The sequence below is a fragment of the Heteronotia binoei genome, chromosome 1, assembly GCF_032191835.1.
Source record: "Heteronotia binoei isolate CCM8104 ecotype False Entrance Well chromosome 1, APGP_CSIRO_Hbin_v1, whole genome shotgun sequence".
Lineage (NCBI taxonomy): Eukaryota > Metazoa > Chordata > Lepidosauria > Squamata > Gekkonidae > Heteronotia > Heteronotia binoei.
Window position 1 is genome coordinate 272438874 of NC_083223.1, and position 72089 is coordinate 272510962.

General features: G+C 47.0%; 1 long non-coding RNA gene across 1 annotated transcript; it reads right to left on the reverse strand.

Annotated features, from left to right (window-relative positions):
- Positions 1–31682: 31682 nt before the first annotated feature.
- Positions 31683–34165, reverse strand: LOC132588536 (uncharacterized). Its single transcript, XR_009556509.1, has 2 exons — positions 34129–34165; positions 31683–32344 (listed from the first exon to the last, which is right to left on the reverse strand). It is a non-coding gene; the product is annotated as an uncharacterized LOC132588536 (long non-coding RNA).
- Positions 34166–72089: the final 37924 nt, after the last annotated feature.

Consider the following 72089-nt stretch of genomic DNA (forward strand, 5'->3'; position numbering starts at 1 on the left):
AGCCCTCTCCAGCCCCACCCGCCTCACAGGGTGTCTGTTCTGGGAGAGGAAGGTAAAGGATATCATGAGCCGCTCTGAGACTCTTGAGTGGAGGGCGGAATATAAATACAATATCTTCATTTACCTCACAGGGTGTCTGTTGTGGGGGAGGAAGGTAAAGGAGATTGTGAGCCACTCTGAGACTCTTCGGAGTGGAGGGCAGGATATAAATCCAATATCTTCATCTACTTCACAGGGTGTCTGTTGTGGGGGAGGAAGGTAAAGGAGATTGTGAGCCACTCTGAGACTCTTCGGAGTGGAGGGCGGGATATAAATCCAATATCTTCATCTACCTCACAGGGTGTCTGTTGTGGGGGAGGAAGGGAAAGGAGATTGTGAGCCACTCTGAGACTCTTCGGAGTGGAGGGCAGGATATAAATACAATACCTTCATTTACCTCACAGGGTGTCTGTTGTGGGGGAGAAAGGGAAAGGAGATTGTGAGCTGTTCTGAGACTCTTCGGAGTGGAGAGCGGGATATAAATCCAATATCTTCATCTCCCTCACAGGGTGTCTGTTGTGGGGGAGGAAGGTAAAGGAGATTGTGAGTCACTCTGAGGCTCTTCGGAGTGGAGGGCAGGATATGAATCCCTATCTTCTTCTTCTTCTTCTTCATTTGATTATTTCTATGAGATTATTGCTGCTGTTGTCCCGTTATAGCTATTTAAACAAAACAAGTAGGCCGATTTCACATTCACCTTATGTCGCTCTCACGCCCGTCTTCTCAGCGCAGAGTCCTCCCAATTTCCTACTATTTGCATTGGGGCAGCAGCAAACATTGCAGTTTTCGTGCAGCAAACAGAAACTGTTTTTTAGCAGTTTCTGTTAGCTGCATGAAAACTGTGAAGTTTGCTGCAGCCCTGGCTCAAATAGTGGGAAATCGGGAAGATGGCGCGCTGAGAAGACAGATGTGAGAGTGGCGTAAGGGTGAGTGCAAAATTGGTCATACTATATATTTGTTGTTGTTGTTAAAGAAGAAGAGGAGGAAGAAGAAGAAAAAGAAGAAGAAGAATTGGATTTGTATCCCACCCTTCACTTGAAGTCCCAGAACAGCTTACAATTTCCTTCCCTTCCTCTCCCTACAAAAGACATTCGTGAGTTAGATGGGACTGAGAGAGCTTTGAGAGAACAGCTGTTGAGAGAAGTGTGACTGACTTAAGGTCCCTCAGCAGGCTTCATGTGGAGGAGAAGTGGGGAATCAAACCTAGTTCTCCAGAATAGAGTCAGCAACTCTTAACCACTACACCAAACTGGCTAGGGGGGTTAAAACCCACAAATATATGGTATATGTAGAGCTTTTTTTGAACAGGGATGCACAGGAGGTGGTAGCAGCTACACACATACACAGCTTCAAAAGGGGATTAGATAAGCATATAGAGCAGAGATCCATCAGTGGCTATTAGCCGCAGCGTATTGTTGGAATTCTCTGTCTGGAGCAGTGATACTGTGTATTCTTGGTGCTTGGGGGGGGGGGGGTAACAGTGGGAGGGCTTCTAGTGTCCTGGCCCCACTGATGGACTTCCTGATGGCACCTGGTTTTTTTTTGGCCACTGTGTGACACAGAGTGTTAGGCCATTGGCCTGATCCAACATGGCTTCTCTTATGTTCCTATATCTGGAGCTGTGATGCTGTGTGTTCTTGGTGCTTGGGAGGGGCAACAGTGGGAGGGCTTCTAGTGTCCTGGCCCCACTGATGGACTTCCTGATGGCACCTGGGTTTTTTTTGGCCACTGTGTGACACAGAGTGTTGGACTGGAGGGGCCATTGGCCTGATCCAACATGGCTTCTCTTACGTTCTTATGAATGCAATTCCAGCTGGCTTGGTGTCGGGGGTGTGGCCTAATATGCAAAGGAGTTCCTGCTGGGTATACGCACACTTAATGCATGAACTGCCAAGGGAGGTGGCGGCAGCTACAAGCATAGCCAACTTCAAGAGTGGATTGGCTGAAAATCTGGAGGTGCTTCAGTGACTATTAGCCACAGCATATTGTTGGAACTCTCTGTCTGGGGCAGTGATGCTCTGTATTCTTGGTGCTTATGGGGAAGGGGGGTAAATCAGAAGGGCTTCTAGCCCCATTCCCAAAATGAGAATATAGTAGAAACGTAGAACTGAAAGGGACCCCAGGGGTCATCTAGGCAAACCCCTGCATAATACAAAAAAACCCCCACAAGTACTCTCCCCACTACCCAAGTGATCACAGCTCTATGCCCAAAGGAAAGCAAAAAATATCCAGGATCTCTGGGCCAATTTGACCTAAAATTTCTTCCCGACCCACAGGGCTTTTTTTTTGTAGCAAAAGCCCAGCGGGGACTCATTTGCATATTAGGCCACACCCCCTGATGCCATCATTGTTTTGCGCAGGACTTTTCTGTGGAAAAAGCCCAGCAGGAACTCCTTTGTATATTAGGCCGCACACCCCTGATGCTAAGCCAGCCAGATCCGCATTCCTGTGCATTCCTGCTCAAAGAAACCCCTGCTGATGCTCGAGGGTGATGAATTAAAACAGGGTTTGACAGTATTCCTATTCCTTTAAGGAGGCTTTAAGAACTGTCAAGGATTGAGTCATCCTTGACTACAGGTGGTACATTGTCATCAGGTGTAGGCCACTTAACCAGCTTGCATTGCAATTGGCTAAGACTGTCACGGGCTGGAGCCAGGCCAGGCGAAGTCCAGGGGCAGTCCAAGGTCTGTAGCTGGGTAGCAAGGAGGTTCCAAAGCGCCAAAACCGAATCACAGTCCAGGTATCGTAGGTCAGAGGTTCAGAAGCCAAAGTCAGGGGGTCCAGAAGTCAATGCCAGAGTCAGGGGGTCCAGAAGCCGAAGTCAGAAGCCGAAGTGGATGCTAGAACGTCAGGTAAGTGACTAGTTGCTTCCACAAAGCCTTCTCTCAAAGCCCACAGCTATATAGCCCTCTGCTGTCTGTTGCCCATTTGGGCTAATTGCTGACTCAGAGGGCAGCCAGGATCCTGCTGAAACTCAAGCACCCTCACTCCTAGAAGGGCCAGAATCCTTTCAAAACTCAGGGCTCAGGGAGCGTCTTGCTCGTGAGCGTGCCGCCCTCCTCCGATCCCTGAGGTCCTGATGAAGGCGGTCACGCACACGAGCCACCCGAGAGGGCGAGGCAGGGGGGCTTGGATCTTCTCCAGCAGGGGCACTGGTGCAGGTGGCAGGGGCACAGTTTCTTCTGCAGGCTCGGCTTCTTCTGCAGGGCTCCCAGCACCCATGACAAAGACCACTAGAAATACAGTAGCCAGCTACCAGTTCACTGTGGGTTAGGGAAACAACGATACTAGCGTGGCATACTGTTTGGATGGATATTGGATTGATGACTTTGGACCGTGTAATGACTATTCTCTTGGACTCTGTATTTGTACCTCTGCCGGGCTCCACTTATGTGTAAGTGTATGACTCTTGGGCTGCCTATTGTCTCTGTTACCTGCCTGAACCCAATACACTTTGTGTAACTGCTGTCTGTTTCAAGTGTCTTCCTTGGGACTGCTCCCTGTGACTGGTGAGTCCATTGGTCACTGCTTCTACATCTCTGACAGGGTTGTCCTCCAGAAAGCCCTGCTGACCCCCAGGGTGACGAATTAAAACAAAATGAAAACAAAAAAGTCAAAGATATACAGGAATATGTGTTTAGAATTTTATTATTGCCCCTGCATTTCGATAGACAATATTTGAACCATCAATAAGAACCTTAGACACCAAGAGGGAAAATGAAAACACCACCTATCGTAAAACAGAACAAGCTTGTCTCCTTCATTGCGGATGACAGCCGTGTAGAATGCCGACTCGGAAAGAAGCGTGTGCATGTGTGGAAGGAGAGAAGAATCCAGCAAAGTGAGAGGAGGAGGCTGGTGCGTTGCTTCAGGTGTTACAGTAAGCAGCATCGCCGGGCAACTCAGCAGTTTTCACAGCCAGCGTTGTCGGAAGGGTCGAGATATGATAACGACAGCCACGGCACTGGAACCTTGGAGTCTCGCTCGTGCTCCTGAAGGCTCCTTAGCACTTCTTGATGCCGCGCTTGGTTTCCGAAGCGCAACACGCAGGAGCGCAGCAAGGGACGCAGGTCTGACAGCAGCCGCTGGACTTGGTGCCGCAGGAGGACTGGCCGCAGCAAGGGGAGCAGCAGGAGGACTGGCCGCAGCAAGGGGAGCAGCAAGAGGACTGATGGCAGCAGGGGGAGCAGCAAACAGGGATGCAGCAGCAAGGGACGCAGCAAGGCTGCCCGCAGGAAGAGTGGCCCCCACAGCAGGACGTAGGACAGCACAAGATTGTGCTTCCGCTGTTTGACGAACAGCACCCGCAGACCATCTTTGAACAGAGGAGGAGCAACTGGAAAAAATAAGGACAAATAGAACATGGGCCCGTTGTCTAGACCAGGGCTGTCAAACATGTGGCCCAGGGGCCGAATAAGGCCCCCGGAGGGTTCCTTCTCTTAACCCCCCCCCCCAGCAACTGGCTGTCATCTGCTTCCTTCTGCATTACAGCTTGGTTTGCCAGGCATGCTCAATCTCACAGGAGCTGCAGAGCATAGCCTCTATTTTCTCCATTGGCCGAGTCTCCTCTCTCTCCTGGTCCCCTGGGGAAGGAAGGAAAGAGCCAGAGCTTCCTTTGCCCAGTTCCTTGGATCCCATGGGAGAAATACAATGAAAGCACCTTTAAGACCAACGAGTGCTCATGTTTTAAGAATATTTTAATCTCAGTTTTTAAAAAAGTCTTTAGTCATGTTTGTCTGTGTCCTTTAAAAAGTTTATATCTCAGCTACCTGATTCTAAATAGGTATACACATGGCCCAGACTAGCCCAACAAAGTTTCATTTATGTCAGATCTGGCCCTCATAACAAATGAATTCGATACCCCTGGTCTAAATGTTTGATTTGCAATAGCAACGAAGGATGGGGTTGCTTGAACTGTCTCTACCTCCACAATGGAAGGAGCAGTGCTAAGCTGAGCTGCCTTCAACCTTCTGAGATTTCAGAGCCCACCATTAACATAAGAATAACATAGAGTCCTGATGGGTCTGATCAGCAGCCCAACTAGTCCAGCATATTGTATAAGAACATAAGAGAAGCCATGTTGCATCAGGCCAATGGCCCATCCAGTCCAACACTCTGTGTCACAGAAGAACATAAGAGAAGCCATGTTGGATCAGAGCCAGTTTGGTGTAGTGGTTAAGTGTGCGGACTCTTATCTGGGAGAACTGGGTTTGATTCCCCACTCCTCCACTTGCACCTGCTAGCGTGGCCTTGGGTCAGCCATAGCTCTGGCAGAGGTTGTCCTTGAAAGGGCAGCTGCTGTGAGAGCCCTCTCCAGCCCCACCCACCTCACAGGGTGTCTGTTGTGGGGGAGGAAGGTAAAGGAGATTGTGAGCCGCTCTGAGACTCTTCGGAGTGGAGGGCGGGATAGAAATCCAATATCTTCTTCTTCTTCTTCTTCATCCAGTCCAACACTCTGTGTCACAGAAGAACATAAAAGAAGCCATGTTGGATCAGGCCAGTGGCCCATCCAGTCCAACACTCTGTGTCACAGAAGAACATAAGAGAAGCCATGTTGGATCAGGCCAATGGCCCATCCAGTCCAACACCATGTGTCACAGAAGAACATAAGAGAAGCCATGTTGGATCAGGCCAATGGCCCATCCAGTCCAACACTCTGTGTCACATAAGAACATAAGAGAAGCCATGTTGGATCAGGCCAGTGGCCCATCCAGTCCAACACTCTGTGTCACATAAGAACATAAGAGAAGCCATGTTGGATCAGGCCAGTGGCCCATCCAGTCCAACACTCTGTGTCACATAAGAACATAAGAGAAGCCATGTTGGATCAGGCCAGTGGCCCATCCAGTCCAACACTCTGTGTCACATAAGAACATAAGAGAAGCCATGTTGGATCAGGCCAGTGGCCCATCCAGTCCAACACTCTGTGTCACACACAAGAGCATAAGAGAAGCCATGTTGGATCAGGCCAATGGCCCATCCAGTCCAACACTGTGTCACACACAAGAACATAAGAGAAGCCATGTTGGATCAGGCCAATGGCCCATCCAGTCCAACACTCTGTGTCACAGAAGAACATAAGAGAAGCCATGTTGGATCAGGCCAGTGGCCCATCCAGTCCAACACTCTGTGTCACATAAGAACATAAGAGAAGCCATGTTGGATCAGGCCAATGGCCCATCCTGTCCAACACTCTGTGTCACAGAAGAACATAAGAGAAGCCACGTTGCATCAGGCCAGTGGCCCATCCAGTCCAACACTCTGTGTCACATAAGAACATAAGAGAAGCCATGTTGGATCAGGCCAATGCCCCATCCAGTCCCCCCTTTCCAGATTGTCTTTCTTCCCCTTTCCTCTTTGTAGGTTGTCTTTCTCACCCCCCCTTTCCAGGTTGTCTTTCTCCTCCTTCCCTCTTTGTAGGTTGTCTTTCTCTCCCCCACCCTGCTTTGCAGTTCGTCTTTCTTCCCCTTCCCTCTTTGCAAGTCAATAGATCCAGGTGGGCAGCCATGTCGGTCTGAAGCAGTTGAACAAAGCAGGAGTCAAGTTGCACCTTTAAGACCAACCGAGTGTTATTTAGAACGAAAGCTTTCGTGTGCTCTCTAACCACACTTCATCGGATGAATCACACACATCTGATGAAGTGTGCTTAGAGAGCACATGAAAGCTTATGTTCGAAATAAAACTTGGTTGATCTTAAAGAATAAGTGAAGAGTCATTGTTCCAGCCAGCTATTTACACAAGCAAATCAGAATTTTTGGAATAAACTTTCCCCGTCATCAATATTACCCACTATTGTTTCATTAAGACCAGAGAGAATGCCTTACCTTGCTTAGAAGTGAAGAGTTATTACGGGCAACGAGGTGAAGCGAATGAAGTCTTCTGGGACAGTGGGCCTTTTATACAGCCCCGTGCACCTTTTGCTAAGGAAGTGAGCCATTGCAAAAGATTGGCAAACTCTTCATTAGCCATCGCATTGCATTTCTAGCCCCAGCGCCATCATCCGGTTTGTAATCCTCATCTCGAGTTGTCTTCGTCAATGCGAGAGTGGCTTTGGTCTTCATTTTGCTCACTTCATTTAATAGCACCGTAATTCAGCAGCAAAGACACTTATAGGATTAGTTTAATATTCAGGTAAAATAATGGGGTAGGATTTAGGTATTCATGACTAAAGTCCCTGATAGTCAAGAAAGAGGTTCCACCTGAGATCATCTGGATCAACTCTCCGTTTTGTTAAATTCTGACACTGAATCTACATGCTATTAGTTCAATGCGGACAACTGTAGCTTGGTAACACTCTAGTACAGGATGGCTGGTCCGAAGGTAGTGGGTTATTTCAATTGATTGTTCACAGTCAGTTACAGATTGATCTAGTACTGGATTCCCTGTAGGAAACCTATAAGGCCATTTAAGACTTTGTTCTTCACTAGGAAGACTGGATTAAGAAGAAGAGGAAGATATCGGATCTATATCCTGCCCTATACTGTGAATCTCAGAGTGGTCACAATCTCCTTTTACACCCCCCCACCCCACAACAGACACCCTGTGAGGTGGGTAGGACTGAGAGAGCTCTCACAGAAACTGTCCTTTCAAGGACAACTCCCACGAGAGCGATGGATGACCCAAGGCCATTCCAGCAGGTACAAGTGGAGGAGTGGGGAATCAAACCCAGTTCTCCCAGATAAGAGTCCGCACACTTAACCACTACATCAAACTGGCTCCCAGGAATTTTGTTCTCTCTATTGATGACTGAGTTCTCCTTCCCATTTTTTCCTTATGGTAAGAGTCACTGGAGAATAGAAATAATTGCTGCGAGGGGTAATGGTAGCTGGTTCTTCCTTTTTAAAAAATTAATTTTCTGCACAGATCAGGGGAGTTGGGCTAGATGGTCTCTTTCAGCTCTCCGATTCTATGACCAAATTGGTTTTGAGGCAAGGAGGGCTGGGTGACATACAATGTTCCCTCTAAGCTGCAGTCTTGTGAGCAAAAATTCTACTTTGTGAGCTCCTGGCATTAAAGTTGTGAGCTCCTGAATAAATTATTGTGCTCTGGGGTCATCCTTCCTGAGCTAAGACCTGGAGGCTAAAAATCTGTGAGCTAGCTGATGCTAACTCAGCTTAGAGGGAACACTGGTGACATATAGTGTACGCTGAAGAAGATTCTTTAACTGATCCTTTGAAAGATCCCATCAGAGATCTTACAAGTAGCTAACCTCTAAAGGAGAACTTTCTTAGAAGATAAGTTCATAGCAGGGGGAAATATGTGTGTGTGGGAGGGATTTAGTGTCTCTCTCTTCCTACAAGCAAAAATAAGAACATAAGAACATAAGAGAAGCCATGTTGGATCAGGCCAATGGCCCACCCAGTCCAACACTCTGTGTCACTCAGTGGCTATAAGAACATAAGAGAAGCCATGTTGGATCAGGCCAATGGCCTATCCAGTCCAACACTCTGTGTCACCATAAGAACATAAGAGAAACCATATTGGATCAGGCCAACGGCCCATCCAGTCCAACACTCTGTGTTACATAAGAACATAAGAGAAGCCATGTTGGATCAGGCCAGTGGCCCATCCAGTGTGTCACACAATGGCAAAAACAAAACAAAACCCAAGTGCCATCAGAAGTTTCCCAAGTGGGTCTAGAAGCCCTTCCACTTTGCTCCCCCCAAGCACCAAGAATACAGAGCATCACTGCCCCAGACAGTTCCAATAATACACTGTGGCTAATAGCCACTGATAGACCTCTGCTCCATATTTTTATAAATGACTAAGCAAAGGCTCTCGATGCCTCGATCACATTAGGAGAAAACAAGAGTCACTGGAAAAGATATCATCTATGGTTCTCTCTTTCCATTTTTGCATGCAAGTGTCCCAAACAGGCAGAAGATTGGCCCACGTTGTTACTCAACTTGCATACAAACGTGGAGGCTGAATGCATAGTTAATGCACCATTAAGTAGATTGCACCGATATGTCTGGTGATTCAGAGCTGCATCTAACTGCTTTGTGGATGTTCCCACTGTTGATATAATGGGTAGATTAAAGACATCATCAATTTATATTTTTTCCATTCCTACCAATCGATGTGTTTGGTTCCAGGGCTGCTCCTAGGGCATGTGGTGTCCCAGGTAGACTTATTGCCTGCTGCCCCCCTATGCAGTGGCACCCCTGGGCTGCCCCCTCCCTTCTTCTCCCCCTTCCCCTTGACGTGGGCATTGCAGTAAAGCGTTCTCTTAATAGAGAGCAGGACGAGGTTTCGCTCTCCCCTCCCTTCCAGAACTGTAAGTTTTTATATATATATATATATATATATATATATATATATATATATCAGTTCAGCTACCTGGGGTTCATCATCTCCTCAGATGCCAAGATCGACAAGGAGATTGACAACAGGCTGGCAAAGGCAAACCGTGCATTTGGCCGACTGCACAAAAGAGTGTAGCGCAACAAGCATCTGAAAAAAGGCAGAAAGATCGATGTTTACAAAGCGGTTGTGATGACAACCCTCATCTATGGCTCCGAATCGTGGGTTTTATACCGTCATCGCCTGCGACTCCTTGAGCGCTTTCATCAGCGCTGCCTTCACACCATCCTCAACATCCACTGGAGCGACTTTGTGACCAACACTGAAGTCCTCAAGAGGGCGGAGGTTACAAGCATCGAAGCACTGCTGTTGAAGACGCAGCTGCGCTGGGCAGGGCATATTTCTAGGATGGAAAACCACCGCCTTCCCAAGATTGCTCTGTATGGCGAACTTTCCACCGGCCATCGAAATAGAGGGGCACCAAAGAAGAGGTACAAGGACTCCTTGAAGAAATCCCTTGGCACCTGTCACATCAACCATCACCAGTGGTCTGACCTAGCCTCAGATCGCAAAGCATGGAGGCACACCATCCACCAGGCTGTCTCTTCCTTTGAGAACGCATGCATAGCTGGTCTTCAGGACAAAAGGAGATTGAGGAAGAATCGCACTGCTACAGCACCAACCCCAAATCAGACTTTTCCCTGCAGCCACTGTGGCCGGATCTGCCTGTCCCTTATTGGTCTTGTCAGCCACTAGCTAGCCTGCAGCAGACATGGACTACTGCACCCTTCTTAAATCTTCGTTCGCGAAGTCAAGCCGAGAGAGTGTGTGTGTGTGTGTGTGTGTGTATATATATAAACTTACAACATGCTTAAAACGTTAGCACTCATTGGTCTTAAAGATGCTTTCTTTGTATCTCTCCCATGGGATCTAGGGAACCGGGCAAAGGAAGCTCTGGCTCCTTCCTTCCTTCCCCAGGGGACCGGGAGTCAGCCAATAGAAGGAAGAGAGGCTTGGCTCAGTAGCTCCACTGTGCAATTGAGAGAGCCAGGCAAAACAAGCTATTCCTTCCCCCCTTCCTCCCCAAGGGAGGAGCCTCAGCCAATGGAGAAAAACAGAGGTTTTGCTCCGTAGCTCCTGTGTGATTCAGCAACTCTGGCAAAGCAAGCTGTTCTGCAGAAGGAAGCAAGAGAGAGGGAGAAGGAAGCAGATGACAGCCAGTTGCTCGGAGGCCTGATAGGAGCCCTCTGGGGGCCTATTTGGCCCCTGAGCTGCATGTTTGACACCCCTTCTCTACTGCATTCCCTACTGAAGTGGGTAAGGATGAGGCTGGCGTCACTCCTCTGAGCGCACGCTTGGGGAGGTGGCCTGTCCACCACCACCACCTAATTGCCGCCACCAGTCAGCGATCCAGCAACGGCAGGTGTTAGGCATTTGTCTTGGGTGCTGGGAAGGGGGGAATAGCCCAATTCAGCACCCCCCACTACCGTTGCCCTAGGCAAATGCCTAATTTGTCTAGTGGGCGAGCCGGCTTTGTTTGGTTTATTGCATTTGTGCATGTGCAAAGTGCAGTCGTGTCACAGCCTACTTATGGTGACGCAGTAGGGTCTTCAAGGAAAGAGACTTGCAGCGGTAGTTTGCCATTTCCTGCCTCTGTGCAGTAACACTGGATTTCCTTCACGGTCTCTAATCCAAATAGTAGCCAGAGCCGACCCTGCTTAGCTTCCAAGATCTGACAAGATCAGGCAAGCTTAGGCCATGCGAATGTACCAGAAGCCATGTTGAATCAAGCCAATGGCCCATCCAGTTCCAAACACTCTGTGTCACACAGTGGCCAAAATCCAGGTGCCATCTATGTGAAGGCAAATTACCTTTTAAGGAACATAAGTGAAGCCATGTTGGATCAGGCCAATGCCCCATCCAGTCCAACACTCTGTGTCACATAAGAACATAAGAGAAGCCATGTTGGATCAGGCCAATGGCCCCTCCAGTCCAACACTCTGTGTCACATAAGAACATAAGAGAAGCCATGTTGGATCAGGCCAGTGGCCCCTCCAGTCCAACACTCTGTGTCACATAAGAACATAAGAGAAGCCATGTTGGATCAGGCCAGTGGCCCATCCAGTCCAACACTCTGTGTCACATAAGAACATAAGAGAAGCCATGTTGGATCAGGCCAGTGGCCCCTCCAGTCCAACACTCTGTGTCACATAAGAACATAAGAGAGCCATGTTGGATCAGGCCAGTGGCCCCTCCAGTCCAACACTCTGTGTCACATAAGAACATAAGAGAAGCCATGTTGGATCAGGCCAATGCCCCATCCAGTCCAACACTCTGTGTCACATAAGAACATAAGAGAAGCCATGTTGGATCAGGCCAGTGGCCCCTCCAGTCCAACACTCTGTGTCACATAAGAACATAAGAGAAGCCATGTTGGATCAGGCCAATGGCCCATCCAGTCCAACACTCTGTGTCACATAAGAACAGAAGAGAAGCCATGTTGGATCAGGCCAATGCCCCATCCAGTCCAACACTCCGTGTCACATAAGAACAGAAGAGAAGCCATGTTGGATCAGGCCAATGCCCCATCCAGTCCAACACTCTGTGTCACATAAGAACATAAGAGAAGCCATGTTGGATCAGGCCAATGGCCCATCCAGTCCAACACTCTGTGTCACACAGTGACCAAAAAAGCCAGGTGCCATCAGGAGGTCCATCGATGGGGTCAGGACACTAGAAGCCCTCCCACTGTTGCCCCTCCCAAGTACCAAGAATGCAGAGCATCACTGCCCCAGACAAAGAGTTCCATCTATGCCTTCTGGCTCATAGCCACTGATGAATCTCTGCTCCAGATGTTGAACCAAGGATGAAGAGGATTAATGTTTTTCATGCATGGCTCTTTGGCTATGCAAATAGTAAGGAGCAAGGTACTAATCTCAGCCATTCAGGTCTTGTTTTAAAAATGGTATTTATATTGCCCTTTAAGTTTTTTCTTTGAAGGGTTATGCTATTATTCGTCAGTCATACCCTCAATCATTCGTAGGATGAAGCTGATCTTTTAATAAGTGAGGTGAGGCGAGTAGGAAGATCACAAGCTGGATTATGAAGACTCCATCATTCTTTTGACGGTGCCTCATCACCGCCCCTACTTACTGCGGAGCCATAAAGCTGCTCAAGGAATGGAAGGGGCCCGTGATTGGTGCAGGGCAGCCGGGATTTGGAGTCCGCTGCCCATTGTCCCCAAGTCTCCAAGCTCCGTTCTTATGGCTCCAATGAGCCAGGCAGGAACTCCCTATTTCAGGGGTGGCCAACGGTAGCTCTCCAGATGTTTTTTGCCTACAAAGGAAGGCCGCCTGCAATCTACCAGGGACAGGGCTTTCTCTGTAATGGCCCCTTCCTGGCGGAACCAGCTGCCGGAAGAGGTGAGGGCCCTGCGGGACCTTGCCCAGTTCCGCAGGGCCTGTAAGACAGCCCTCTTCCGGCTGGCTTATAACTAACCGGCATTGGAAACTGAGTGTAGTTTTCATAGACTGCTGTTATGGTTTTTTTTTTTTTTAAAATGTTTTAACTGTGTAAAATGTTTAAATTTAATACTTTTCTGTTAGATTTTATGTGCTGTGAGCCGCCCTGAGCCACTTCGGTGGGAAGGGCGGGATATAAATCGTAACTAAACTAAACTAAAATAAACTAAGTCAGCCCCAGCCATTGGCCATGCTGACTGGGGCTGATGGGAGTTGTAGGCAAAAAACCCCACAACATCTGGAGAGCTACCGTTGGCCGCCCCTGCTATAGGGAAGTCCTGCTGCTTTGAGCTCACTCACGCCTGGCTTGGCTTGCAAAAGCCATTTAAAGAGAACTTTCCCTTTAAATGGTTTTCCAAACAGTGCCGCCCGAAAGGAATCTCGGAAGTAGGGTGAGTTCACCCACCCCCTTCTCCATTATACCTTATTTGGATGGTCCCTATGGCCCCGTGGTGCAGAGTGGTAAAGCAGCAGTACTGTGGTCTGAACTCTCTGCTCACGACATGAGATCGATTCCGGCGGAAGCTGGATTCAGGTAGCCAGCCCAAGGTTGACTCAGCCTTCCATCCTTCCGAGGTCGGTCAAATGAGTACCCAGCTTGCTGGGGGGAAAGTGTAAAAGACTGGGGAAGGCAATGGCAAACTACCGCATAAAAAGTCTGCCGTGAAAACGATGTGAAAGCAACGTCACCCCAGAATCGGAAATGACTGGTGCTTGCACAGGGCACCTTTCCTTTCCATAGGGTATAATGGAGCTGAATGAATTTGGCAATCTAGATTATTTCCCGAATCTCAATATCATACCTATATTGGGGTTTGGAAATACTAGGAAATATCAATATTTTTCAGAATCAGTACACCTAAACCCCCAAAATACTGTTTTTTGCAAACCCCTATGGCTCAAGATGCTGAAGCTGAAGGTCAAATACTTCGGCCACCCAATGAGAAGGGAGCACTCACTGGAGAAGATCCTGATGCTGGGAAAGACAGAAGGCAAAAGGAGAAGGGGACGGCAAAAGATGAGATGGCTGGACGGCATTATTGATGTAACTAACATGAATTTGGGCAGACTTCAGAGGATGGTGGAAGACAGAAGGGCCTGCCGTGACAAGATCCATGGGGTTACAAAGAGTCGGACTGTGTGACTGAACAATAACAAAAAAGGTTCGGGACTTCCGGGATTTGGAGAATGCTGAGCTGACCTGCCTCTCTAAGGGGGGCGGACTGCAACTTCTGTTCGGGGTAGTAAAGGGCAATTTTTTGCCTTCTGCCTACTTTTCTCAGTGAGAGATTAGTCCAAGATATGCACAGGAAACTTTGAGGTGATTTACTTTGGCTAAAAGGGAGTCCCGGGGGGGAGGGCTCCTTTGAGGGTTCCCCGGAGAAGAGTTGCATATTCATCATCTGCAGAAGCTTACAGAGTCATTCATTTGACATAAGCTTGACAAGATCCTAATCTTTGGGACTGCTAAACGTCTGATGCTCTACGAGACCAGTGTTGATTTGGATAACCTTAGAAAAAGGTACTGGATTGCTATCTACCATTTTGGGACTATTTTAAAGAAAACAAAATAATATTAGAAGGTGGGAAAGAGAAAGTTTGGAAGCTTGGAAGAAGAAGAGGAGAAGGGGTGAATTTTGGACTTTAGTTAAATTAAGGACAGTGTTAAAAATTGGAAAGGAATTTATTGTTTTGTAGGGCGGGGTATAAATCCAATATCTTCGTCTTCTATTGAATTTGAAAGGAAGTAAGGCTGCCAATCCCCATGAGGGAGCAGGAGATTCCCGATTTGGAGGCCCTCCCCACCGCTTCAGGGTCATCAGAAAGCAGGGGGAGGGGAGAGAAATGTCTGCTGGGAACACCATTATTCCCGATGCAGACTTTTCCCCATAGGAAATAATGGAGAATTGATCTGTGGGTATCTGGGGCTCTTGGGAGGCTGTTTTTTGAGGTAGAGGCACCACATTTTTGGTATAGCATCCTGTGCCTCTCCCCAAAATATCCCCCAAGTTTCAAAAAGAATAGACCAGGGGATCCAATTCTATGAGCCCCCAAAGAAGGTGCCCCTATCCTTCATTATTTCCTATGGAAGGAAGGCATTTAAAGAGGTGTGCTGTCCCTTTAAATGGGATGGCCAGAACTCCCTTGGAGTTCAATTATGCTTGTCACAGCCTTGCTCCTGGCTCCACTCCCAATGTCTCCTGGCTCCACCCCCAAAGTCTCCTGGCTCCACCCCAAAGTCTCCTGGCTCCACCCCAAAGTCTCCTGGCACCACCCACAAAGTCCCCAGATATTTCTTGAATTGGACTTGGCAACCCTGGGGCCAAAAAGTTGAGGGCCACTGTCTAATCCCCCTTTGAAATTCCACGGTAAGAGACGGGAGATCCGAAATTGCTCTGCTGCTTAAGATACAAGGACAGATGGGTGCACATTCTAGCTGCATCTGAAGAGGTGAACAGTGACTCCCAAAAGCTCATACCTTGACACAAGTCTTGTCTTTCAGGTGCTACTGGACTCCTACTCTTTGCTACTGCTACTGTGAGCCAGTTTGGTGTCGTCGTTAAGTGTGCGGACTCTTATCTGGGAGAACCGGGTTTGATTCCCCACTCCTCCGCTTGCACTTGCTGCCATGGCCTTGGGTCAGCCATAGCTCTGGCAGAGGTTGTCCTTGAAAGGGCAGCTGCTGTGAGAGCCCTCTCAGCCCCACTCACCTCACAGGGTGTCTGTTGTGGGGGAGGAAGGGAAAGAAGATTGTGAGCCGCTCTGGGACTCTTGGGAGTGGAGGGCGGAATATAAATCCAATATCTTCATTTACCTCACAGGGTGTCTGTTGTGGGGGAAGAAGGGGAAGGAGATTGTGAGCTGCTCTGAGACTCTTCGGAGTGGATGGCGGGATATAAATCCAATATCTTCATCTACCTCACAGGGTGTCTGTTGTGGGGGAGGAAGGGAAAGGAGATTGTGAGCCGCTTTGAGACTCTTGAGAGTGGAGGGCGGGATATAAATCCAATATCTTCTTCTTCAAATGTAAACCGCTAAAACCCAGTTTACATTTGCTACGCAAAAGCCACGGCACTTTCTGTAACTCCGGCGCAGATGGGGGAAAATCCGACAGACGCTGAGGAGGGAACAGGATTATGACCGCGAGGTAAGCTGCGTGCGGAAAAAGGTATAAGAAAGTTTGGCCACCTCCGATCTTGCTCCTTTCTGTTCTATTGCCAGGCTAAACCTTGCTAGACGTTAACCTCCCACTAGATGGCAGTGTTTCCTAAACCATGATTCCCTACCCAGCTAACAATTTTAATAATAAATAATTGCAAATCTTAAAACCTAACATGCATATCGGGTCGGCATTCTTGAAATGCTTGAAGTCTGCGAAGCAAGCAAATCTTTTCTGTTGTACTGGTGCTGTCGAACAAAGAAACGACTTCAAATGATATGGTTTTGAACCATACCAACACAACTTCGGGAATTTTTGCATCCCAGTTTTTTTTCTTGCCCCTTTCTCTTCTTTTACCCCTTACGAGTATAACGACTGAAACCTCTGAACTAAAAGATTTCAGTTTAATTTGAGAAAGGTTGTGTTTTTTTTCCCCCTTGCAGGTATTTTTATTTCTGCCAGATGGTACGTTATTTGTATTTCTGAGCATTAAACCTTTCCCTAGTCCCTATTTTTTTTCAAAATTGCTACATGACTGAACTAGAATAACCTTTCATAATCTCGTCTTTCAAAAAACCTTCCAAGAACTGATGGTAAAAGGATTAGACCCCTTATGTCAGAGGGGATAACGTTAATATCCTCGTTTTCATGGTGGGATTCTCACTTGTGCGCCAATAGACTGTAATGACACACTTCTTTCAATCCTCAATTAGAAAATAAGACCGACTGAAAGATCGAACTCATCAGAGATTTTTTTGAGCAGGAACACAGTTCTGGCTAGCCTGGTGTCAAGGGTGTGGCCTTATATGCAAATGAGTTCCTGCTGGGCTTTTTCTACAAAAAGCCCTGTGTGAAACAATGGTGATGTCAGAGGGTGTGGCCTAATATGCAAATGAGTTCATGCTGGGCTTTTTCTACCCCCCCAAAGACCTATGTGAAACAAGGGTAATATCAGGGGTGTGTGGCCTGATATGCAAATGAGTTCCTCCTCCACCACCACCACCTCCACCACCATCATCATCATCATCTTCTCTCTTTCTCTCTCTCTCTCCTCTTTCCAGTTTGGTGTAGTGGTTAAGTGCATGGAGTCTTATTTGGGAGAACCAGGTTTGATTCCCTTCTCCTCCACTTGCAGCTTCTGGAATGACCTTGGGTCAGCCATAGCTCTTGCAGGAGTTGTCCTTGAAAGGGCAGCTGCTGTAAGAGCTCTCTCAGCCCCACTTGCCTCACAGAGTGTCTGTTGTGGGGGGAGAAGGTATAGGAGATTGTAAGCCACTCTGAATTTCTGATTTGGAGAGAAGGGTGGGTTATAAATCTGCAATTCTTCTTCTCCTCCTCCTCCTTCTCCTCCTCCTCTCTCTCTCTCTCCCCTCCCCCCAAAAGTGGCTGTTTCTTCATGCACACAAGCACATACCGCTTCCCCTCCCATGAGCTGGGAGAGTCCGAAGCTCTGATTCAAGAACATCTAACAATTATCTCCCACTGAGAAAACATCTACGGCCATGAACAAACGTCAGCATTCTTTTGATTGTTGTCATCTGCCACTTCAGGACAAATCATGGGGATAGACCTATTCACAGCGATCAGCCAACTATTAGTCCTAGCAGTAGTCAAGTCAGACACCTTTTTGGGGTGTTGCTAATGTTTCATATATATTAATTTGATATAGCTTCCACTGTAATGCCGGCCAGGTTGTAAGACGCCCTGAGCCTGCTTCGGTGGGAAGGGCGGGATATAAATCTAATAAACCTAAACCTAGGTGAGAAAATAAGGCCAAAAGAGAACAACTTCCCGAATGACCACAAGTGAATTCATGTGTGGGAAAAGATTCGAACCAGAGACCTTCGAACCAGAGAGCCAGTTTGGTGTAGTGGCTAAGTGTGCGAACTCTTATCTGGGAGAACCGGGTTTGATTCCCCACTCCTCCACTTGCACCTACTTGGAATGGCCTTGGGTCAGCCATAGCTCTGGCAGAGGTTGTCCTTGAAAGGGCAGCTGCTGGGAGAGCCCTCTCCAGCCCCACCTACCACACAGGGCATCTGTTGTGGGGGAGGAAGGTAAAGGAGATTGTGAGCCGCTCTGAGACTCTTTGGAGTGGAGGGCGGGATATAAATCTAATATCTTCATCTACCTCACAGGGTGTCTGTCGTGGGGGAGGAAGGTAAAAGAGATTGTGAGCCGCTCTGGGACTCTTCGGAGTGGAGGGCGGGATATAAATCCACTATCTTCTTCTTCTTCTTTTCTGGATCACAAGCTGTTCTCTCATCCACTATGCTATACCCAGCTAATTTGGAAAACCAACTTCATCCCGTTGGAAGTTCAGGTTCATTACTCAGGAAGAAATAACCAATGGATTTCTGCTCCATATGTTTATCCAATCCCCTCTAGAAGCTGTCTGTGTTTGCAGCCGCCACTACCTCCTGTAGCAGTGATGGACACATGGAATTCACTGACACAGGAGGTAGTGGCAGCTGCAAGCATAGACAGATTCAAGAAGGGATTGGAGAACCATATGGGAGCAGAGGTCCATCTGTGGCTATTCGCCACAGAGTATTGTTGGAACACTCTGTCTGGGGCAGTAATGCTCTGTATTCTTGGTGCTTGGGGGGGGGCACAGTTGGAGGGCTTCTAGTGTCCTTACCCCACTGATGGACCTCCTGATGGCACCTGTTTTTTTTGGCCACTGTGTGATACAGAGTGTTGGATTGGAGGGGCCATTGGCCTGATCCAACATGGCTTCTCTTATGTTTTTATGTGACACAGAGTGTTGGACTGGATGGGCCACTGGCCTGATCCAACATGGCTTCTCTTCTTTTCTTATGTGACACAGAGTGTTGGACTGGATGGGCCACTGGCCTGATCCAACATGGCTTCTCTTATGTTCTTATGTAACACAGAATGTTGGACTGGAAGGGCCATTGGCCTGATCCAACATGACTTCTCTTATGTTCTTATGTGACACAGAATGTTGGACTAGATGGGCCACTGGCCTGATCCAACATGGCTTCTCTTATGTGACACAGAATGTTGGACTGGAAGGGCCACTGGCCTGATCCAACATGGCTTCTCTTATGTTCTTATGTAACACAGAATGTTGGACTGGAAGGGCCATTGGCCTGATCCACCATGACTTCTCTTATGTTCTTATGTGACACAGAATGTTGGACTGGAAGGGCCATTGGCCTGATCCAACATGGCTTCTCTTATGTTCTTATGTGACACAGAATGTTGGACTGGAAGGGCCATTAGCCTGATCCAGCATGGCTTCTCTTATGTTCTTATGAGCATATTGTTTGTAAGGGATGAATTCATACACATGACACACACTTCCTTGGCTTCCTTTCTCATAGCTTAAAGCATGACCTGATTTCATTGAGCAAGATGATGTTGCCGTTGCTATCAGCTCATATCAAATCTATTTGTGGTGACTGATTTTTATTTTTAGGTGATGTGATCACCATCTTCAAGTACTTGAAGGGCTGTCATATAGAGGATGGCGTGGCATTGTTTTCTGGGGCCCCAGAAGGTAGGACCAGAACCAATTAGGGGAGGGACGGTGGCTCAGTGGTAGAGCATCTGCTTGGGAAGCAGAAGGTCCCAGGTTCAATCCCTGGCATCTTTAAAAAAGGGTCCAGGCAATTAGGCGTGAGAAACCTCAGCTTGAGACCCAGAAGAGCCGCTGCCAGTCTGAGGAGACAATACTGACTTTGATGGACCAAGGGTCTGATTCAGTATAAGGGAGCTTCACATGTTCAATGGGTTGAAATTAAATCAAAAGAGATTCCGGCTCAACATTAGGAAAAACTTCCTGACTGTTAGAGCGGTTCCTCAGTGGAACAGGCTTCCTCCTCGGGAGGTGGTGGGTTCTCCTTCCTTGGAGGTTTCTCAACAGAGGCTAGATGGCCATCTGACAGCAATGAAGATCCTGTGAATTTAGGGGAAGGTGTTTGTGAGTTTCCTGCATTGTGCAGGGGGTTGAACTAGATGACCCTGGAGGTCTCTTCCAACTCTATGATTCTATGACTTAAAATCTACAGTAGTCCAGATGATTTCCTCCTAACTCCCCAGAACTCTGTAATCACATTACCATAAACATCTCTGCCATGAGAATTCAGGAAGCCTTGAGACAGTTATTTTAGATCAGAGGTGTCAAACTAATTGTTATGAGGGCCGGATCTGACATAGTTGAGACCTTGTCAGGCTGGGCCATGTGTGTCGTCAAATGTAATGCCAGGTAGCAGAGCTAGAAACTTTATAAAAGACACAAACACATTTTTTAAAAAACAAAGCTTAAAATAAAACACTCTTAAAACATTAGCACTTGTTAGTCATAGAGGTACTTTCCCTCCCATGGGATCCAGGGAATGGGGCAAAGGAAGTTGTGGGACCAGGAGGGGGAGGAGCCTCAGCCAATAGAAGAACATAAGAGAAGCCATGTTGGATCAGGCCAATGGCCCATCCAGTCCAACACTCTGTGTCACGTAAGAACATGAGAAGCCATGTTGGATCAGGCCAATGGCCCATCCAGTCCAACACTCTGAGTCACATAAGAACAGAAGAGAAGCCATGTTGGATCAGGCCAATGGCCCATCCAGTCCAACACTCTGTGTCACATAAGAACATAAGAGAAGCCATGTTGGATCAGGCCAATGGCCCATCCAGTCCAACACTCTGTGTCACATAAGAACATAAGAGAAGCCATGTTGGATCAGGCCAGTGGCCCATCCAGTCCAACACTCTGTGTCACATAAGAACATAAGAGAAGTCATGTTGGATCAGGCCAATGGCCCATCCAGTCCAACACTCTGTGTCATACAGTGGCCAATATATATATATATATATATATATATATATATATATATATATATATATATATATATATATATACACACACACACACACACACACATACACACATACACTGTGGCTAATAGCCACTGATGGACCTCTGCTCCATATTTTTATCTAACCCCCTCTTGAAGCTGGCTATGCTTGTAGCCGCCGCCACCTCCTGTGGCAGTGAATTCCACATGCTAATCACAATTTGGGTGAAGAAGGAGGCTTGGCTCAGTAGCTCTGCTGTGTGATTGTGAATCTATGTCAAGTTCCAGGTCTTTCAATAAGGAGACTCTTCGTTGAAAGCAAATAAGTTGTTTATTTAAAGCATGGTACTCCAGGCAGTTCAGTGTGAAAACTGAACAGGCAAAGCATGTCACAGAATATATAGTAGGGTTGCCAAGTCCAATTCCAGAAATATCTGGGGACTTTGGGGGTGGAGCCAGGAGACTTTGGGGGTGGAGCTAGGGGGGAGGGGGGGAAACGGCGCCAAGGAGCGTGGCGAGCAGCCCCAACTGCAGGTGTAATACTTACGCTGTTCAGAGCCTTGCTGCCTTGTGAACAGTGGCTTACAATATAAACAACAATAAAACATGCAGCCTACATTACTCGCTGTGAAAAAAGAATGACGTGACCTTCGTTCTTGAGAGGACCAGCCAGGCCTCTCCTGCCCTTTCACCCACCACCGGCGTGACTACCACCAGGCCAGCCAGGGACACTCACCTGCTGCTGCCGCGGGAGACTGAGGCCCGAGCGGAGTGGAGTGGTGCTGAGGAGGGCACGTTGGCGCCAACGCCACATCCCAACCTGAAAGGCCAAAGACCAAAGCCATGCCGCCACACCGCCCTAAGCAGCCCAGGCATGATCCCCTTTGTGCACGCGCCACACGCTGGTCAAGGAGGAGCACGTGACAAGGTTCAGATGCTACCAATCTGAACAGAAGGGGAAGTGATTTCCCAGAAGCCCAGGGCGGACGGAGCTCTGTGCTCTGGGAGGAAGTCGCGCGACATCAGCAAGGAAGGCAAAGAGCGTCTCTTTTTTTTCTCTTCGTCACATGAACCTATAAGATTCAAACTGTATTCTGAAAGATTCCGATAGCCTACCCATCCTCATGAAATGGTACAGCCTCCCGTACCTCCCCCTCCCCCCGCTTCCGTTTTTTTGGGGAGCGGGGGAAGAGGCTGGGAATCCTGGGGTCCCCCGCCAGGGTGGGAGGGTTGGGAAGCCTAATATATAGAGGGTTACTGGGAGCTTCTACTGCGGGGGAATTTCAAAGTAGCAAAAATTACAGGTTGCAATAACATAGCTAAGAACTATATGGTGATAAATGGCTGTGGGAAAAGGGGAGTGGAAGAGGGGAGGATAGGAGAATGGCCTTGAAGACTTTACCTGTCTTCTTACTGCAATCACCTTACGTTCTTCAGAGACATAACACAGACGTAAGCTATAAAGAAGAAAAAAAAGAAGATATTGGATTTATATCCCGCCCTCCACTCCGAAGAGTCTCAGAGCGGCTCACAATCTCCTTTACCTTCCTCCCCCACAACAAACACCCTGTGAGGTGGGTGGGGCTGGAGAGGGCTCTCACAGCAGCTGCCCTTTGAAGGACAACTTCTGCCAGAGCTATGGCTGACCCAAGGCCATTCCAGCAGGTGCAAGTGGAGGAGTGGGGAATCAAACCCGGTTCTCCCAGATAAGAGTCCGCACACAACGCTTACTATAAACAAAGGACTTGACATTATTCCTCCCCCCTTCCTCCCCAAGGGAGGAGCCTCAGCCAATGGAGAAAATAGAGGCTTTGCTCTGTAGCTCCTGTGCGATGAAGCAAGCCTGGCAAAGCAAGCTGTGATGCAGAAGGAAGCAAGAGAGAGGGAGAAAGAAGCAGATGACAACCACTTGCTCAGCAGGCTGATAGGAGCCCTACAGGGGCCTGATTCGGCCCCCAGGCCACATGTTTGACACCCTGGCCTCCCGGAACGAAGGAAGATTTCACCTTTTAAAACTTTGCCTGTTTTGCTGAAAAGTTCTCCCCAATCCAGAGTGAAAACCTCTCCGCAATCTTTGTGCCAGATAGTCTAAGCTCTGTCAGGAGGTCCTTTGGCACGTATCCCTTGTCTCCCTTCGCCCACCCCATCAGGCTTGTAGCAGGAGCTCCTTTGCATAGGAGAGCCAGTTTGGTGTAGTGGTTAAGTGTGCGGACTCTTATCCGGGAGAACCGGGTTTGATTCCCCACTCCTCCACTTGCACCTGCTAGAATGGCCTTGGGTCAGCCATAGCTCTGGCAGAGGTTGTCCTTGAAAGGGCAGCTGCTGTGAGAGCCCTCTCCAGCCCCACCCACCTCACAGGGTGTCTGTTGTGGGGGAGGAAGGTAAAGGAGATTGTGAGCCGCTCTGAGACTCTTCAGAGTGGAGGGCGGGATATAAATCCAATATCTTCAATATCTTCTTCATATTAGGCCACATACCCTTGATGTAGCCAATCCTACAAAAGCTTACAGGGCTCTTAGTACAGGGCCTACCATAAGCTCTTAGAGGATTGGCTACATCAGGGATGTGTGGCCTAATATGCAAAGGAGTCCCTGCTACAGAAAAAGCCCTGATAATGCCCATTCATCTTCCCCTTTGGCAGGTAGGTCAAATGAGCGGGTTTCTCCACTGAAACCCAGTTCCTGATTCTCCTCTCTTGTGGAAATAAGTTGTTGCCATGGTTTCAGGGTCCCCAGTCATAACAGCAATGACTTCCTTTCTCCTGTTGCTCCCCATACCAAGTCCTGGAGTGGACTAGGACCAGAGGTGGAGTTCTAGCAGGAGCTCCTTTGCATATTAGGCCACACCCCCCCTGATGTAGCCAATTCTCCAAGAGCTTACAAAAAAAAGAGCCTTGTAAGCTCTTGGAGGATTGGCTACATCAGGGGTGTGTGGCCTAATATGCAAAGGAGCTCCTGCTAGAACTCCACCCCTGACTAGGACGTTCTAAAAAACCTGACCTGGAGAAAAAGAACAGAGTTGACAAAATACCACAGGTGGTTGTGGTCACAAAATGGCTGCCGTGGGAGGTGGAGCCAGAAACACACACAAAGCACATTGGGAGAACACAAAAGAAAAAAAATAACTAACACTGTGGTGAAAGCTACTACTAAAATGTTTTTTTTAAAAAAATATGCTCAGCTGATTAGGTCTCCAATGGCCAAACAGATGTAAAAACCCCACCCACTTTTATAATCCCCGCCCCCAATTATAATGTATTGTATCCTACTGATCTTTTTCATAAATGGTAACACCTTTCCACAACAGAAGGCTGTTTCCACGGCTGCCAGGGAGTTGGCTTTGTGGATTTCCTCACCCACGCAGGGCCCAGCCAATTTGCTATTAGATACGTTGACGGTTGTACTGCTGTTATTACTGTTGTTTCCTCCTGTTGAATGCGAGAGATACACTGTTATTAGCAGACGATGCCTTTAGTCATGCGCGGCGGTGCTCTTTTAATGAAAGGGGCGAATCGAATCAAGGAGGAGGGACACAGAAGGTAGGATCTGAGTCTCCTTATCTGATTTTGCACAATGTCATCCCAGTAAATCTTAGCTGTTGATTCCACAACAGTGGATAAAGGGCTGGTCTATATACACAGGGAGCAAGACAAAGTAGGTCAACTCAGAATCCTTCTCCGGTTTGTTCAATGTAGCTTACCCTCAGAATGGAGTGATGACATCACTTCCTGGTTACCCTCAGAGTGGAGTAATGACGTCACTTCCTGGTCGTGCTGGGACAATGCTGTTATGCTGGGGATGTTTCTGGAGCCCAAGCATCCTCCCCCTCAGAATTTCCTCCCACCCCTCAGTTCCTTCTTACCAGCTGAGCAGCCAATGAGAGCAAGGGTGGGCTATTTCTTCCTACCAATAGGAAGCCGGCAACCCGGATTGAATCAAAAGCTGGCGAGAGGTCCCAGAGAACCAAGCGCGTCATCATTCCGTGGTAAGTAATTATCTTCAGATAACAATAGCTTCACCGTAAAAGCCAAGTCGTACATCTACACGACTGTGGCGTGAATGAGAGATAAGTAAAGAGGACAGATTGGGAGAGAGGGCTAAGTTCTTCCACAATTGGATTTATCTTTGAAATGCGTCATTCAGAATCTCTTACATTATATCTTTATATATATATATATATATATATATATATATATATATATATATATATATATATATATATATATATATATATATAGAGAGAGAGAGAGAGAGAGAGAGAGAGAGAGAGAGAGAGAGAGAGACAGTTTGATGTAGTGGTTAAGAGTGGTGGACTCTAATCTGGAGAACCGGGTTTGATTCCCCATTCCTTCGGCATACAGCCAGCTGGGTGACCTTTGGCCAGTCATGGTTCTCCCTCATTTCTCTCAGCCCCGTTTTCCTCACAGAATGGCTGCTGTGAGGAAGGGAAGGTGATCGTAAGTCGCTCTGAGATTCCTTTGGGTAATGAAGGGCAGGGTATAAAACCAGCTCCTCCTCCTTCTGAAATAGGAAGGCTGGAACTCTCAGTCTCATTGCTAATCACTCACTAACACAGGCTGCTGGGTTTACTTTGCATTATTGTTCAAAACACCCACTGATATACAACTGCTCTACAGCTTTGATAGGTCCATATGCTTCTGTTGGCCGATCCATCTAAATGCCTAATTCTGCTCTTCTTTGTCAGATCGCATTTTTTTCCCCCTCCTTGGAACGCTTCTGCTCCCCACCCTCCCTTTCCTCATTTCCCCCCGAGAGCTTTCAAACTGATGCTGTTCCAGAAGGAAATGTCGAAGTTAGAATGGAGATGTTATCTGCAGATGCTGTCAATGACTGTTGATGATATTATTGTCTCAGAAGACTTCTTGGTTTAATGACCTGTGGGATTGTTATTGTAAATGAATTGACTTTAATTTGGTAGATGCTTTGAGCTATCGAAGAGTGTGATACAAATTCTTACATTGAATGAATGAACGAACGAATGAACAAACAAATGAATGAATGAACAAATGTGTCAGCAAAGGGTTCATTGAAGTTTCAAAATGATCAAACTTGTCTTTGTTAAAACTAAGTTTCATTTATTGATAACTACAATGTTACTCCGTCTACAGATTCATTGGAACTGATAACAGATAGCTTGGACCCTAAGCATTTATGAATACACTTCAAAGGATTTGGGCTTTAAACTATTTCCCACAATAAAACTACACTTGGTCTCTGCAAGTAACACTTTCACACGCCCGCTTATCTTTCCCTCCTAGCTGTGTCCTTGCTCTGTTCGGGAGGCGCCAGAATGGTTGGTTGAACACTTTGCACTTCAAAGACCGTGCTGGCCTTTAGATCCTTGGCAACTTCCATCCCCGTCTATTCCCACCCCCCTTCCTTTACTATGCAGAGTACCTGGGTTAGTAGCAAAGGGATTTATTTATTAGCATATAGTTAGTGAGCAGTAAATAACAAATTCAGAAAGCACAGGTAACTTCAATGAAACATCATCTGACATATAATGAACGGACAAATGGATGACCCTCTTTCACTCGACTTCTTCTCTTCCCTTCTTGGCGTCTGGAGTCCTTGCTTATGCTTCAACTGGATAAAATGCTAAAATTATGGACGTTATTCTTCTCCTTTTGTTACCAGTCAGTCATGATCAGGCTAGCACATGAAATGTGCTTTTCCAAGAAAGATACACAGATTCCTAATGTCACCGTATCTCTTGGCATCTTGTGTGGGAAGCTGGTGTCTGCTCTTCATTCCTGAAGTTCCTGATCTCAAGGAGTTGCGCAGTCCATCTCATTATGCTGACTTCGTTGTCCGGGCAAAACAGACTCAGTTGTGTGTCTATTTTCCTCAGTTTTTTAAAATGAAAAGCAGCTTCAGGCATCTAGGTGCGGCATTAATGATTCTGGGCAAAAGAAGAAGGAGAGATTGGATTTGTACCCCACCCTTCACAAGCCAAAGTAATCTCAGAGCATTTTACAATCTCCTTTCCCTTCCCCTCCCCACAACAAACACCCTGTGAGCAAATTTCCCTCTAAGCTATGGAGTCTTGTGAGCAAAAATTCTACTTTGTGAGCTTCTGGCATGAAAAGTTGTGAGCTACTGCATCAATTAGTGTGCTCTGGGGCCATTTTTTCTGAGCTAAGACAGGAATGTGTGGGCCAGAGGCTTACAAATTGTGAGCTAGCTTACACTAACTCAGCTTAGAGGGAACACTTCTCACAGGGTGTCTGTTGCTGGGGGTGGGGGAAGGTAAAGGAGATTGTAGACCGCTCTGAGACTAGGGTTGCCAAGTCCAATTCAAGAAATATCTGGGGACTTTGGGGGTGGAGCCAGGAGACATTAGGGGTGGAGCCAAGATCAAGGCTGTGACAAGCGTAATTGAACTCCAAAGGGAGTTCTGGCCATCACATTCAAAGGGACGGCACACCTTTTCAATGCCTTCCTTCCATAGGAAATAATGAAAGATAGGGGCACCTTCTTTTGGAACTCATAGAATTGGATCCCCTGGTCCAATCTTTTTGAAACTTGGGGGGTGTTTTGGGGAGAGACACTAGATGCTATACTGAAAATTTGGTGCCTCTACCCCCCAAATGTTGAGCCGGAAATTAGTCTGATTTAATTTCACTGGTTCTGGTTCTACCTTCTAGGGAAACAGAAAAACAATTCCACACCATCATCTTTATGACAGCCCTTCAAGGACTTGAAGAGGGCAATCCTATCACCTCTCAGCCACCTCCTCTCCAGGCTAAACATGTCCAGCTCCTTCAACGTTTCTTTGTAGGACTTGGTCTCCAGACCCCTCACCATCTTCGTCGTCCTCATTGATTTTGCCCAAAAACCAGTGTGTCTCCATGCAGTGTGAGGATGTCATTTCCATGTGACATCATGTTGGGGACATATTGCACAGTGATGTTGCTCTGCCCCCTACTCCCGGAAAGCTCCCTCTCACCCCCCCCCCCCACCGGTGCAAGGACCTGGCAACCCTGATTCCTGGTGAAGTGAGGTGGGGTCTTTGGGAGTGGCAGGAGCTCAGCAGAGATGTGGTGTGATAGAGTCCACTCTCTGAAGCCGCCACTTTCTTCAGGGGACCTGACCTATGTAAGACCTCAAGCCTCAGTGACCTCAGTAGGCTTGCCAATCCCCAGGCCTCGGGGGGGATTCTTCCGTTTTCCCAGGCTCCTTCTCGCTCCCAGTCAGCTGGCCGGCAGGGAGAAGCCCCGCCCCCACAGCCCTAGACTTGCCAATCCCCAGGTCCCAGCGGGGGTTCTTCCGCTTTCCCAGGCTCCTTCCCGCCCCCAGTCAGCTGGCCAATGGGGGGAAGCCCCGCCCCCACAGCCACCATGTGACTTTCCACCTCCGGAGGCTCCAGTCTCTGATTGAAAAGCTTCCTCTTGGGATGGTGTGTCTGTGTTACTTGGAAGAAGGTGGCAGCAACTCGTGAGTAGAGAGGCCAATCCCTCGCTTCAGAGTCACTAGAAACCGGCGCGGGGGGGGGGAGGAAATGTCTGCTGGGCACTTCATTATTCCCTATGTGGAGATTGATTCTCATAGGGTATAATGGGGAATTGATCTGGAGGTTTCGGGGGCTCTGGGGGAGCTGTTTTTTGAGTTAGTGGCACCAAATTACCCCCAAGTTTCAAAACGATTGGACCAGGGGGTCCAATTCTATGAGCCCCCAAAGAAGGTGCTTGTCACAGCCTTGTTCCTGGCTCCACCTAAATGTCTCCTGGCTCCACCCTCAAAGTCTCCTGGCTCCACCCCCAAAGTCCCCAGATATTTCTTGAATTGGACTTGGCAACCCTAGACCTCAGCTATAGATAGGGCAGGTAAGGGCAGCGATGGCAGTGAGGTCCTGCTCTTTTTATCCTTTTCCCCTTTCTGTCAGGGGGGCGGGTGGGGCCATGGCTGTTTACACACACACACACACACACACACACAGTATAAAGCCCAGGATGGCTTTCCCAGTTGCCCCTTGACTAAGACTACCCATGATCACGAGATGAAAACGGCAGCATGGGAAGTCACTTCTTAACTCTTCTGCTCAAAATATCTTTTCTGTCTTTTGGAGCAGCGACTGAGTGTGTGGACTCTAATCGGGGAGAACCAAGTTTGATTCCCCACTCTTACACACAGCCAGTTGAGTGACCTTGAGTGAGTCATAAGGTCTTTCAGAGCTGTTATCTCATGAGCAGTTCTCAGAGAGCTCTTTCAGCCCCACCTGCAGGGTGTCTGTTGTGGGGAGGGGAAGGGAAAGGAAATTGAAAACTGCTCTGAGACTCCTTTTGGGTAGTGAAGACTGGAGTATAAAGCCAATTCTTTATTATGGAGAGCCAGTTTGTTGTAGTGGTTAAGTGTGTAGACTCTTATCTGGGAGAACTGTGTTTGATTCCCCACTCCTCCACTTGCACTCGCTAGCATGGCCTTGGGTCAGCCATAGCTCTGGCAGAGGTTGTCCCAAGGGCAGCTGCTGTGAGAACCCTCTCCAGCCCCACCCACCTCATAGGGTGTCTGTTGTGGGGGAGGAAGAAAAGGAGATTGTGAGCCGCTCTGAGACTCTTCTGAGTGGAGGGTGGGATATAAATCCAATATCCTCATCTACCTTACAGGGTGTCTGTTGTGGGGGAGGAAGGTAAAGGAGATTGTGAGCCACTCTGAGACTCTTCAGTGTGGAGGGCGGGAATATCTTCTTTTTCTTCTTCTTCTTCTTCCTCTTCCTTTAAAATGAACTGAGGGCAGGGGAAGAGAAGTGTGGCTGCAGGCCTTCCAACATAAAGCTCACCCCATGGAAATTTCTAGAAAGAAGACCAGTTCCTCTCACCAGTGATGTGGGGATTGCCTTTGCCCATCATCTGCTTCTTAAGAAGGAAGACACTGTCAGTTGCGGACTAGACAAGGTGGAAGAATCTCAGCTCCCGACTAATCTGGACAATTTAGAAGGTGTGCCCAGCTTGGAACACGGCAATTGCCTTGCCTGCCTACCTTGTCATTTGGAAAAGTATGATGAGTTGGTTGCTTAAGGGCTGAGCAGTTCTTTTGACCATTTTAGACTGGCTCATGAAATGGCTGTTTTCCACTTGCTTCTACGTGCCCTTATTTGTAGGTCAGTTATTATTATATCAGTGAGAGCCCCGTGGCGCAGAGTGTTAAAGCGGCAGTACTGCAGTCCTAAGCTCTGCTCAAGACCTGAGTTCGATCCCCGGCGGAAGCTGGGTTTTCAGGTAGCCGGCTCGAGGTTTACTCAACCTTCCATCCTTCTGAGGTCGGTAAAATGAGTAGCCAGCTTGCTGGGAGGAAGTGTAGATGACTGGAGAAGGCAATGGCAAACCACCCCGTAAAAAGTCTGCTGTGAAAACGTTGTGAAAGAAACGTAGGGTTGCCAAGTTTAATTCAAGAAATATCTGGGGACTTTGGGGGTGGAACCAGGAGACACTGGGGGCGGAGCCAGGAACAAGGGTGTGACAAGCATAATTGAACTCCAAGAGAGTTCTGGCCATCACATTTAAAGGGACAGCACACCTTTTTAAATGTCTTCCTTCCATAGGAAGGGGCTCATAGAATTGGACCCCCTGATCAATCGTTTTGAAACTTCGGGGGTACTTGGGAGGGGCACTAGATACTATATGGAAAATTTGGTGCCTTTACCTCAAAAAACAGCTCCCCCAGAGCCCCCGAAACCTCCAGAACAATTCCCATCATACCCTATGAGAATCTATCACATAGGGAATAATGAAGATGTTTTCCTCTCTCCGCCGCCCCCCCCCCCACCTTTCTGGGCAGTCTGAAGCAGCGGATCAGCCTCTCTACTCACCATTTGCTGCCAGCTTCTTCACAGACACACCATCCTATATTGAAGTCAAGCCTCTGGAGGTGCAAAGGCACATGCTCCTTTGCGGGCAGGGCTCTCTCTCTCCCCCCCCCCCGCCAGCCAGCTGATTGGGGCGGGAAGCAGCCTGGGAAAACTGAAGAAAGGCTGCTGAGATCGGGGCTGGGTGGGAAGGGCAGGGCAAGGAGAAGCTGCTGAGATCGGGGCTGGGTGGGAAGGGCCGCCATTCCCTCCCGATTTCCAGATTTTTGGCTAGCGGGGGGAGAAGACTCAAAATCGGGGGGCCCCAGGCAAGGCGGGGGATTTGGGAAGCCTAAAGCAACGTCACCCAGAGTCGGAAATGACAGGTGCTTGCACAGGGGACTTCCTTTTCCTATTACTACATTGGCATTTCAAAGGGGAGATCTTTGAACTGGGATTTCCTTTTTTAAATGCTAGCGTTGACCAGTGTGGAATAGAGCTTTTCTCAACATTACCTTGTATGCAGATAGTGAAAAGCTAGGATGGAGTTAAGGCCTTTCTACCCTGTGAGCTAAAGTGGAACTATTTTTTAATAACACAGGCATGCCTTTGGTACTTGGACAAGGTTGTCCACACTGAGGAATGGAAGAAGAAGAAGAGGATGATGATGATTTTGGATTTATATCACGCCCTCCACTCCAAATCTCAGAACGGCTCACAATCTCCTTTATTTTCCTCCCCCACAACAGACACCCTGTGAGGTAGATGAAGATATTGGATTTATATCCCGCCCTCCACTGCGAAGAGTCTCAGAGCGGCTCACAATCTCCTTTCCCTTCCTCCCCCACAACAGACACCCTGTGAGGTAGATGGGGCTAAGAGAGCTCTCTCAGAAGCTGCCCTTTCAAGGACAATTCCTGTGAGAGCTGCGGCTGACCCAAGGCCATTTCAGCAGCTGCAAATGGAAGAGTGGGGAAGCAAACCGGGTTCTCCCAGAGAAGAAGGGGAAAAGAATATTACACAATGGAAACATTTGTAATTTCGGAACTTTTTTAATGCTTAAAATGCAGGGACTTTCTACAGCATAAACAAGTCCCCTGCCCCATGATTTCTTCTGAGGCATCCTGGGAAATGCAGTTTGATGAAGGTGCTGAGAATTGGCAATTGGCACTCCATCTTGTAAGCGACGTTTTCTGAAGGAGATATATTATGATGAAACCACTTTAAGTGTGTAGCTCAGGAACGTCCCAGGAAAAGATTCACTGAGGAAGAGTAGGATAAGAAATTGAACCTGACATCAACAAAGAAAGGAGAACCATTCTCCTTCAGCTCTTAGAACTTCTTAAGAAGTGATTCCTAGAAGAAATTTAAGGGAAAGGAGAAAAGAGGTGCAGATTTGTGGAGGAGCCAGGACAAGTGCAAGCTCTTATTTCAGCAAGATGAGCTTCTTCTTCTTGAGAACTTCCTTAGCATTTCTTCACTTTGTTGCCATACTGTGGGCCACAGCAGCAACAGCAGCTTCTCACTGGAGTGTAGGAGGGGACGTAGGTGTACCCATAACCACCATAGCAGGGGACGACGGGTCTCCCAACGTAGTAGATCACTCTCTGTCTGGGTCTTCGGCAACAGCAGCAGCTACAGCCCCGACCACCGCAACATCTGCAACAGCTCATCTTGATGGATGGAAGGCCAAACTGGAAAGTAGAGAAAGATGCTGTCAGTGAAGGAACCCCAGCTGGTCAGCATACAATTTAGATGACATTCTGTGAGCCACTGCACTGAATGCAGCACACCAGCCATGTCTTCCTGTCAATCTAGACCTGAGCCAAGTGGATTGGTGCTGGGGGATGGGGCACAGTGGGAGGGCTTCTAGCCCCGCTGGTGGACCTCCTGATGGCACTTGGGTTTTTTTGGTCACTGTGTGACAGAGTGTTGGACTGGATGGGCCATTGTCCTGATCCAACATGGCTTCTCTTACGTTCTTATGTGACACAGAGTGTTGGACTGGATGGGCCACTGGCCTGATCCAACATGGCTTCTCTTACGTTCTTCTGTGACACAGAGTGTTGGACTGGATGGGCCATTGGCCTGATCCAACATGGCTTCTCTTACGTTCTTCTGTGACACAGAGTGTTGGACTGGATGAGCCATTGGCCTGATCCAACATGGCTTCTCTTACGTTCTTCTGTGACACAGAGTGTTGGACTGGATGGGCCATTGGCCTGATCCAACATGGCTTCTCTTACATTCTTCTGTGACACAGAGTGTTGGACTGGATGGGCCGTTGGCCTGATCCAACATGGATTCTCTTATGTTCTTATCAAATGGACCACATTATAGTGGCTTTATATGTCCACCCAAAATATCCTGTCTCCTTTGTATCTTTCCTTTCCTGATGCTACATCCTTCTCTGTTTCAACATTAAGCAGCCACAAAGACATATCTCTCACAGTATTTTCACTGACCCACAGATGACAATTTTTTTTCCATCTCCCATCTTTTTCTCCAAGAACTATCCTTCCTTCTCTGCACCTAGAATTCTGACCACACAAAGTCTACAGCTGATCTTGTGACTTTCAATACAATGTCCAATACACCAGTCTTTCAGATCCCGATGCATTCATCTGTTCTTACAGCCAGATTGTTCTGGAAGTGGGACAGTGGCTCAGTGTTTGACCATCTGCTTGGTAAGAAGAAGGTCCCAGGTTCAATCACTGGACTCTCCAACTAAAAAGGGTCCAGGCAAGTAGGTGTGAAAAACCTCAGCTTGTGACCCTGCAGAGCTGCTGCCAGTCTGAATAGACAATACTGACTTTGATGGACCAAGGGTCTGATTCAGTATAAGGCAGCTTCTTTTAGGGGAGGGACAGTGGCTCAGTGGTAGAGCATCTGCTTGGTAATCAGAAGGTCCCAGGTTCAATCTCCGGCATCTCGAACTAAAAAGGGTTCAGGCAAGTAGACGTGAAAAACATCAGCTTGAGACCCTGGAGAGCTGCTGCCAGTCTGAGTAGACAATAATGACTTCGATCGACTGAGGGTCTGATTCAGTATAAGGCAGCTTCTTTTAGGGGAGGGACAGCAGCTCAGTGATAGAGCATCTGCTTGGTAAGCAGAAGGTCCCAGGTTCAATCCCCGACATCTCCAACTAAAAAGGGTCCAGGCAAATAGGCGTGAAACACCTCAGCTGGAGACCCTGGAGAGCACTGCCAGTCTGAGTAGACAATACTGACTCTGATGGACTCTCATATATATGAGAGTGTTAGAACCAAATGGAAAGAAGACAATTAGAACAGAAGCAGGAGCCGCCCTGAGTCCGCTTGCAGAGAGGGCGGGATATAAATGCAAAGTAATAAATAAATAAATAAATAAAATGTCCTTCTCAACACGTGTGGAAATTGTATGATCTTCTCCAGAACATCTAAATTCTGTGGAAGTAATCCCTCCCGCTACCAATAAAGATTAGTGAGATTCAACTTACCTTGTTTCTCAATGGAAAGAGCAATGTTCGTTTCAGAGTATGAATGAAGAGCTTTTGGAAGAAGAACCTTTTATACAGCCCAGTGGATCCCTCCCTAAGGAAATGAGACACCTCCAAAGGGTGGCTAATTGTCAATAAGCTTATGTAGTGCCACGTTCTAGTTAGTGTTCCTCAGGTCAATTAATAACCTTTCTCAGTAAATAAGAATTCATTAATTGCAGATGATTAATGCTATCTTATGCTAGGGAACTTCTTATTTTGTTGGAGAACTTAGTGTAGAGGCTCTGGAAGGTGTGTTTAAAAAGGAATGTTGTGGTAACACAATGGGACTCTGATGATGACGAAGAAGAGTTAGCTTTTATACTCGACGTTTCACTATCCATAGGAGTTTCATAGTGGCTTACAATTGCCTTCCCTTCCTCTGCCCAAACAGGCACCCTGCGAGGTAGGTGGGGCTGAGAGACCCTTGAGAGAACTTGTGACTGACCAAAGGTTACTCAATGGGTGCAGTGTGGAGGAGTGGGAAATCAAACCGGTTCTCCAGATTGGAGTCCGCTGCTCTTAAACCACTACATGCCACTAAATAAACTTGTGGGTAATCAGTTGAGAGCCAGTTTGGTGTTGTGGTTAAGTGCGCGGACTCTTATCTGGGAAAACTGGGTTTGATTCCTCACTCCTCCACTTGCAGCTGCTGGAATGACCTTGGGTCAGCCATAGCTCTTGCAGGAGTTGTCCTTGAAAGGGCTGCTGCTATAAGAGCTCTCTCAGCCCCACTCACCTCACAGAGTGTCTCTTGTGGGGCGGGGGGGAAGGTAAAGGAGATTGTGACCGCTCTGAGACGCTGAGATTCAGAGTATAGGGTGGGCTATAAATCCATCATCATCATCTTCTTCTTCTTCTGTCATGCACTCAATAAACTTGTGAGTAATCAATTGGAGCTCCGCCGTTTGGATGTACACCATTTCCTAAAGCTGAAATGGCCCCAGCAGGGATTCATTTCTCTAACTTGGAAGAAGCATGTGAAACTAGGGTTGCCAAGTCCAATTCAAGAAATATCTGGGGGCTTTGGGGGTGGATCAGGAGACTTTGGGGGGGTGGAGCCAGGAGACATTGGGGGTGGAGCCAGGAGCAAGGGTGTGACAATCATAATTGAACTCCAAGGGAGTTCTGGCCATCACATTTAAAGGGGACCGCACACCTTTTTAAATGCCTTCCTTCCATAGAAAATAATGAAGGATAGGGGCACCTTATTTTGGGGCTCATAGAATTGAACCCCCTGGTCCAATCCTTTTGAAACTTGGGAGGTATTCTGGGAGAGGCACTAGATGCTATACTGAAAATTTGGCACCTCTACCTCAATAGGGTTGCCAAGTCGAATTCAAGAAATATCTGGGGACTTTGGGGGTGAGCCCAGGAGACTTTGGGGGTGGAGCCAGGAGCAAGGGTGTGACAAGCATAACTGAACTCCAAAGGGAGTTTCTGGCCATCACATTTAAAGGGACGGCACACCTTTTCAGATTCCTTCCTTCCATAGGAAATAATGAAGGATAGGGGCACCTTCTTTTGGGCTCATAGAATTGAACCCCCTGGTCCAATCTTTTGAAATACTTGGGGAGTATTTTGGGGAGATGCACTAGATGCTATACTGAAAATTTGGTGTCTCTACCCCCAAAAAACAGCCTCCCCCAGAGCCCCAGATACCCACGGATCAATTCTCCATGATTTTGTATGAGAATAAATCGTCCATAGGGAATAATAGAGTTCCCAGAAGACATTTCCTCCCCATTTCCCTTCTTTCTGACGACCCTGAAGCAAGGGGAGGGCCTCCAAACCGGGGGATCCCCTGCCCCCACCTGGGGATTGGCAACCCTAACCTCAAAAAAATAGCCCTCCCCCCCAGAGCTTCTGATACCTGCAGATCAATTCCTCATCATTCCTTATGGGAATCGTTCTTGGAGGTGCATAATGGCTGTGGGGGTGGGGCTTCCCCGCCAGCCAGCTGGCTGGGGGAGGGCAGAAGCCTGTAAAACCAGGGGATCCCCTGCTGGGACCTGGGGATTGGGAAGCCTATGTGAAACAGGGAGAAAGAAGGGGATAGGAAACACCCTGGGAGAAAGAAGGGGATAGGGCCTGGTGAGCCAATGCTATACCAGTGTCACCATAGAGGTTTTGGAAAATCCTAGAGTGTCCATTACCCTTCCAAGTTTTGATGGAAGTGACAGTGTGTCAGCACAATGGCAGTGCGCTCTGAAGTCTCCTCATTTCTTCCTGCTGTCCTTTTGGGTGCTGGTAAGCAAAGGAAACATTTGCTGGGAGGTCTCTCTAGCTATAGGGATTGCAGGAGATCTGGTGGCAAGGTTCCGGGCATGTGTGGGCCAAAGTTCCATCGGGGTCCCCCTGCAATCTGCCTTCAGTCTCAGTGAGGAAGTAAATAATGTAAATCATTTTTTTTTAAATGAGGTGAACAAAAACTGCTTCTGGAAATAGTTTCTGAAGAGGCATGAGCGCCTAGGAAAATAAGAGAAGCCATGTTGTATCAGGCCAATGTCCCATCTGGTCCAATACTCTCTGTCACACATTGGCCAAAATCCAGGGTCCACCAGCAGGACCAGAACTCCAGAAGCCCTCCCACAGTTGCGCCCCGTAAGCACCAAGAATACAGAGCATCACTGCCCCAGCCAGAGAGTTCCAACAATACACTGTGGCTAATAGCCTCTGATGGACCACTGCTCCATATTTTTACATAAGAACATAAGAGAAGCCATGCTGGATCAGGCCAATGGCCCATTCAGTCCAACACTCTGTGTCACATAAGAACATAAGAGGAGCCATGTTGGATCAGGCCAATGGCCCATCTAGTCCAACACTCTGTGTCACATAAGAACATAAGAGAAGCCATGTTGGATCAGGCCAGGGGCCCATCCAGTCCAACACTCTGTGTCACATAAGAATATAAGAGGAGCCATGTTGGATCAGGCCAATGGCCCATCCAGTCCAACACTCTGTGTCACATAAGAATATAAGAGGAGCCATGTTGGATCAGGCCAGGGGCCCATCCAGTCCAACACTCTGTGTCACATAAGAATATAAGAGGAGCCATGTTGGATCAGGCCAGGGGCCCATCCACTCCAACACTCTGTGTCACATAGTGGCCAAAAAACCCAAGTGCCATCAGGATGTCCATCAGTGGGGCCAGGACACTAGAAACCCTCCCCCTATTGCTCCCTCCAGCACCAAGAATGCAGAGCATCACTGCTCCAGACAGAATGTTCTAGGTTGCCAGCTTCCAGGTGGGGCCTGGAGTTCTCTCACTTTTACAACTGATCTCCAACTGGCAGAGATCAGCTTCCTGGGAGAAAATGGTTGCTTTGAAGGGTGGGCTCTAAGGCATTGTACCCTGCTGTGGTCTTTCCCTTCCACAAGCCCTGCACTCTCCAGGATCTGCCACCAACTCTCCAGGTTTTTTCCAACACGGACCTGGCAATCCTAGAATGTTCCATCTATCTCTTGTGATTCATAGCCACTGATGGACCTCTGCTCCATATAAAAACACAAATGAAGCCTTGTTGGATTAGGCCAGTGGCCTACCCAGTCCAACACTCTGTGCCATGCAGTGGCCAAAATCCAGGTGCCACCAGGAGCTCTGCCGTTGAGCCAGAGCTCCCGAAGCTCTCCCACTCTTGTCCTCCCCCAAGTACCAAGAACACAGAGCATCACTGCCCCAGGCAGAGTGTTTCCCTCTGTAGCTGTGGCTAATAGCTACTGATGGTCCTCTGCTCCATATGCTTATCCAATCCCCTCTTGAAGCTTTCTCTGCTTGTAGCCACCACCACTTTAAGTGGCTATGAATTCCACATGTTAATTACTCGTTGAGGAAAGAAGAACTTCCTAAACCAACTGTTCATCAATTTCATGGAGTGCCCAGGCGTTCTTGTATTGTGAGAAAGGGTGAAAAGTTAATTTTCAAAATGGCATTTTGTTCCTTGTTCCTTCACTTGTTATGTGCACCACATTCTGGGCACCACATTTTAAGAAGGATATAGACAAGCTGGAACGGGTCCAGAGAAGGGCAATGAAAATGGTGAGGGGTCTGGAGACCAAGTCCTACGAAGAAAGGTTGAAGGAGCTAGGCCTGTTTAGCCTGGAGAGGTGATAGCATCACCATCAAGTACTTGAAGGGCTTTCATCTAGAGCAGGGGTGGCCAATGGTAGCTCTCCAGATGTTTTTTGCCTACAACTCCCATCAACCCCAGCCATTGGCCATGCTGGCTGGGGCTGATGGGAGTTGTAGGCAAAAAACATCTGGAGAGCTACCGTTGGCCACCCCTGATCTAGAAGATGGTGTGGAATCGTTTTCTGTGGCCCCAGAAGGTAGGACCAGAACCAGTGGGTTGAAATTAAATCAAAAGAGTTTCTGGCTCAACATTAGGAAGAAGGTCCTGACAGAGCGATTTGTCAGTGGAACAGGCTTCCTCTGGAGGTGGTGGGCTCTCCTTCCTTGGAGGTTTTTAAACAGAGGCTAGATGGCCATCTGACAGTGATGAAGATCCTGTGAATTTAGGGGGAGGTTTTTGTGAGTTTCCTGCATTGTGCAGGGGGTTGGACTAGATGACCCTAGAGGTCCCTTCCAACTCTATAATTCTATGAATTTAAAGAAGAAAAAAACCTGGAAAAGATTAAAATAATCTGTGGAATATCAGCGGTGCTCTTAACCTCTCATTTGGGATCAGACCCTCCCCCCCTCACAAATCTTGTACCTTATATATATGAACATATGAAGCTGCCTTCTACTGAATCACACCCTTGGTCAATCAATGTCAGTATTGTCTACTCAGACTGGCAGCAGCTCTCCAGGGTATCAAGCGGAGGTTTTTCACACCTATTTGCCTGGACTATTTTTAGCTGGAGATGCCGGGGATTGAACCTGGAACCTTCTGCTTACCAAGCAGATGCTCTACCACTGAGCCACCATCCCTCCCACCTTGAAAGATGGTCCATCATTTTTCAGACTTTTGAAACTGGATTGAAAATGGTGATGGTGATGGTGATGCTTATATTGAATTTATATTCTGCCCTGCACTCCAAATCTCAGAATCTCATAGCAGCTCACAAACTTTTTTATCTTCCTCCCCCACAACAGACACCCTGTGAGGTGGGTGGGGCTGAGAGAGCTCTCACAGAAGCTGCCCTTCCAAGGACAGCTCTGCAAGCGCTATGGCTGACCCATGGCCATTCCAGCAGCTGCAAGTGCAATTTTGGGCTGTATCGACAGAAGTATAGTGTCCAGATCACGTGAAGTGATGGTGTCGCTTTGCTCTGCTCTGGTAAAACCTCACCTGGAGTATCGTGCTCCATTTTGGGCACCACATTTTAAGGATATAGACAAGCTGGAACTGATCCAGAGGAGGGCAACAAAGTTGGTGAGGGGTCTGGAGACCAAGTCCTAGGAAGAAAGGTTGAAGGAGCTGGGCATGTTTAGCCTGGAGAGGAGGTGGCTGAGAGGTGATAGAATCACGATCTTCAAGTACTCAAAGGGCTGTCCTACAGAGGGTGGTACAGAATTGTTTTCTGTGACCCCAGAAGAAAGGACCAGAACCAATGGGTTGAAATTAAATCAAAAGAGTTTCTGGCTCAACATTAGGAAGAACTTCTTGACCATTTGAGCGATTCCTCATTGGAACAGGCTTCCTCAGGAAGTGGTGGGCTCTCCTTCCTTGGAGGTTTTTCAACAGAGGCTAGATGGCCTTCTGACAGCAATGAGGATACTGTGAATTTAGGAGGAGGTATTTGTAAGTTTCCTGCCTTGTGCAGAGGGTTGGACTAGATGACCCTGGAGTTCCCTTCCAACTCTATGATTCTAAGTGGAGGAGTGGGGAATCAAATCCGGTTCTCCCAGATAAGTGTCCATGCACTTAACCGCTGCACCAAACCGGTCCAATCTGGTCTCTCTCTCTCTCTCTGGAAAAAAATTGTGCTGGAACTCTCAAGCAAGATATGAAAGAGAAACACACAGGTGCCCCTCATGAACTTTTATACAGATTTGGAGACTTTGGTTTCCACTAAAAGTTTCCAGAACGCTCTTCTACCACATTCCCCATAAAAAAGCCCGGCATTTAACTCTTCCGCATATCTCTCTTTAGTAACCACCGTTAAGATATACATCAACAGTTTTTAATGAGTAGAATTAGCAAAGAATAATTAAAGGATTCAAATAGGCTTCGTCATCAAACAGATATTCTGTCGTATCTCTAAAGACCAGTGACACATTCCACATAATAGCCGCCTGATACTGAATCAGATGGTTTGGTCCATCAAGGACGATATCATGCATCATCAGGGCTTGAATTCGGCAGCAGCTCACAGGAGCACAACTCCTGAACCTCCAGCCAGGGTCTGCATACAGTGGTGAGTTCCCTCCCCGCTGCACACAGAGCCCGGGGCATACGCAAAATAGAATATGCTACTGAGTTCCTGCACCTTCCCCCCCCCCACCCTACAAAATGACCCCTGTGCATTATCAATATTATCTCCATTAGGGTTTGTAGAATCTTTCAGACTCAAGTGCCGTGTTCTACTGGAGAAAGTTTTCCTTCCAGACGTTTCGTTCTCAGCTGCGGAGAACATCCTCAGTGGCGTTGCAGCCGGAGCAGGCGCTCTGACCTTCTTGGCTGCTGTGCATTGAGTGGGGCCAGGGCTGCTGGAGAGCCGCTATTTATAGGCTGGAGAGGTAGAGAGGTTAACAGAGAACAATGGTCACATTCAACAGCCAGTTTCCTTATCACTACCCTTCCAGGAAGCCCCACCAACCAATGGGCACATCCACAAACCAATTGCCCTTTCATCACACCCCCTCCAGCCTAGAAATAGCAGCTCTCCAGCAGCCCTGGCCCCACTCAATGCACAGCAGCCAAGAAGGTCTGAGCGCCTGCTCCGGCTGCAACGCCACTGAGGATGTTCTCCGCAGCTGAGAACGAAACGTCTGGAAGGAAAACTTTCTCCAGTAGAACACGGCACTTGAGCCCGAAAGATTCTACAAACCCTAATGATGTTGCCAGCCGTGAAAACCTGAAATCTTTGATAATATTATCTCCCTTGATTTGCACTTAAGCTTGCCAATTCCCAGGTCCCAGCACAGTTTCTCTCACTTTCCTAGGCTCCTTCTCGTTCCCAGTCAGCTGGCCGGTGGGGGAAGCCCCATCCCCACAGCCACCATGTGCCTTTCCACTAGTCTTCCCAATCCCCGGGTCCCAGCAGAGGATCCCCCAGTTTTGCAGGCTTCCCCCCGTCCTCAGCCAGCTGGCTGGCAGGGGAAGCCCCACCCCTGCAGTCACCATGAACTTCTAGAGCTCCGGCAGGTTTAGAAGCCTGCAAACAGGTCCGTTTTTAAAATGTGTGCCTTTAACGTTGAGCAGGAAGCAGGAAACAGGAAGCGCTCCATGGGGCAGGGTCAGCAGCAGTTTTGTCAGAGCGCAGACCCTCCGTTTGTTTTGCTTTTGTTTTCAGAGCAAGTAAAGTTGTGGAGGAACCAGACCCAGTAAGTGTGTGTGTGTGTGTGAGAGAGAAGGAGGGGTCAGGGAATCCCCCAGTTTGGAGGCTCTCCCCCTCTTTTGAAAGTGGGGGGGATGTCTACTGGGCACTTCATTATTTCCTATGGAGAACAATTTTCATAGGGAATAATGGGGAATTGATCTGTGGGTATCTGGGGCTCTGGGGGGAATATTCTTTGAGGTAGAGGCACCAAAGTTGCAGCACAGCATCTGATGCCTTTCCTCAAAACACTCTCCAAGTTTCAAAAGGATTAGACCAGGGGGGGCAATTCTATGAGCCCCCAAAGAAGGTGCCCCTATCCATTATTTCTAACGGAGGGAAGGCACTGAAAAGGTGTGCAGTCCCTTTCAATGTGATGGCCAGAACTCCCTTTGGAGTTTAATTGTTCCAACCTTGCTCATGACTCCACCCCCAATGTCTACTGGCCCCACCTCCAAAATCTCCTGGCTCCACCCCCAAAGTCCCCAGTTATTTCTTGAATTGGACTTGGCAACCCTACTTTCCACCCCCGGAAGCTTCAGATTCCACTTGGAAAGGCTTCCTCTTGGGATGGTGTGTCTGTGTCTTTAAGGCTGAAGGGGGGCAGGGGGGGAGCAGGCAGAACAACATGGCTGCTCTCGGTGGCTGTGAAAGCAGCCAAGACCCTCCCAAACCCTCCGTTTTCGGAGGTCGTTTGCATAGGGCAGGTAAACTTGAACCTTTGGTTACTCTGTGTTATCTTTGAAGAAGTTGGAAGTTCAGCAACTCGTGAGTAGAGATGCTAATCCTCTTCTTCAGAGTAATCAGAAACCGTGAGGGGGATGTCTGCTGGGCACTTCATTCTTCCCTATGGAGATCGATTCCCCTAGGATATAATGGATAATTGATCTAGGGGGTATATGGGGCTCTGGAGGGGCCGTGATTTGAGGTAGAGGGACCAAATTTTCAGCATAGCATCTGATGACTCTCCTCAAAAGGCTCTCCGAGTTTCACAAGGATTGAACCAGGTGGTGCATTTCTATGAGCCCCAAAAGAAGGTGCCCCGATCCTTCATTATTTCTAATGTAGGGAAGGCATTTAAAAGGTGTGCAGCTCCTTTAAATGTGATGGCCAGAACTCCCTTTGGAGTTCAACTGTGCTTGTCACAACTTTGCTTATGGCTCCACTCCCAAAGTCTCCTGGCTGCACTCCCAAAGCCTCCTGGCTGCACTCCCAAAGTCCCCAGATATTTCTTGAACTGGACGTGGCAACCCTGCTTGCACTCCTTGCTCCTTCACTCGTCAGATGCTATTTTAATAGACCAACTGAACAGATGAAAACAATTTGTGGTAGACCAACGTTGCCCCTAACCTCTCAGTTTGAATCTGATCTACCCTCCACAAATCTTGTACCTTGTCTAGGCTTCCCAAATCCCCCGCCTGGGCGGGGGACCCCCAATATGGAGCCTCCTCCCCCTGCTCACCAAAAATCCAGAAAGCGGGGGGGTGGGGGTGGAATGGCGGCCCTTCCCACCCAGCCTCAATCCCAGCAGCTTCTCCTTGCCCTTCCCTTCCCACCCAGCCCCGATCGCAGCAGCCTTTCTTCTGTTTTCCCAGACTGCTTCCCGCCCCCAGTCAGCTGGCTGGCAGGGGGGGGGGAGCCCCGCCCCACCTGCAAAGGACCGTGTGCCTTTGCACCTCTGGAGGCTTGACTTGAAAGGCTTCAATTTGGGATGGTGTTTCTGTGTTGCTGTGAAGAAGATGGCAGCAACTAGTGAGTAGAGAGGCCAATCCCCTGCTTCAGACTCACCAGAAACGGGCGGTGGGGGGGGGGGGAAGGAAACGTCTTCATTATTCCCTATGTGGAGATTGATTCTCATAGGGTATAATGGGGAATTGTTCTTGAGGTTTCAGGGACTCTGGGGGAGCTGTTCTTTGTGGTAGAAGCACCAAATTTTCAATATAGTATCTAGTGCCTCTCCCCAAAGTACCCCCCAAGTTTCAAAACAATTGGACCAGGGCGTCCAATTCTATGAGCCCCAAAAGAAGGTGCCCCTATCCATTATTTCCTATGGAAGGAAGACATTTAAAAAGGTGTGCTGTCCCTTTAAATGTAATGGCCAGAACTCTCTTGGAGTTCAATTATGCTTGTCACACCCTTGTTCCTGGCTCCGCCCCCAAAGTCTCCTGGCTTCACCCCCAAAGTCCCCAGATATTTCTTGACTTGGCAACCCTAACCCTGTCAGATTGTCCATTATTTTTCAGACTTTCCAAACTGGATTGGAAATGCTTGCTATTTAACTCAACACTCTTTCTCAAAGCTCTTTTAGTAACAAGAGGTTAAGACCAACATTCTCTCTCTGTGGAGTCTGTAAGCAAAAATTCTAGTTCTTGATAGGGTTGCCAATCCCCAGGTGGGGGCAGGGGATCCCCCGGTTTGGAGGCCCTCCCTCTGCTTCAGGGTCATCAGAAAGTGGGGGGAGGGGAGGGAAATGTCTGCTGGGCACTCTGTTATTCCCACAGAAAATCATGGAGAATTGATCCGCGGGTATCTGGGGCTCTGGGGGGGGGCTGTTTTTGGGGGTAGAGGCACCAAATTTTCAGTATAGAATCTAGTGCCTTCCCCCAAAATACCCATCAAGTTTCAAAAAGATTGGACCTGGGGGTCCAATTCTATGAGCCCCAAAAGAAGGTGCCCCTATCCATTATTTCCTACGAAAGGAAGGAATTGAAAAGGTGTGCCATCCCTTTAAATGTGATGGCCAGAACTCCCTTTGGAGTTCAATTATGCTTGTCACAGCCTTGATCTTGGCTCCACCCCTAATGCCTCCTGGCTCCACCCCCAAAGTCTCCTGGCTCCACCCCCAAAGTCCCCAGATATTGCTTGAATTGGACTTGGCAACCCTAGTTCGTGAGCTACTGGCATTACAGTTGTGAGCGAGTGATTTGACTACTGCCGGGGGTCGTTTTGTAGAAAAATAAGTGGTAGAGCTCATTAGCATATGTCATTCCCCAACCAGCCAAAAGCAACCCGACGCAAGAAAGGAGAGCTCCGGGCAATCGAGGCCTGCTTGGAGTGGTTAGAGATCCAGCCAGCCCAAGCAGGCCTCGTTCACCTTGGGCTCTCTTTGGCCATTCCCTCCCCACTACAGTCAAAAGGCCAGCAAGCTACCTACCACCCCAAATCACATCAGAAGTGGAGAAAGGGTGGTGTGGGCTTCTCCAGGGGTTAACGAGGGTTGTTGGGGTGTGGCAAAGCTCCAGGTAGCTGGCCGCTCTCCTAATCCAGGGATTGTTATGCAGCTGCACTTTCCATATGAAGAAAGGTTAAAACGCTTGGGGCTCTTTAGCTTGGAGAAACGTCGACTGTGGGGTGACAGGATAGAGGTTTACAAGATTATGCATGGAATGGAGAAAGTAGAGAAAGAAGTACTTTTCTTCCTTTCTCACAATACAAGAACTCGTGGGCGTTCCATGAAATTGCTGAGCGGTCAGGTTAAAACGGATAAAAGGAAGCTCTTCTTCACCCAAAAGGTGATTAACACATGGAATTCACTGCCACAGGAGGTGGCAGAGGCTACAAGCATAACCAGCTTTAAGCGGGGATTGGATAAAAATATGGAGCAGAGGTCCATCAGTGGCTATTAGCCACAGTATATATATATATGTGTGTGTGTGTGTGTGTGTGTGTGTGTATAAATGTGTACACACACACATATTGGCCACTGTGTGATACAGAGTGTTGGAATGGATGGGCCATTGGCCTGATCCAACATGGCTTCTCTTATGTTCTTATGCACCTATTATTCAATAGATAAGGTAGGTGGGGAGGAGGAGGGGGAACCCTCAGAAAGGTTCAGGAGCTGTGCTCCTGTGAGCTCGTGCTAAATTCAAGGCCTGGCTACTGCAGAAATTAGTTTTGTCTGGGACCTTCCTTCCTGAGCTAAGACAAATATATATGGTACATAACCCCACAGAAATTGCGTAAGATGTATGCTAACATGTCTAACAATGGAAATGTACTAAACATGTGGGGTCTCTTTATCATACATGGTGGACCTATGGGGTGGTGAAAGGCTATTGGAAGATGGTTCATGAACTATTACAGAAAATTTTGAAAACAAAGAGCCAATTTAAACCAGAACTGTTTTTTATTGAACATATATCCTGGTGATTATTCCAAAGAGATGAGGCATTTGTTGGCACACATTAACACAGAGGCTAGGATTCTTTTGGCACAGAGATGGAAGCTTCAGGAGATCCCCATGAGAGTGGACTTGGTGGGGGAAATTCTGGAAACAGCTGAGCTGGACTATCTATCCCAGTTGTTGGCTGGGAAATCTAAGGAAGAAGTAAGAAGATACTGGATGAAACTATATACCTGGCTAGACGCTCAAGACTCTTAAGATTCTTTGGTGTAAACTTATATCTCCTTTCTTCTGTATTCTTTATCATAGTATCATTTTTACCGAAATGTCAGCTTAAATAGATACTTTAACAAGAAGACTTACAACGTAAACATTTTAAAACATATTATTTAGATGTTGATGATTTAATGTAAAGAGATAATAACATGTGGCAATATCTGTATTTTAAGAAAGTATATTACATGCAGGTTAGATTATAATAATATTGTTATCTGTAACTATAATTCCCTATTTCCCCTTAACTTTTTAGAAAACCAGTGAAACTTTCAAATCACAAAAATATATGAGCTGAAGGCTAAAAAGACTGCGCTAGCTCACACTGACTCAGCTTAGAGGGAACACTGGTCAAGACATACATTGACTGTGAGTATAATGAATAGAATCAGCAAAGAACAATTAGAAGATTCAAATGAGCAATGATATCAAACATACTTTCAGTCATATCTCTAAAGACAAGTGACACACGTCACATACATGTATGACTATCTGTCCACAGGACAGAAGTCTTGGGTGTGTGCTCGATGCAAGGAGCTCCTGGTCTTCAGGGAATGAGTTCGTACCTTTGAGGCCAAGGTGACTGACCTGGAGAAGCAGAGACAGTCAGTTAGGCACTCGGAGAAGATTCTCAGGGACGTGTTAGATGAGCCCCACTCTGAACGTGGAAGCCCCGTTGCTGCCAGGGAGCGTGAGGGTCGAGAGGGAACAGGGCTCGTGGGCATTCAATGAAATTGCTGAGCAGTCGGGTTAGAATGGATAAAAGTGTGATTAACATGTGGAATTGACTGCTACAGGAGGTGGGGGTGGCTACAAGCATAGCCAGCTTCAAGAGGGGATTGGATAAAAATATGGAGCAGAGGTGCAGCAGTGGCTATTAGCCACAGCATATTGTTGGAACTGTCTGGGGCAGTAATGCTCTGTATTCTTGGTGCTTTGGGTGGGGGGGGGGTGGCAAAGTGGAAGGGCTTGTGAACCTCCTGATGGCACTTGGGGGTTTTTTGGCCACTGTGTGACACAGAGTGTTGGACTGGATGGGCCATTGGCCAGATCCAACATGCCTTCTCTTCTGTTCTTATGTGACACAGAGTGTTGGACTGGATGGCCATTGGCCTGATCCAACATGGCTTCTCTTATGTTCTTATGTGACACAGAGTGTTGGACTGGATGGGCCATTGGCCTGATCCAACATGGCTTCTCTTATGTTCTTGTGTGACACAGAGTGTTGGACTGGATGGGCCATTGGCCAGATCCAACATGGCTTCTCTTATGTTCTTATGTGACACAGAGTGCTGAACTGGAGGGGACATTGGCCGGATCCAACATGGCTTCTCTTATGTTCTTATGTGACACAAAGTGTTGGACTGGATGGGCCATTGGCCTGATCCAACATGGCTTCTCTTATGTTCTTGTGTGACACAGAGTGCTGAACTGGAGGGGACATTGGCTGGATCCAACATGGCTTCTCTTATGTTCTTATGTGACACAGAGTGTTGGACTGGATGGGCCATTGGCCGGATCCAACATGGCTTTTCTTATGTTCTTATGTGACACAGAGTGTTGGACTGGATGGGCCATTGGCCTGATCCAACATGGCTTCTCTTATGTTCCTATGTGACACAGAGTGTCGGACTGGATGGGCCATTGGCCTGATCCAACATGGCTTCTCTTTTGTTCTTATGTGACACAGAAGGTTGAACTGGAGGGGCCATTGGCCTGATCCAACATGGCTTCTCTTATGTTCTTATGTCCTTAAAGGTTCACGGTGTCTACCCAGACTGGCAGTAGCTCTCCAGGGTCTCAGGCAGAAGTCTTTTCATATCACCTAGTATCTGAGTCTTTAACTGTAAAAGCCAGAAACTGAACTTGGGACTTATCACATGCTGAGCAGATGTTTTACCCCTGAGCCATGGACTCCACTTTTTTCAGAAGTGAGATAAGCAGGGGTGGAATTCTAGCAGGAGCTCCTTTGCATATTAGGCCATATACCCCTGACGTAGCCAATCCTCCAAGAGCTTGCAAGGCTCTTTTTTGTAAGCTCTTGGGGGATTGGCTACATCAAGGGGGTGTGGTCTAATATGCAAAGGAGCTCCTGCTAGAATTCCACCCCTGGGGATAAATAAAATGTGGCAGTCTGATCGTAGAATCTTAGAGTTAGAAAAAGACTTCCAGGGTCATCTAGTCCACTCCCCTGTACAATGCAGAGAATTCACAAATGCCTTCCCCCAAACCCAGTGACCCCTGCTCCATGCCCAGAGGATGAAAAAAAAATCGTCAGGATCCCTGACTAAACTGCCTTGGAGAAAAACTGCTTTCTGACCTCAGCTACTAAGAAGAAGACTGCAGATTTATACCCCGCCCTTCTTTCTGAATCAGAGTCTCAGAGCGGCTCACAATCTCTTTTCCTTTCCTCCCCCGCAACAGACACCCTGTGAGGTAGATGAAGATATTGGATTTATAGCCCGCCCTCCACTCCGAAGAGTCCCAGAGTGGCTCACAATCTCCTTCCCCTTCCTCCCGCACAACAGACACCCTGTAAGGTAGAAGAAGATATTGTATTTATATCCCACCCTCCACTCTGAAGAGTCTCTGAGTGGCTCACAATCTCTTTTCCCTTCCTCCCCCACAACAGACACCCTGTGAGGTAGATGAAGATATTGGATTTATATCCCGCCCTCCACTCCGAAGAGTCTCAGAGTGGCTCACAATCTCCTTTACCTCCCCCCCCCCCCACAACAGACACCCTGTGAGGTAGATGAAGATATAGGATTTGTATTCCGCCCTCCACTCCGAAGAGTCTCAGAGCGGCTCACAATCTCCTTTACCTTCCTCCCCCACAACAGACACCCTGTGAGGTGAGTGGGGCTGGAGAGGGCTCTCACAACAGCTGCCCTTTCAAGGACAGTTCTGTGAGAGCTCTGGCTGACCACATTCCAGCAGGTGCAAGTGGTGGAGTGGAGAATCGAATCCGAGTCTCCCAGATAAGAGTCCGCACACTTCACCACTACCCTAAACTGGCTCTCCAACTGGCTCTCTCTAAAGTATGCATCACTATATGGGATAAGCAGATACGGCCATATTCATTTTTTTTAAAAAAAATCACACACCAAATTGTTCTCATGTCACAGTGAATGCATGTACAACCTGTATGTATGTGTGTATTCCTATCTATAAGGATGAGCCAACACACATTCTCTTTATAAATCAAGGAGCAGAATGGGGTTTTAATAATATGTTCAATGGTATATCTGTTACTCAACATACATAAAAAGTCAAGTATACAATATATACAGATAGTACTTGTTGTTTAAACAATTTATTGGTAGCATATGGTTACAAAACTTAACTATTTCTTAATTTTTTTTCGCATTAACCCATATGACATTTCCATCCCCCCTCCCTCCAATGTTGACTTCCCCGAGGTTATAAATTCAAACCAATACTAAAGGCACTTCTAACTGCTCAAAGCTCAATATATATATTCTTACAACTAAAAAATTGTCCAATGTTTCTTTACTTTCCAAGTTTTCTCCATATATCCTTTAAATTTTCTCCACTCCCTTTTGAATATCTCTAAATCATAGTATCTTAGTGTTCTGGTTAATTTGTCCATTTCACACCACGATCAGACTTTCATGGTCCAATCCCATTTCTCTGGTATTTTTTCTTGCTTCCAAAGCTGCGCGTATAAAGTCCTAGCAGCTGATAACAGGTACCAAATTAGATAGTTCACAGTAATTTGGGAGGAAGGTTTTTGTAAGATACCAACCATTCCCTTGCCATCTGTTTTGATTTTTTTACAACTAAATTATCTTTATTGAAAAAAAAAATCAGAAAATGCAAGGAAGGGCATAAACAATAAGACTTAAAAGAAAACCCATCAAAACAAGTTGCAGAATACAGTAGGCATAAAAGATTACCAAAAACACAATTTGTCTAGTTCTTATGGAATGTCATCCTCTACAGTCAAATATTCCGGTATAGGGAACCAAACGGTTTCAAAATTGATTGTGGGAGTGTGAGATTCAACTTCAGAGAGGCTGAAAGTTCGCATCCATTTTGATTTGCCTAATTTTCGTGCGTGTGGCTGTTGATTATTGTTTGTGCCTTTAGTGTTTTTGATGTCATGCATTTGCCGTCTATATGCATAGGCCTGTCTGCTGCCATCAAAATATGAAGTGTACCTTATAAATCATTTTTGCGTCGTTGACATTTAACCGGCACCGAAACATTTTTAAAAAGCCATAGATTAAATTCAGCTTGAAGAAAGAGAAATGAGTTTGTTTCTCAGAAGGGAGAAGCAAAATAGAATGGAGCGTTCAAACTGAACCAGCCAGCTTTGGAAATTTGCAGTGCCATTCTTGAAAGTGTTGCTCATTTATATGACAGATGAACTCAGTTGGCTTAGAACTGAGGGTGTAACTCTGCTGAGTCAGTATCATCTCTTTATCACAGCTCCATGGATTTTTAAATTTATTTTAAAAAAGGAGAGAGGGAGCACTGCTAAGTAGGTCTACTCAGCACCATTTGGGGCCATTTTGGTGTAGAGGTTAAGTGCATGGACTCTTATCTGGGAGAACCGGGTTTGATTTCCCACTCCTTCACATGCAGCTGCTGGAATGACCTTGGGTCAGCCATAGCTATCACAGGAGTTGTCCTTGAAAGGGCAGCTTCTGTCAGAGCTCCCTCAGCCCCACCCACCTCACAGGGTGTCTGCTGTGGGGGGTGGTATGGTAAAGGAGGTTGTGAACTGCTCTAATGCTCTGGAGAAAATGGCTGCTTTGCAGGCTGGACTCTGTATCATTATAACCTGCTGAGGTTGCTTCCCTCCTGCTTTGGTCCACACTGTAGAGAAAAATTGTCATTTTCCTAGGTAGAGGCTGCAGGGAAGGGGAAGGAGATGGAAAACTGAAGTCAAATCACTTCCCCTACAGAAAATGCCTGCCTTGTATTCTCTAAGGTATACCATGTCAGGCCAAAAAAATAACAGATCATGCCACAAGCACAAACTGATGCTAAATGCTGCATGGCTGAATATGACAGGAAAAGGCTGCAATAACACACTACAGATGAAAGAAAGGCTGAGCTTCAGCATCTGCATGATTATCATCATGCTATGACACCACAGTAAATGACACTGAGGGCCCAAGGTTAGGCACTTGCCCAGAGCCTCCTTCTAGAGCCTGTAGTATCTATTTCCACAATGGGCCTTACTCCTCGTTTAGTAGAAGACAGATTCATCTGTAGGACAAATTTTGAGTCCAGTGGTAACTTTAAGACCAACAGAAGTATATTCAAAGTATAGTGTTTCGTATGCAGGCTCACTTCCTCAGATACATAGAAATGGAAATCCATTTTATTTGTTTTAGCCCAGTTTTCCAGCCTTAGCCTTCTTGATTCTAACAAGCCCTTCCCCGCACCTATCCTCTCTGTATCTGTATGTAAAGGTTGTTGTAAAGTACTGGGGTCGGCGCAGTAAGAGACCAGAGTCGGAGAGCGATTTCAGCAAGCTTTACTTCAGGAACACACACACAACACACACCCTGTTCAAACTTCCCGCTCCTTTATACAATTCTTGCCCCCTTCTGATTGGTCCTTAACTATCTACACGGATTGGCTATTTACAGGGCCCAAAGGGCCTATCAGGGTACAGTATGAGCCTGGATGTTGATTGGCTGCTTATGTTTCAATCCTTCCCCTGATTGGGCACGCTTAGGACTTCTCTGGAACCCTGGTGTGGAGTTCAAGCTCTGGCTTGTTCGGCTTCCCTCCAAAGTAACAGTTCTCCCATTTGAGCCTAGGACACAACACCTGTGGATGTCTTTTTCAATGTATTTGTAAAAGTGTGCATGCACATGAAAGCTTATAACCAGGATTAAGGTAAGGAAAGGTGCCCTGTGCAAGCGCCAGTCGTTTCCGACTCTGGGGTGACATTGGTTTCACAACGTTTTCACGGCAGGCTTTTTACCAGGATTAAAGTTTGGTCTTCAAAGTTCTTTTGGACACAAATATTGTTCTATGACAAAGTAGTAAAAAAACAACTTTAAATTTTCTTTTTCAAGGGAGAGTAACTGATTTTATGCACAGCGCAGGTGCTCTAAACTCTGTCACCCTTGGTGGCAAGAAGGGACGAGCTGATATGCCATTCTAACGTACTCCCTGAGATATTAGCACATATAGAAGAAGAAGATATTGGATTCATATCCCGCCCTCCACTCCAAAGAGTCTCAGAGCAGCTCACAATCTCCTTTATCTCCCTCCCCCACAACAGACACCCTGTGAGGTAGATGAAGATATTGGATTTATATCCCGCCCTCCACTCCGAAGAGTCTCAGAGCGGCTCACAATCTCCTTTACCTTCCTCCCCCACAACAGACACCCTGTGAGGTAGATGAAGATCTTGGATTTATATCCCGCCCTCCACTCCGAAGAGTCTCAGAGCGGCTCACAATCTCCTTTACCTTCCTCCCCCACAACAGACACGCTGTGAGGTAGATGAAGATCTTGGATTTATATCTCACCCTCCACTCCGAAGAGTCTCAGAGCGGCTCACAATCTCCTTTCCCTTCCTCCCCCACAACAGACACCCTGTGAGGTGGGTGGGGCTGAGAGGGCTCTCACAGCAGCTGCCATTTCAAGGACAACCTCTGCCAGAGCTATGGCTGACCCAAGGCCATGCTAGCAGGTGCAAGTGGAGGAGTGGGGAATCAAACCCGGTTCTCCCAGATAAGAGTCCGCACACTTAAACACTACACCAAAAACTTTGTCCAATGAGTTTTCTTGTGATGGGGTTAAAAGACGGGATGGGGGGAAGAGAAGCACCACACAATGGAAACATTTGTCATTTCAGAACTTTTTTAATGCTTAAAATGCAGGGGCTTTCCACAGCACGAGTGAATTTTTTTCCTCTACCGTGATTTCTTCTGAGGCATCCTGGGAAATGTAATTTGATGAGGGTGCTGAGAATTCACAACCAGCACTCATCTCCTAAACGTTTTCAGAAAGAAATGGATTGCGATGAAACCAGTTTAAGCTTGTAGCACAGGAACGTGCTAGGAAAAGAATCCCTGAGGAAGAGTAGGATAAGAAATTGAACCTGACGCCACCAATAAAATGAGGACAGTTCTCCTTCAGCTCTTAGAAATCCTTAAGAAGTGATTCTAGAAGAAATTTAAGGGAAAGGAGAAAAGAGGTGCAGATTAGCTGAAGAGCCAGGAGCTAGCGCAAGCTTTTATCTCAGCGAGATGAGTGTAGGAGGAGGTAAACAGGCAGATCTTCAAAGTGCCATTTCCAGTGAGGTAGAACTTCTCCTCGATGTTCAGCTGGAAGTCTGCAGGCCTCCTGCTTTCCTTGAGGGCTTCCTTAGCATTTCTTCACTTGGCTGCCATACTGTGAGCCACAGCAGCTTCGCACTGGGGCATAGGAGGGGGCGTAGGTGTACCCATAACCACCGTAGCAGGGGACGACGGGTCTCCCAATGTAGTAGACCACTCTCTGGGTGGGTCTTCGGCAACAGCAGCAGCTACAGCCCCGACCACCACAACGTCTGCAACGGCAACAGCTGCAGCCCCGACCACCACAACATCTGCAACAGCTCATCTTGATGGATGGAAGGCAGAACTGGAAAGAAGCGAATGATGCTATCAGTAAAGGAACCCCAGCTAGTCAGCCTACAATTTAGATGTTGTTTTGTGAGCCAATTCAAGGAATGTAACACACCAGCCACGTCTGGTGGCAAAGTACAAGGCAATTTACGACATATTCGGATTCAAGTTATTTATTATTACGGTACACAAGCCATAAAAACAATTCAAGAAGCCGATCCATTCAAATCCAGTGTATAAAGTACTCAAACATTTATGCCTGGTTGATACAGTAGCATAAAATTATTTTTAAAAAGGGAGCTTTGCAAAATTTTAAAATATACAAAAAAGATAAAATTGGTCAACTTCAGAGTCCCTCATTTACGAAATTGTCGAAAATTCTCCTGGCAGCTGCCAGAAATCTGGCGCAATCAAACGTAAATTGGGAATTAGAGTCTGTTAACAATATATTTCTAGTTTTGGAGTCCAGAAGACCCCGTCATCTCTCTAGCAAGGATATTTGGCACGTATGCTTTTGTATAATCCACACTCAAGCAAAACATTTACAGCATATTTAAGATATGTAAAATAAGATATCTTAAAAGGCATAAAACCCAAACTTGCACGGTTCAGATTCTTAGTAAACATAATTCAATGTGTTCTTAAATAAAGCCATCTTCAAATACCTTCTGAAGGTGGAAAGTGAGGGGTCAGGTGTACTCCCCTGGGAAGGTTTTTCCATAACCATGGGGATGCCACTGAAAAGGCCTCCTCTCATGTAAAAAAAAGGTAAAGGTAGTCCCCTGGGCAAGCACCAGTCGTTTTTGACTCTGGGGTGACGTTGCTTTCACAACGTTTTCACGGCAGACTTTTTACAGGGTGGTTTGCCATTGCCTTCCCCAGTCATCTACACTTCCCCCCCAGCAAGCTGGATACTCTTTTTACCAACCTCAGAAGGATGGAAGGCTAGGTCAACCTCGAGCCGGCTACCTGGACCCAGCTTTTGCCGGGGATAGAACTCAGGTCGTGAGCAGAGGGCTCCGACTGCAGTACTGCAGCTCTACCACTCTGCACCATGGTGCTCTTTCCTCTCAGGTACCTCCTCCCCCCCCAAAAAAAAAACAAGCTTTGTTGATTCACAGGGCAATCAAGAGGACCTCTTCCTGTGATCTTAATCTTAATTCTCTCGGTCTTTATTTTTGCATGCCTAAAAAAGAACCCCGTGGGGCAGAGTCATAAAGCTGCAGTACTACAGTCCAAACTCTCTACTCACAACCTGAGTTCGATCCCGGCAGAAGCTGGGTTCAGGTAGCTGGCTCCAGGTTGACTCAGCCTTCCATCCTTCTGAGGTCGGTCAAATGAGTACCCAGCTTGCTAGAGGGAAAGTGTAGATGACTGGGGAAGGCAATGGCAAACCACCTCGTAAAAAGTCTGCCGTGAAAACGTTGTGAAAGCAACGTCACCCCAGAGTCAGCAACGACTGTGTTTGCACAGGAGACTACCTTTACCTTTAATTATTCTACTGGTTTTCCTTCCCTTTCCTTGACCTGTTCTTTTTAATCCCCACAGCATTCTTACAGTCATCTCTGCTCACTTTGATCCTCCCCACTAAGTTTATTCTCCTTTAGTCTTTGTTCTTACTACATCTTCTGCTAACTCAATACTGATTCTACTCAATTCCTCCCATCTTCTCAAGTCTGCACTTCCATTATCATCCTCTCCCCTCTGGATTTGTCCTATATCTCTGAGACTTGCCAATTGTCTCCTGAAAGAATCAACACTTGGGATCTTGTGCTGAATATATCATTAAGATAATTCTGCCTACTCCAATCAAACTAAAAGTGATGGATGAATGTCTCATCACCAATCCATGTGTTTGACGTGCCAAAAGTGCCATACTTAATCCATGGCTGGCCTCGTTATACATGGTCTCATTTGCCATAAAACAGTTTTGTATATTCCCTTTGGATGAGATACATAGGGTGGCTCAGATTTAGCGCACCTGTTTTGTATGCAGAAGGTTCCAGGTTTGATCTCTGTCACCTTGAGTTAAAATGTCTCAGATGATGGTAGGATGTTAGAAGAACCCTTCGTCTTCCTGACACCCTGGAGAATTTCTTCCTGTCAGTCTAGACCTGAGCCAAATGGTTCAGTCATCTTATACATTGTAAGGGCACTTCAAATGTCCACCAAAATATCGTATCTCCTTGTATCTTTTCTTTCCTGAAGTGCTACATCCTTCTTTCTTCCAAAGATAAATCAGACACACCTCTCAGTTTTTTTCATTGACCCACAGATGATTTTTTTTCCGTCTCATAGAATCATAAAGTTGGAAGGGGCCAAACCCCTGGTCCATGCAGGATCATCCTAAAGCATCTCTGACAAATAATCATCCATCCGCATTTTGAAGACTGCCAATGAAGGGGAGCTCACCACCTTTCTAGGCAGCTGGTTCCACCTCTGAACTACTCTGACTGTAAAAAAATGTTTTCTGATATCCAGCCAGAACTTTTCTTCTTGTAATTTGAGCCCATCTCTTCAGGTCTCCCATCCTTTTCTCCAAGAACTATCTTTCCTTTCTCTGCAGCTAGAATGGTTGTCCTGAACATAGAAAGCCTACATTCTACTATCTTGTGACTTTCAGTACAAAGTCCAATATACGAATCTCTCAGATCCAGATGCATTCATCTGTTCTTACAGCTGGATTGTTCTGGAACAGCATTGGAACCAAATGGAAGGAGGACAATTAGAACAGAAGCAGGAGATGTCCTCCTCAACAGATGTAGACATTGTACAATCTTCTCCAGAACATCTGAATTCTGTCAAAGTAATCCCTTCTGCTACCAATAAAGAAAGTGAGATTCAACTTACCTTGTTTCTCAATGGAAAGAGCAACGTTAGTTTCAGAGAATGAATGAAGAGCTTTTGGAAGAAGAACCTTTTATACAGCCCAGTGGATCCCTCCCTAAGGAAATGAGACACCTCCAAAGGGTGGCTAATTGTCAATAAGCTTATGTAGTGCCACGTTCTGGTTCGTGTTCCTCAGCTCAATTAATAACCTTTCTCAGTAAATAAGAATTCATTAATTGCAGATGATTAATGCTATCTCATGATAGGGAACTTCTTATTTTGTTGGAGAACTTATCTTACAGGCTCTTGGAGGTGTGTTTAAAAAGGAATGTTGTGGTAACACAATAGGACTCTGATGACGAAGAAGAAGAGTTAGTTTTTATACCTCGATTTTCAGTATCCAAAGGAGTTTCGTAGTGGCTTACAGTTGCCTTCCCTTTCTCCGCCCACAACTGGCACCCTGTGAGGTAGGCTGGGCCGAGAGAGCCCTGCAAGAACTTGTGACTGACCCAAGGTCACTCAGCGGGTGCATGTGGAGGAGTGGGGAAATCAAACCAGTTCTCCAGATTGGAGTCTGCTGCTCTTAACCATTACACCTGACTGGCTCAAATGGGCAATGTCATCAAACAGATGTTCTGTCGTATCGCTAACGACCAGTGACACGTGTCACATAACAGCTGCCTTACACTGAATCAGATGATTGGTCCATCAAGGTTAATATTATCTAGGGCTTTTTTGGTAAGAGGATCTCCTGTGGATTCAACCTGTATATACACGTGAAAGCCAACACACAATCTCTTTACAAATGAAACCAAGGAGCAGAACCAAGATATAGATGGGGTTTAAATAGTACGTACAATGGTATATCGGTTGAATGCGATATGAGAATTCCTCAGCATACATATAATCAAGTCTGCAATGTACACAGATAGTACTTGTGTTCACTTTAACTTGGGAGGAGGTTTTTTGTAAAAGGCCAATCCTTCCATCACCATCCATATTGATTTTTTCCCCAACTAAAGTATCTTTATTGGAAAAAAAAAAACAGAAAATACAAGGAAGGGCATAAACAATAGGATTTTAAAAAGTCCATCAAAACAAGTTACATAATACAGTAGATGCAGGATTACCAAAAACACAATTTGTCTTGTTGTTTTGGAATTTCAGTCGAATATTCCAGTATAGAGAACCAAACAGTTTTAAAATGGATTGTGGGAGTGTGAGATTCTACTTCAGAGAGGCTGACAGTGATCGCATCCATTTTGATTTGCCTGATTTTTGTGTGTGTGTGTGACGCTGTTGAGTATTGTTTGTGCCTTTAGCGTCTTTGATGTCATGCATTTGCCGTCTATATCCAATTGCCTGTCTGCTGCCATCAAAATATGAAGCGTACCCTATGAAACATTTTTGCGTCGTTGACGTTTCACCGGCACCAAAACATTTTTTAAAAGCCATAGATGAAATGCAGCTTGAAGAAAGAGAAATGAGTTTGTTCCTCAGAAGGGAGAAGCAAAATAGAATGGAGCGTTCAAACTGAACCAGCCAGCTTTGGAAATTTGCAGTGCCATTCTTGAAAGTGTTGCTCATTTATTTGAATTCAGTTGGCTTAGAAGGGTGTAACTCTGCTGAGTCAGTTTCATCTGTTTGTCATACCACCATGGCCTTTTTTATTATTAAAACAAGGGAAGAGGGAGCACTACCAAGCAGGTCTACTCAGAAGTAAGTACAATTTTATTCAACGAAGCTTACTCCTTAAGATTACAACTGGTAATAGGTGACACACCAAGGTCTCCTTGGAACTGAGCTTGAACAAACTGAGGTACTTAAAGAAGAAGATGGAGATATTGGATTTATATCCCGCCCTCCACTCCGTAGAGTCTCAGAGCGGCTCACAATCTCCTTTACCTTCCTCCCCCACAACAGACACCCGGTGAGGTAGATGAAGATATTGGATTTATATCCTGCCCTCGACTCCGAAGAGTCTCAGAGCGGCTCACGATCTCCTTTACCTTCCTCCCCCCCCACAACAGACACCCTATGAGGTAAATGAAGATATTGGATTTATATCCCGCCCTCCACTCCAAAGAGTCTCAGAGTGGCTCACAATCTCCTTTCCCTTCCTCCCCCACAACAGACACCCTGTGAGGTAGATGAAGATACTGGATTTATATCCCGCCCTCCATTCCAAAGATTCTCAGAGTGGCTCACAATCTCCAAAGAGTCTCAGAGTGGCTCACAATCTCCTTTACCTTTTCCTCCCCCACAGCCAGTTTGGTGTAGTGGTTAAGTGTGCGGACTCTTATCTGGGAGAACCGGGTTTGATTCCCCACTCCTCCACTTGCACCTGCTAGCATGGCCTTGGGTCAGCCATAGCTCTGGCAGAGGTTGTCCTTGAAAGGGCAGCTGCTGTGAGAGCCATCTCCAGCCCCACCCACCTCACAGGGTGTCTGTTGTGGGGGAGGAAGGTAAAAGAGATTGTGAGCCGCTCTGAGACTCTTCGGAGTGGAGGGCGGGATAGAAATCCAATATCTTCATCTTCTAAACAGGCACCCTGTGAGGTAGATGAAGATATTGGATTTATATCCCGCCCTCCACTCTGAAGAGTCTCAGAGCGGCTCACAATCTCCTTCCCCTTCCTCCCCCACAACAGACACCCTGTGAGGTAGATGAAGATATTGGATTTATATCCCGCCCTCCACTCCAAAGAGTCTCAGAGCGTCTCACAATCTCCTTTACCTTTCTCCCCCACAACAGACACCCTGTGAGGGGGGTGGGGCTGGAGAGTGCTCTCCCAGCAGCTGCCCTTTCAAGGACAACCTCTGCCAGAGCCAAGGCCATGCTAGCAGGTGCAAGTGGAGGAGTGGGGAATCAAATCCGGTTCTCCCAGATAAGAGTCCGCACACTTAACCACTGCACCAAACTGAAATTTGAGATAAATCAGCAAACAATCTTGAAGTCAGTTTTCAGTGCTTCAGGTATTCACATTACCTCAATACACAAGTTGATATCGGGATTCTGGGTGACTCCCAAAATTCTCACTCTACTCTGCTCTACTCTACTCTTTTTTTCCCCTACCAGCCATCCCCAAACTGCCCAACCATTTTCTGTGGGACTCAGTGTGGTGAGTGGTAGGCATCTGAGAATTCCCATAATGCACCAAGTGCTTGTGATGTATGGTTCCCAGAATGCAGCAGGTGTTTACATATGTTCTGCGTCTCAAGCATCATGGTGAGGTGTGATTAAGTATGAATGCAATAGTAAGCAAGGGCTGTTGCTCATTGACGAAGGACCTGTAGCGAGAGGGGCTGTGGCTTAGCGGCAGAGCATTTGCTTGGCATGTAGAAGGTCCCAGTTTCAATTCCTGGCATCTCCAGTTGAAAGGATCTGGGAGTAGATGGTGTGGAAGCCTCTTCTAAGACTGTGGAGACTTACTGCCAGTCTGAATAGATTGTAATTATGTATTTATATTTATTTATTATATGGTAGAGTTTCATGCAGGTAATATAATAATATAAGATATGTAACCAAGATGATACAATGGGTAGATGGTAATGAATGTGATAGACCAAGTATCTCATTTAGTATATGACAGCTTCATATGTTGTTACACTCTTTCAAGTCCTTTGACTTCAGTGAACATAGAAGCATGGGGTTTCTTGAGCAGGAACGCACAGGAACTCAGTTCCGACTGGCTTGGTGTCAGGGTGTGTGGCCTAATATACAAATGAGTTCCTGCTGGGGCTCTTCTACAAAAAGCCCTATGTGAAACAATGGTGACAATCAGGAGGTGTAGCCTAATATGCAAATGAGTTCCTGCTGGTCTTCTCCTACAAAAATAGCCCTTCGTAGAAGGGTGTGATTCTTTAGGATTGCACTTGGGGAGGGACAGAAGTGAAAAAGAATGAAAAATGGATGGAGGAAGGCAAGAAAAATCCCCTGTCTGCCAACTCCCCCCTCCCATTGTTTCTTAGAAGCAAGAGAGGGAAATTGGGGAGTGTTTGAAGGGGACAGTTGAGAGGAGTGGAGAGAAAAGTCTTCTCTGGCTCTGATTGTACATGTTTTTGATAAGGTGACATTCACTGAGCCTAAAGAGGAAGCTTCTGTAATCACCTCTAGTAGCATCAATAGCAGATAATGTGAAAAACCTCTTCTGGGACTGTGGAGACCTACTGCCCATCTGAATAGATTCTTATTATGTATTTATATTTATTTATCTTCCACTCTCCACTCTTCTCAAATGTCCCCTTCAAACACTCCCCAATCTACCTCTCTTGCGGGATATGTTTTATGTTTTAGTCACTGAATTTTATGGGAGATCTTAACTATAGCACCATAATGTTAATCTTAATGCAAGTTTTAATGATTTTAAGGATGATTTTATAATTGAAATTGTAATTATTGTATATGGTTTTACTGTACATTGTATTTACGTGTTGTGAGCCGCCCTGAGCCTGCTTTGCGGGGAAGGCGGGATATAAATAAAAAGTATTATTATTATTATTGCTTCTACGGAACAATGAAAGAACCAGTTTGGTGTAGTGGATAAGTACGTGGACTCTTATCTGGGAGAACCAGGTTTGATTCTCCACTCCTCCCCTAGCAGCTGCAGGAATAGCCTTGGGTCAGCCATAGCTCTTACAGAGTTGTGCTGGAAAGGACAGCTGCTGTAAGAGCTCTCTCAGCCCCACCTACTTCACAGGGTGTCAATTTTGGGGGGTGGGGCAAAGGAAATTATAACCACTCTGAGATTCAGAGTATAGCCCTATATGGTCGAGGACCTGCCTACCTGAGGGACCGTCTTTCCCCATACGAACCCCAGAGAGCACTGAGGTCAGCAGGGAAGAACCAGCTTACTATCCCTGGACCAAAGGAGGCCAAACTACAAAATACTCGCGCATGGGCCCTCTCCATCACAGCTCCACACCTATGGAACCAGCTCCAGGATGAAGTGTGAGCCCTGCGGAGCCTTGACCAGTTCCGCAGGGCCTGCAAGACCACCCTTTTCAGGATTGCCTTTGCCGGCTGAGAGACTGATGTGGAGTGACTTTTGTTATCATGATCCTACGAATAGAATTTAGCACCTGAAAAAAAATTGTATTGTATTTGGTTAAATGGAATGTTTTTAAAAAAATTAATGTGATTTTAAACCTTTGTATAACTATATGAAGAAGTTGTTAGCCGCCCTGAGCCCGCCTTGGTGGGGAGGGCGGGATATAAATACAATTTTATTATTATTATAGGGTGGGATATAAATCCAGTATTTTCTTCATCATCTTATGGTAGAGTTGCATACAGGGAGTATTTTTGTTGTTCAGTTGCACAGTCGAGTATATAATAGTACTAATTATGCAACCAAGTTTATACAACAGGCATGCAGTCTAAATATATTGTAATGAGTTTGATGGACCAAAGATCTTATCTCTATATATCTAAAAGATGAGCTTGTTGCCAATGACTCACCTCACTTCCATTAGCTGAGCCACATGTCACTCAGTTTTGACAGAGAGCAGCCCCACCATCCAGCTCTAGGACTGATGAAGATTGGACCACAGGGGAAGCTGCCTTCATGTCTTATTGGTCCATCCCGCCAGGCCCCTATATTCCCTCAGTAGCTGTTGCTAGGCAACCATAGTATTCCAAGCTTGGGTCTGTCAGTAAAAGTTGGGAAAGGGGAAGGCCTTTTCCAGGCCTATTTAGGTCTTTGAGGGAGAACTGATGGTGGCTAGTCTTGATTAAGGTTGCCATCTCCAAGTTGGGAAATTCCTGGAGATTTTGTGGTGGAGTCTAAGGAAGCCAGAGTATGGAGAGGGCAGAGGCCTCAGCTGAAAATAATGCCATAGAGTCCATCCTCCAAAACAGTTATTTTCGCCACGGGGAGAGATATCTGTTGTCTGGAGTTCAATTGTGATACCAGGAGATCTTCTACCTCAACCTGGAGACTAGCTATCCTAGGCCTGGCAGCACCTGCCAGACCCAGGTCCTTGTTGTGGAAGTTGACTGGGTGATTTTGGACCACTTGCAGAGTTTCAGCCTAACCTGCGTCACAGGGTTGTTGTGCAGGTCAAAAAGGGGAGAGGAGAATGATGTAAGCTGTTTTGGTCTCCACTGTGAAGAAAGACTGTACTTTTCTTAAGTAGAGGTTGCAAGGAGGGGGTGGAGATGGAAAGCTGAAGTCAGAGGGGCATATCAAGGTAGGTTGTTGATTGGCTGAGACGGAGGTAGGGTGGCCAACTGTAGGTTGGGAAATTCCTGGAGATTTGAGGGGTTGGGTTTGAGGAAGGGTAGGACCTCCAATTGCTACAATACAACAGACTCCGCCTCCAAACCAGCCATTTCCTCCTGGGGAACCATTGTTACCAATCTCCAGGTGAGGGCTGGAGATCACTCAAAATTACAACTGCTCTCCAGATGGCAGAGGTCAGCTCCCCTGGAGAAAATGACTGCTTTGCAGGGTGGACTCTGTGTTATTACACCCTGCTGAGGACACTTCCCTCCTGCTTTGCTCCACACTGTAGAGAAAGACTCCTTTTCCTAGGTAGAGGCTGCAGGGAGGGGGGAGGAGATGTAAAACTGAAGTCAGATCAATTCCCCTACAGAAATGACTGCCTTGAGGCACATGCCTTATGGTGTACCATAACACAATCATGTCAGGCCAAAAAAAGAACAGATCGCACCACAAGCCTGGACTGATGCTAAATGTTGCAAGGCTGAATATGACAGGAAAAGGCTGCAACAACACAGCGCAGATGAAAGGAAGGCTGAGCTTCAGCGTCTGCATGATTGCCATCGTGCTATGATGCCATGGCAAATGACACTGTGTGCCCAAGGTTAGGCACTTGCCCAGAGCCTCCTTCTAGGTATTTATTTCCACAACGTCCTTTATTCCTCGTTTAGTACGAGACAGATTCATCTGTAGGACGAATTTTGAGTCCAGTGGTAAATTTAAGGCCAACAGAACCATATTCAAAGAATGGCCTTTCATATGCAAGCTCACTTCCTCAGATCCATAGAAATGGAAATTGATTTTATTTGTTTTTAGCCCAGTTTTCCAGCTGTAGGCATCTTGACTCTAACAAGCCCTTCCTCGCAACTAACCCCACCCCCCGCCCTCTCTTTACCTGTATGTAAAGTTTGTGGATGTCTCTTTCAATGTATCTGAACAAGTGTGCATGCATGTGAAACACTGCAGATTTATACCCCACTCTTCTTTCTGAATCAGAGACTCAGAGCGCCTTACAATCTCCTTTACCTTCCTCCCCCACAACAGACACCCTGTGAGGTAGATGAAGATATTGGATTTATATCCCGCCCTCCACTCCGAAGAGTCTCAGAGCGGCTCACAATCTCCTTTACCTTCCCCTCTCCGACAACAGACACCCTGTGAGGGAGATGAAGATATTGGATTTATATCCCGCCCTCCACTCCAAAGAGTCTCAGAGCAGCTCACAATCTCATTTATCTCCCTCCCCCACAATACACACCCTGTGAGGTGGGTGGAGCTGAGAGGGCTCTCACAGCAGCTGCCCTTTCAAGGACAACCTCTGCCAGAGCTATGGCTGACCCAAGGCCATTCTAGCAGCTTCAAGTGGAGGAGTGGAGAATCAAACCCGGTTCTCCCAGATAAGAGTCCGCACACTTAACCACTAAACCAAATTGGCTTATAACCAGGATTAAAGTTTGGTCTTAAAAGTGCCTCTGGACTCAAACTTTTGTTCTATTATGAAATAGTAAAAAAACCCCAAGATTAAATTTCCTTTGTCAGGGAGAATAACTGATTTCATGCACAGCGCAGGTGCTCTAAACTCTGTCACCCTTGGTGGCAAGAAGTGACGAGCTGATATGCCATTCTAACGTCCTCCCTGAGATATTAGCACATATACTTTGTCTGAGGAGTTTTCTTGTGATGGGCTTAAAAGACGGGATGGGGGGAAGAGAAGCACCACACCATGCAAACATTTGTCGTTTCAGAACTTTTTTAATGCTTAAAATGCAGGGCCTTTCCACAGCATGAGCGTAATTTTTTTTTTTTCTGTACCATGATTTCTTCTGAGGCACCCTGAGAAATGCAAGTTTGATGAGGGTGCTGAGAATTCACAACTAGCACTCATCTCTACATTTTCAGAAGGAAATGGATTGCGATGAAACCGGGTTAAGCCTGTAGCACAGGAACGTCCCAGGAAAAGAATCCCTGAGGAAGAGTAGGATAAGAAATTGAACCTGACGTCACCAATAAAATGAGGACAGTTCTCCTTCAGCTCTTAGAAAGCCTTAAGAAGTGATTCTAGAAGAAATTTAAGGGAAAGGAGAGAAGAGGTGCAGATTAGCTGAAGAACCAGTAGCTAGCGCAAGCTTTTATCTCAGCGAGATGAGTGTAGGAGGAGGTAAACAGGCAGATCTTCAAAGTGCCATTTCCAGTGAGGTAGAACTTCTCCTCGATGTTCAGCTGGAAGACTGCAGGCCTCCTGCTGTCCTTGAGGGCTTCCTTAGCATTTCTTCACTTGGCTGCCATACTGTGGACCACAGCAGCTTTGCACTGGGGCGTAGGTGTACCCATAACCACCATAACCACCGTAGCAGGGGACGACGGGTCTCCCAACGTAGTAGACCACTCCCTGGCTGGGTCTTCGGCAACAGCAACAGCTGCAGCCCCGGCCACCGCAACATCTACAACGGCAACAGCGACAGCCCCGACCGCCGCAACGTCTGCAACGGCAACAGCTACAGCCCCGACCGCCACAACGTCTGCAACAGCTCATCTTGATGGATGGAAGGCAGAACTGGAAAGGAGCGAAAGATGCTGTCAGTTGAAGGAACCCCAGCTGGTCAGCCTACAATTTAGGTGATGCTTTGTGAGCCAATGCAATTAATATAACACACAGCCATGTCCGGTGGCGAAGTATCAGGCAATTTACAGCAGGGGTGGCCAAAGGTAGCTCCCCGGATGTTTTTTGCCTACAACTCCCATTAGCCCCAGTCATTGGCCATGCTGGCTGGGGCTGATGGGAGTTGTAGGCAAAAAACATCTGGAGAGCTACCGTTGGCCACCCCTGATTTGCAGCATATTTAAGATAAGTAAAAGGTAGGAAGCCCAAAATTATACAGTTCAAATTCTTAGTAAACATAATTAAATGTGTTCTTAAATAAGTGCTTTCTGAAATGCATCTTCAAGTGCTTTCTGAAGGTGGATAGTGAAGGGTCAGGTGTACTCCCCTGGGAAGGTTGTTCCGTAACCCTGGGGATGCCACTGAAAAGGCCTCCACTCATGCATCCAGTTTGGTAAACCGGTCTGGTGTAGTGGTTAAGTGCACGAACTCTTATCTGGGAGAACCACGTTTGATTCCTCCACTTTCACCTGCTGGAATGACCTTTGGGTCAGCCATAGCTCTTGTAAGAATTAGAAGACTGCAGATTTATACCCTGCCCTTCTCTCTGAATCGGAGACTCAGAGCGGCTTACAATCTGCTATATCTTCCCTGTGAGGTGAGTGGGGCTGAGAGGACTCTCACAGCAGCTGCCCTTTCAAGGGCAACTCCTGCGAGAGCTATGGCTAACCCAAGGCTATTCCAGCAGGTGCAAGTGGAGGAGCGGGGAATCAAACCCGGTTCTCCGAGATAAGAATCCATGCAGTTAACCACTACACCAAACTGGCTCTCATAGTAGTTGTCCTTGAAAGGGAGTTGTAGGAGTTGTCCTTGAAAGGGCAGCTGCTGTAAGAGCTCTCTCAGCGTCACCTACCTTACAGGGTGTGTATTGTGGGGGGGGGGGGAGTAAAACGAGATTGTGACTGTTCTGAGACTCTGAGATTCAGAGTATAGGGCGGAATATAAATCCAATAGCTTCTTTTTCTAGCCCCCAAACAAGCTTTGTTGATTGACAGGGCAATCAAGAGGACCTATTCCTGTGACCTTAATCTTAATTCTCTCGGTCTTTATTTTCGCATGCCTAAAAAAGAGCCACGTGGCGCAGAGTCGTAAAGCTGCAGTACTGCGGACCAAGCTCTCTGCTCATGACCTGAATTTGATCCCGGCGGAAGCTTGGTTCAGGTAGCTGACTCAAGGTTGACTTAGCCTTCCATACTTCCTTTTCCTTGACCAGTCCTCCTTAATCCCCACAATGTTCTTACAGTTACTTCTGCTCCCTTTGATCCTCCCCACTAAATTTATTCACCTTTACCTCTTCGTTCTTACTACATCTTCTGCTAACTCAATACTGATTCTACTTAAATTCTCCATCTTCCCAAGTCTGCATTTATCAACCTCTCCCCTCTACATTTGTCCTATATTGCCGAGACTTGTCAATTTTTTCCTTCTGGAAGAATTAATACTTGGGATCTTGCGTTGAATACATCATTAAGGTAATTCTGCCTACTCCAACCTGTCTAAAAGTGATGGATGAATGTCTCATCGACAAAACGTGTTTGGCATACCATAGGTAGCATACTTAATCCATGGCAGCCCCAGTTATACATGGTAAGAATAAAAGAGAAGTCATGTTGGATCAGGCCAATGGCCCGTCCAGTCCAACACTCTGTGTCACATAAGAGAAGCCATGTTAGATCAGGCCAATGGCCCCTCCAGTCCAACACTCTGTGTCTCATAAGAACAGAAGAGAAGCCATGTTGGATCAGGCCAATGGCCCATCCAGTCCAACACTCTGTGTCACAAATGAACATAAGAGAAGCCGTGTTGGATCAGGCCAATGGCCCATCCAGTCCAACACTCTGTGTCACATAAGAACATCAGAGAATCCATGTTAGATCAGGCCAATGGCCCCTCCAGTCCAACACTCTGTGTCACATAGGAACAGAAGAGAAGCCATGTTGGATCAGGCCAATGGCCCTTCCAGTCCAACACTCTGTGTCTCATAAGAACAGAAGAGAAGCCATGTTGGATCAGGCCTATGGCCCCTCAGTCCAACACTCTGTGTCTCATAAGAACAGAAGAGAAGCTATGTTGGATCAGGTCAATGGCCCATCCAGTCCAACACTCTGTGTCACGCAGTGGCCAAAAAAACAGGTGTCATCAGTGGGGCCAGAACACTAGAAGCCCTCCCACTGTCCCCCCAAGCACCAAGAATCCAGAGCATCACTGCCCCAGACAGACATTTCCATCAATATGCTGTGACTAATAACCACCGATGGACCTCTGCTTCATGGTCTCATTTGCTATAAGACAATCTTGTATGTTTCCATTAGATGAGGTACATGGTGTGGCTCAGATTCAGCGCACCTGTTTTGTATGCAGAAGGTTCCAGGTTTGATCTCTGTCACCTTGAGTTAAAATTTCTCAGATGATAGTAGATGTTAGAAGAGCCCTTTGTCTTCCTGGCATCCTGGAGAGGTTTTATCCTGTCAGTCTAGATTCGAGCCAGAAGGAGCAACTGTCTCATACATTATAAGGCAGCTTTACATGCCCACCCAATATATGCTGTCCTGATGTGCTACATCCTCCTCTGTTTCGAAGATTAAGCAACCAAACAGACACATCATTCACACTTTCTTTTCAGTGGCACATGGATGGCAATTTTTTTGCCTCCCATCTTTTCCTCCAAGAACTATCCTTCCTTCTTTGCACCTAGAATTCTTGTCCTCACGAAAGAAAGCCTGCAGCTGATCTAGAGGCTCTCTGTACAACATTAAGAAGAAGAAGAAGAAGAAGAAGACTTCAGATTTATACCCTGCCCTTCTATCGGAATCAGAGACTCAGAGTGGCTTGCAATCTGCTTTACCTTCCTCCCCCACATAAGAACATAAGAGAAGCCATGTTGGATCAGGCCAGTGGCCCATCCAGTCCAACACTCTGTGTCACATAAGAACATAAGAGAAGCCATGTTGGATCAGGCCAATGGCCCTTCCAGTCCAACACTCTGTGTCACATGAGAACATAAGAGAAGCCATGTTGGATCAGGCCAATGGCCCTTCCAGTCCAACACTCTGTGTCACATAAGAACATAAGAGAAGCCATGTTGGATCAGGCCAATGGCCCATCCAGTCCAATACTCCATGTCACACAGTGGCCAATATGTGTGTGTGTGTGTATACACGCACACACAGACAGCTTGTGAGGTGGGCGGGGCTGAGAGGGCTCTCCCAGCAGTTGCCCTTTCAAGGACAACTCCTGAGATAGCTATGGCTGACCCAAGGCCATTCCAGCAGCTGCAAGTGGAGGAGTGGGGAATCAAACTGGTTCTCCCAGATAATAGTCCACACACTTAACCACTACACTAAACTCTACACACTTAACCGCTATACCAAACCGCTACACTCTTAAGCACTACACACTACACCAATCTTTCAGATCCAGATGCATTCATCTATCCTTACAACCAGATTGTTCTGGAAAAGGGATTGAACCAAACAGAAAGAAGATAAGTACAACAGAAGCAGGAGTCGTCCTCAAATTGCATGATCTTTCCTAGAAATGGGAATTGCATGATCTTTCCTAGAAAATCCAAAATCTGTGAAAGTTATTCCCCCTCCCCCCACTACCAATAAAGAAGAAGAAGATATTGGGTTTATATCCTGCCCTATACTCTGAATCTCAGAGTCTCTGAGCGGTCACAATCTGTTTTACCTTCCCCCCACAACAACAGACACCCTGTGAGGTAGGTGGGGCTGAGTGACAGAAGCTGCCCTTTCAAGGAGAACTCTGACAAGAGCTATGGCTGACCCAAGGCCATTCCAGCAGCTGCAAGTGGAGGAGTGGGGAATCAAACCCAGTTCTCCAAGATAAGAGTCCACACACTTAACCACTACACCCAACTAGCTCTCACTAGAGAGACTCTCTGTAAAGATAAGTGAGATGCAACTTACCTTGTTTCTCAATGGAAAGAGCAACGCTAGTTTCAGAGAACGAATGAAGAGCTTTTAGAAGAAGGGCCTTTTATGCAGCCCAGTGGATCCCTCCCTGAGGAAATGAGACACCTCCAAAGGGTGGCTAAGTCCTAATTATCAGTAAGCTTATGTAGTGGCACGTTCCGTTTGATGTTCTTCAGCTCAATTAATAACCTCTCTCCGTAAGTAAGAATTCATAAATTGGAGATGATTAATGCTATCTCATGGCAGGGAACCTCTTATTTTGCTGGAGAACGTAGAGGCTTCTGGAGGTGCGTTTGGAAAAGAATGTTGTGGTAACCCTGTGACTAGCACAATGGGACTCAGCCACTAAATATACTTGTGTGTGATCAATGGCTGCTCTCTTTGACCCAGAACTGTGATATGGAGGGGAAATAGGGTAGCCAGTCCCCAGATGAGTAAAAATATGGAGAAAACACTGTGAATACTTATACACATAAATAATTTCTTATACACTGTTTTGTTTTTCACTTATGCATTTCATTGGAACTCGCACATATTTCAAAGCAAAATTCATATAACTCAGAGCAAATTCAAAATTCATGAACAATTTGATTGGTTCCAATAGTCCATGTTCATATGTTCCTGCGGTCCTAAAGTCCTATGTTCATATGTTCCTGCGGTCCTAAAGTCCCGTTTTGTGAAGGGCGCTGGTATACCTTGCTTTGCAGATCATAGAATCATCGAGTTGGAAGGGATCTCCAGGGTCATCTAGTCCAACCCCCTGCACGATGCAGGAAGCCCACAAATACCTACCCCAAATTCACAGGATCTTCATCGCTGTCAGATGGCCATCTAACCTCTGTTTAAAAACCTCCAAGGAAGGAGAGCCCACCACCCCCCAAGGGAGTCTGTTCCACTGAGGAACCGCTCTAACGGTCAGGAAATTCTTCCTAAAATTGAGCGGGAAACTCTTTTGATTTAATTCCAACCCGCTGGTTCTGGTCCTGCCTTCTGGGGCCACAGAAACAATTCCACACCATCCTTTATATGACAGCCCTTCAAATACTTGAAGATGGTGATCTTATCACCTCTCAGCTGCCTCTTCTCCAGGCTAAACATGCCCAGCTCCTTCAACCTTTCCCCATAGGACTTGGTCTCCAGACCCCTCACCATCTTCATTGCTCTCCTCTGGACCCATTCCAGCTTGTCTATATCCTTCTTAAAATGTGCTGCCCAAAACTGAACACAATACTCCATGTAGAGGTAGCAGTCCTCTGTTCAACAGGTGCAGTTACACGAGTCCCAGGTTTGATTTGTGTTTCATTTGCCACTTCCACTGGCCGCCTGTATTCTTATTTGGAACCCGTGCTAAGGCAACAGCTCACTCAGTTTGTTTTTTTTAATTGCACGATCGGCTCTCAGTGCAAAAGGTGTGCAGTCCCAATAAATTTGATGGACTCCCTTTGGAGTTCAATTACGCTTGTCACAACCTTGCTCCTGGCTCCACCCCCAGTGTCTCCCGGCTCCACCCCCAGTGTCTCCTGGCTCCACCCCCAGTGTCTCCCGGCTCCACCCCCAGTGTCTCCTGGCTCCACCCCCAGTGTCTCCTGGCTTCACCCCCAGTGTCTCCCGGCTCCATCCCCAGTGTCTTCCGGCTCCACCCCCAGTGTCTGCTGGCTCCACCCCCAGTGTCTCCTGGCTCCACCCCCAAAGTCTCCAGATATTTCTTGGATTGGGCCTGGCAACCCTAATGGAAAACGCGGGGTCGTACCTCCACAGTACAACATTTTCTGAAGCTGAAATAGCCCCAGCAGGGAATTATTTTTCGAACTCTGGGGAAACATGGGAAATAAGGTTTCCATGATGCAGTCGGAGACCCCTGGGACAGATAAGGGCCTGGGGCATGGTTAGGCCAATTCTATTCCAATGTTACCATAGAGGTTTTGAAAATCCTAGAGTGTCCTTTACATCACTTCCGCATTTTAATGGAAGTGGCATTAGTGTTTCAGCGCAATGCTAGTGCGCTCCCCAGTCTCCTCATTTCCTCCTGATGTCATTTTGGGTGCTGGTAGGGAGCCCCCATGGTGCAGTGGGGGGGGCTCCCACTGCAGTCCAAGCTCTGCTCGCAACCTGAGTTCGATCCCAGCAGAAGCTGGGTTTAGGAAGCCTGCTCAAGGTTGACTCAGAAGAAGAAGATGATATTGGATATATACGCCACCCTTCGCTTTGAATCTCAGAGTGGCTCACAATCTCCTTTCCCTGTGAAGTAGGAAGGGCTGAGAGAGCTCTGCAGGAGCTATGACTGACTGACCCAAGGCTATTCCAGCAACTGCAAGTGGAGGAGTGGGGAATCAAACCCGTTTCTCTCGGATAAGAGTTTGCACACTTAAACACTACACCATGCTGGCTCTCCCAGAAGCTGCCCTTTCAAGGACAGCTCCTGCGGTACCTGTGGCTGACCCAAAGGCCATTCCAGCAGCTGCGAGTGGAGGAGTGGGGAATCAAACCTGGTTCTCTCAGATAAGAGTCCGCACACTTAAACACTACACCAAACTGGCTCTCAGGCTTCCATTCGGTAAAACAAGTACCCAGCTTGCTGGGGGTAAAGTGTAGATGACTGGGAAACAGGGTTGCCAAGTCCAGTTCAAGAAATATCTGGGGGCATTGGGGTGGAGCCAGGAGACGTTGGGGGTGGAGCCAGGAGCTAGGTTGTGGCAAGCATAATTGAACTCCAAAGGGAGTTCTGGCCATCACATTTAAAGGAACCACACACTTTTTAGATGCCTTCACTCCATTGGAAATAATG